Genomic DNA, 72089 nt, shown 5'->3' on the forward strand with positions numbered 1-72089 from the left:
TTATCAGGTAGCTCATTGATCTCCATTTCTTTAGTATCAGTTTCTAGAGATTTATTTTATTTATTGATCCCTGTTTATTGTTTCTTCATTTGCTTTGTTATTTTTTGTTATGATTTACACATTTGAAAAAAAGTATCCATCTATCCTAGTCTTATGGACTGGCTTTGTACAAGGAAAGAGCTTCACATACCAGTCTGGCTATAAATTCTAAGGGTCTTTCAAAACTTTTATAAGGATATATCTTTCTGAGCTTGTGTGTATAATTTCTCAGACAGGTTTTCTGGTTTCTTTTTCAGGATCTTGAGTCTTGCTCTCTCTGGTGTCTTTTTATGTTACTGCAGGTTCTCAGGCTGCCATAAACCACCGAGCACTTTTGCTTTCTATGTACCCCAGGAATATGAAGTATGTCATTCCAAGTCAGATGAGGCAAAAGGCAGTCCCACAAGGAGCACCGCCGCCCCCCACCCAAAAGCTGGAATGTTTGACATATGTTTCCTTTCTCCTTTGTCTCTCAAGTGAGAAGCTGTGAGCCAGGTACTTTCTCCTGATAAGTGTGAGCTGTGCCAGTTTCTGTCTGTGTTATTATAAGTTCTCTGGTGGTGCCAGAAGTTGCTGAGTTCTCTTCTGTTCTCTATGGTCCCCAGGCATCCACAGTATGCCAGTTCTATTAGAACTCAGAGTCAAGCAAAACAGAAACCAGTCACTTGGATTGCCTCCCAAAAAGCCAGAACTTAGGACATATGTTCCAGTCTACTTATTCTCTTCCAAGGATGAAGCCAAGATAAAGGATGGACATTGCCTTCCCAACACAAACTGTACCAGCTTGGGAGAGAGGCTGATGCAGTTAAAATAAAATGGCTTTCTTATCCATTTCAATGCAGCTGTTCTTGGCTGTCAATTTACCTGAATATTGAGAGCTTCTATCTGGTTACTCAAGTTTTCATAAAGTTTTTAGGTCCTGTATTGTTTTTAAGTTAGTGTCTCTGTAAGAGAACATGGTGTGGGCCTCTTTCTTCTATTATCTTGCTACTTATAATTCAACTTGATTTATAATTCAACTCATTATTGGTTTTATGTTAATGGAAGTAACTCCTGAAGTTTAACCATAGGTTGGCTATCAGATCCAATGTTTTGTGCTTATAACTTTTTTCCTATATTGTAATATATATTTTTGTGGGAATTTGGGGCAAATTGTAAACTTCCATGAGAAGAGCACAAGAGGAGAATTTTAAGAAAACTTTTTCTTCTGACAGCCCAGAATAAGCATCAAAGATTGTACCATGAGTCCAGTAAACAGCTAATTCACTGCTAGCTAATTTATGTTCTGGCTAACAATCAAATTCTCTTTCAAATTGTGAGTTAAGAAATACAGACTATAGAAAGATAATACTGGGACATGCAGTACAGCTGTAAGGTCATGTAGGGTTTGGGATGGCAAATATTTTTGGTAATTTGACAATTTACTTGTTGAAGTAAAGAGAGAAATCATATTTGTGATGAAATCATATTTGTAATAAATGAAATCATATTTGTGATAAATAAAGCATGAAAAAGAACAACAAATACATTTACTAGTCTGATTTATTTATTTTCATATGATACCTTATGATAGCTTATGGTAAGTATAATTTCTTTCATGCCAGTTTGCATATGGCCAGTGATTGAACTGGTGTAAGCCAGGCAGGCTAGGCTGCACTCGAGACTTTTAGTCTGATATCTTATGTCTCCATGTAATTTTGTTCTGGGGCCCAGGTTAATAGGGCAGTGGCTTGCTGAGATGTGCTCTTCTCATGGAAGTTTACAACAGCATAATCGGTCCAGCCAGACAACACAAATTTTCTAAACTATGAAAACTATGCCTGTTTGCTAACATTTCATGGCCAAACCAAGTTATATGACCAACATCAACATTAATGGGGTACAAAATCTATTCTGCACACACTAATGGAAGTGGGAATGATAGCATGTGATCAAAACCTTGATTTAATATAGAAAATGTACAACATTGGGATCAAGAATTCAGTGTACCCTTAAGAGAAAGAGGGAGAGAGAAAGAGAAAGATATAAAGCAACAAGAGAAAACAAATGCATCTGGTATTTTTAGCTCATGTAACACTTTATATACCTCTTATAAATATGTATGCTGGATTTCCCCTGGACTGTTCCACTAGTTTACTGAATTTAAGTAGATTTCTATTCTCTGAAACCAAAGGATTACTGAACAAGGGAGACATTTAATCTTAGCTAATTTTGAATAGAGTATATATTAAGTGTAAATTACTTTAAATCTCTCTTAAATCTAACTATACAAAAGTATAAAACATAACAGGAGGTGATCGCATAGGCTTCTACATCATCTTAAATCTTATTCTTCACATATTTGTATGGTGACTCTATCATTTTTTAGTGACTGTGGGGTATTTTTGTTTAATAAGCCCCTAAAAAATGCCTCTGCTTCCAACTTCCTCTCCCTAGTCAATACTCTCTGTCAAGCATTGGAAAAATAAAGCAGGCATACTCTGCTTTTATAAAAATATTTTTAAAGTAATTGCAAGGAATCTCCATCAATTTTTATGTTTAACAATTAATTGATAAAGAAAAATCATCAGAATCTTCACCCATTCATTTACCACCTCTATAAAGGAAGAAAGCAAATTTTTAGAATTTTATTCAGTGCTTTTCCAATAATAGTGAGAATAAATACAGAAACTAACTTTAAAATAAGTTTTGTGATTTCATATGACTTCCTGTGAAACTATAAAAGCAAAATTGAAAAGATTTGACTTGAGAATACAATGACTTATGACTGAAAACTTCATAATCAATTGGCTTTCTGAGACAGCTTCTCCGAATTCCAAAATGTGGCAATTTCTAAAATGAAAAAGCTTAATATTTTAGTGTTCAATTTTTATTGGTTTTTCCAAACTCCCAAAGCAAAAGCTATAAAGGAGAACATAAGAAACAAAAAGGTGCATAGTACGAAATATTAATACCGTAATTTCTTACATTTTTATTATTCCTTGAGTATTCCAAGTACTTTTTAGGCAATATTTAAACCTTATATCACTTTGAGAGGGGCTATTGGGCTAGTCATTAAAATCTAATTTTTAGTTATGGACACTATAAGAAATCTTGACTAAAATTCGGCCATGGTTTTATAAAATTAATCCCATTGAACACTGGATTGTCATAGACTCTATTGCTTGAATATTCTGTACTAGAAGTTAAAGTAAAAAGAGTGAAGTAATAAAAGTAGAGTATTGCTGCATTTTGTGCAAAGATATTCCATAAACACTGAGTTCCATGAACATATTTAACAATTCAATAACTGAAATGACAACCTTCTTCATGATTTATCTTGAGTATCTGCCACCCAATTTTCTTTAAGCAAGATATCTTAATCTTTTAGGGGTTGAGAAACAATTTGAGCATTTGATAAAAGATAAAGGGTCTTTTCCTGAGAAGAACAAAACCTATACATTTATGTACAATGGACTATCTACATTTTAACAAAATAAAGAACCTCTGAGACCAATGCCAGTACTCTGCACGTCCTTGAACTCTGTTTTCAATACCTCAGCAAGTTTAAGTTTAACTAGCCTAATTTTTTTTTTTTTCCTTCACACGTCTTTTCATGGGGGAAGTGGGAGGAAGAAAAAAAAGAGTGTTTTTCAGGACCCTGAAGAGGGAAAGCTATTCTTCCAGGGTCCGAATGATATTTAATGTATCAGATAAGTTTGGGGTTTTTTTTGGGGGGGGGGTGGTCTCCCTCTTTAGGTATACAACCTTAATCAGGAAATATTCGCTCTTAGGAAAGAAAATCCCCAATATTTTCTATTTTACTATAAATTAACAACTATAATTAGGTTAATTATAAATTTACACATAGCTACTAGGAAAGTTAGGACAAATACTCAGATCTATTTTGTTAATGTAAATAACCTTTAACTTATTTTGATGTTGCAATTACTTTAACTAAATTAGGTATGCATAATACTATATTAACTTATAAATGGCTCTCATTGTATTTTTTTAAATTTAATTTTATTTTTTCAGTGTTCCAAGATTCATTGTTTATGCACCACACCCAGTGCTCCATGCAATATGTGCCCTCCTTAGTACCCACCACCAGGCTCACCCCAACCCCCATCCCCTGCCCCTCCAAAACCCCCAGTTTGTTTCTCAAAGTCCACAGTCTCTCATGGTTGGGGAGATGGAGAGGAAAAGTGAGATGGGGGAAATTGGAGGGAGAGACAAACCATGAGAGACTGTGGACTCATAGTATCATTTCTATCCTTATAATAAATTGTTAGGTATATAAAGTACATATTATTAGCCTCATTTTGTAAGTGAGAAAGGTAAGAATCAAGAGGTTAAATAACTTGTCTAAGATAATTTAAATATTAATCTTTAGAGCATGGATTCAGATTTGGCTCTCAGATCATCCTTCAATAGGGTACATTGAAACAAACAAACTTGCTTCACATGTTGTCCTGTTTCTTGAAAGGTTCTTATGGAAACATCCAACATTTAATTCACTTATAGTTATTGGTTGACCATATTGTCTATGACAGTCTGTGTTAAATGCTGTTTACAGTTGAAAGTACAGTTCCTGCTCTATTGGAACTTATGATGGGCTGTGGGCTTTAGCATCATATTATTTGTCTGTATGTGTTATTTAAAGTCAATGTATCAGAAAGATTAATATATTTGAAATGCAAACTGAAATCTTGTTTAAGTCATTTAAACTGTATAACCATTTCAGACATGATGATACTTTCACTATAGATCAAAGATAACACACTTAACAGAAAATGCTCTCTACATTGTTTTTCTGTAATAGTGATAAGGTATACTGATTCTTCCATATCCTATTACCAGTAATTTGTGTGAAGGCCATCTCAGTTCTTGTCTTATAACAGAATGAAGTCAGTTGGTACATTCAAGAATGCATAAAAAGTCTTGAAACATTAATTGTGTTAAACTGTCTGGAACTTGTTCAAATAACATAAAATTTCACAATACCTATCTTTTTGAATTGAGGATTAATTCAGTATTGCTCAAGTATTAAAAACTTCCACTGAAAGAGCTGGCTTAGTATTTTTTTTTCAGAAGTAAGGGGTGGGGCAACAAGTCTACTACTAAAATCCATGCAGTAGGTGGACTTTATATCAATTCTATAACTGCAAGACACTGAATGTTTGTAGATAAGGTTCTTTTTGAAAGTCACTCATATCAAGTTCTAATACAAGAATGAATTCATGTTGATGGATCCTCTGTTTTGCCAATAACCTTCAAAGTCTTGAAAGAGGAAATCTAAATTAATCAATGATTACCTCAAAAAAACAGTTATTTTTGAACACTCAACATATTAGCAATCTAAGCTCACCTTGAGTTGATGAAAATTGAGGATTATTTTTCTTAAGTTAAAAAGATTTGAGAGGGGGTGCCTGGCTGACTATGTTGGAAGAGCATGATACTTGATTTTTGGGGTTGTGATTTTGAGCCTTGTGTTAAGTGTAGAGATTACCTAAAAATAAAATCTTAAAAAAAAAAGAAAGATTTATTGAGAGACTGTTACTTACTCTTCCATGTGTACAAAAATAAAATCTTATAAAGCAAGAGTTTATGGTGAAAAATATATACTCCGCACAATCAAATTAAAATTCTATGGGACTAAAGTTAAGAAATTTTCTTAGATTTATTTTAAATAACTTAACCAGCTGGAAATCTTTTAAAAGTACTCACTAATTCATCTTTTTGAAATGATGGCTTTGCCTTTTAATGAGAAATGTACTTTTCCTTCTTAAAGGAAACACAATGTCCTTGGCTTAGTTGTTCCCCAAAGTAAATCTTTTTATGTGTAATAAAGACACAGATTGTAGCAAATTTATTTCAGGCATGCCAGACTGAAAATCTGTTTCTATAGCAAACAGTCATCCCTTGAGTTTACTAAGCCATATTCTTCAAATAAATAAGATATTTTACATTAGTGTAACCTGAATGTTGCTATCAAGGTGTTAATCCTTCATTTCTTATTCTAAGAAAACCACCTCAGCACTCATCCTCACAGCTATTGAAAGTGTGTCATCTTTCTCCCATATTCAGGACCATGGGTTCATGTTAGTCTATCAAGGTTGATCCACCTGAGGCCACGCTGGCTCATCTGTTTTTCTTTCTACATACTGATAGAGATTGCATGGGTTCCTCCACAATGCTCCTAAAAGTAAATATATCTATCTCCACTTTATTTTCTTAGGTGCATTATATAACATTAGTTACATTTCATAGCCTTTTACTGTAGTTTGAAGGTGAAAGTGTTAGAGAGTAAAATAGGAAGCCATTTAAACTTGATCATTTATAAAGATCAAGTTGCTCCATGGGAAGCCACTCCTTGACATTTCTGTCCACTGTCTAGTCCTGGAATCCAGGACCTCCTAACAGACAGAATTTTCCTCATTTCTTCTTTTTTTCTCAGTTCCAACTTACTAACAATTGATCCCAATTACTTTCTGAGTGTAAATACAGTTTACTTAGAGAATGTGATTTATTATATATATCTTTTCATATATATCAATTTTATGTGGTCATTTTTTAATAATATTCATGTATGTTAGAAAAGAAACTATTTTTACGTAGCATAGTGTTTTATTTAAAGAGATTTGATCAAATTGATTAACTATGTTATTGAAATATTCTGGGCCTTAGCTACATTTTTGGGTTTTTCTGATCCATGATTTTCTAAAATAGCTGGGTTAAAAATTCCCCAGTGTACATGTGGATTGTTTAACCTCTCCCTCAAATTCTGTCAATTTTGTCATACATAATTGTAATCAATGTTATAAAGGTTCTAGATGTTTGTAGTTGAAAGTTGAAATATCTCTTTAGGGTTTTTTTTTGCAATTTCATAATTTCTCTTTCTCTTTATTATTATTTTATGTTAAATTCTATCTTTTCTGATATTAAAATTATGACACCCAAATTCTGTTGGGTAATATTTGTGAAGTATAGCTTTTCTAACCATTTTGCATAATTTTTATCAATGTGCTTTTTATGTAGAGCTTATAAAAATTCTACACTTTGTCTTTTAATAGAGAACTTAAATGTGTATATATTTGTTTAATAAGTAAGTAGTCTCTTTGCTCAATATGGGGCTCAAACTCTCGACTCAGAGATAAGAGTCACTTGCTCTACTGACTGAGCCAGCCAGGTGCCCCTCTATTTGTTTCTGTTAAAATATATTTGAGCATATTCCAGTCATGTATTTTTTAGTTTTCAATTTGTCATGTCTCTTGTTTTTTTACTTTTTTACTGCATTCCAGTAAATTCCTTTGTTTCTTTTGTGTTCCTTTGTTGCAAACTGTACCTATTATTTTAGTTTTCATTGTATATCCTTAAATGTTTAATGCAGAGATCAAATATTATACTTCTGAAATATTTCTAAATTGATTTAGCATAACTATCTTTCTCATAGAAAAAGAAAAGAGAAGTAGGAACATTGCATTTTTTAGTAGGAACCTTTTGTTTTGTTTTATTTTTTATTTATTTTTTTTGAATTTTTAAAATTTAAATTCAATTAATTAACACATAATGTATTAGTAGTTTCAGAGGTAGTGTTCAGTGATTTACCAGTTGTATATAATACCCAGTGCTCACTACATCATGTGTGCTCCTTGATGTCCATCACCTCGTTACCCTATCCCTCTACCCACCTCCCGTCTAGCAACCCTCAGTTTGTTTCCTATGATTAAGAGTCTCTTATGGTTTGTCTCCCTTTCTGATTTCATCTTGTTTTATTTTTCCTTCCCTTCCCCTATGAACCTATGTTTTGTTTCTTAAATTCCACATATGAGTAATATCATATGATAATTGTCTTTCTCTGATTGACCTGTTCAATTTTGCATAATGCCCTGTAGTTCCATCTAGTCATTGCAAATGGAAATGTTTCATTATTTTTGATGGCTGTATTATTCCATGGTGTGTGTGTGTGTGTGTGTATGCCCTATCTTCTTTATCCATTCATCTGTCAATGGACATCTGTGCTATTTCCATACTTTGCCTATTATAAATGCTGCTATAAAGAGTAGGGTGCTGTATCCTACTTTTTTTTAAATTTAAATTTTAATTTTTATGATCTTTGCGTCAATACCTCATAGCGCAATTGCTGGATCATAGGACAGTTCTATTTTTAGCTTCAGAGGAAACTCCATACTGTTTTCCACAGTGGCTGCAGCAGTATCTACTGAAGTATCCCACCTATCTTCCTTTACAGTCTACCGTTTCAGTTTCTCCATCTATTGTCAAGCATAGAAATGGAATAATGTGTTCATTATAGATAATAATTAAACTGGATAAACTGTAGCCAGGGCTCCGGTGCAAGAGCACAGGGCTCCGGGGTCCCAAACAAATTAGGTTCAACTATTGGCTGATCATAAAATCTAAAGGCAGAGAAATGAGTGGTGTGAAACAAGAAAGGAATTTATTTCACTGAGGACAGTGGAAAGATAGTGGACTAGAATCTCAAAAGACTATCTTTGAAGTTTTGAAAATACTTTCAGATTTATATGAAGAAAATGTGGGACAAAGGTCAGCAAGTACTGTAGGTGGGCAGTGAAGGTCAAGTTGATATTTGTCAGCCATGTGGGGTCTTGCTGGCTCAGGATAGTCCTTATTACTGGTGGGGATAGTTTCTCCTCCTCTCAGGGGATGCTTTGCCTGTAGGATCTTTTGCCTGAGGTAAGAGATAAGTGGAAATAAGAACTTAATCAATTAGAAAGTACAGACTGCGGCCAAAACAGCAGAAGTTGAAGTTCTTTTTCAATATTAGCATATCATCCTTATAGCACTATGGATGGTAGAATTAGGAAATAAAAGGAAACTTGATCTTTGATTGGATTTGTTGTAGAGCCATTGGATCAACCTGCCCAGTTTATCTTCTTCAGGACTTCCCAGTTATTTGACACCGGAAATGCCCTTTTAATTTATGAAATAGTTTGACTTGCCTCTATTAGTCTATTACTTGTAAACTGACAGTTGCAATGGTTAGATTTAACAACGTTTCTTACAAAATTTTGTTTGTTTCTTTCTTGCATCCTACTCTTAAGTAAACATTTCTTCATGTTGAAATGCTTTCTTTAATATTCCCTTCATAAAAATAAATAAATAAATAAAATACTTCATAAAGGATCTAGGAAATCTACACATCTATGAAATACATTCATTTTTATTATTTCTGAAAAAAAATCATGACTTTGCCCTGATATACAAGAGTTTACTTGAACTTTGATTATAGATTGTCAGTTATTTTCCTTCATTTTTGAAAATATTATTCTTTACTTCTGGCCAATATAGTGTTGATGAGTTATCTGTTAGTCTAGCGTCATTCAATTGTGTTTTATTTTCCCTTTTGTAATTCTTAGGATTTATTTTTTTAACTGTGCTATTCTGCTGTTTCAGGAGCTATATTTAGATGCCTTTATCTTTATTTTACTAGTTATAGAGCATATTTTCAACCTGAAATTCTCTCTCATTCCATGCAATGTTTAGCCATTATCTTTTCATATACTGATTCTCCATCATTCCCTCTAATTTCTACCACCGGATAATCATTTAGGCATAGGTTTTAAAGTCCTAATTATTATCATTCTCCATTATTTACACTTATATATATATTTTTTAATCTCCTCATGCCTTTTGGACAAATTCTTGAGTGCTACATTTCAAACTTCAATTTCTTTCTTTGATTATGTTCAAAGTTTTAAAAGGTAGACAATAGCCATAAATGCTTATTTAAACACATTTAAATTAATTACAATTAAATAAAGTTAAAAATTCAGTTCTTCAGTCCTAGAAGTATATTTCAAATATTCAATAGCCAGAAGTGGCTCATGGCTACCATATTGGACAGGGCAGGTACAGAATCTTTTCATCATCACAGGAAGTTCTATTAGACAAGTCTGGAGGGTATGCCGATATTGAGTCTTTAGACCGATTACAAATAAATGTTTATATGCTGTTTCTAATTGGTTCTCTTCTATAGCCATCTGTTTTGACTAATTTCTGCATCAGTTTTCTCATGACTCATTTATTTTTTAAATATTTTTTTTCTAATTATTTAAAAATATTTATCTTAAAGTTGTTATTTCAAAGTCATTATTTTCATGTTAGTATAATTATTACGTTTGTTGCCTTTAGTTTTTCATGTTGTTTTGCTTTGTTTTTCAGGTATTTTATAGTGTTCACTTGCTGGCTCATCGTGAAGCCCTATTTTGGTTTGTTCTGTTTGCTTTGCTCTTTCTCATCCTCTCATTGTGTTTTCCTCCATCTGCTTACTCTCCAGCTCAGTCAAGAAGCAGATCATATAGAAGATTCTTGGCACCTGTCCTATGGTGACACTGGGGATATCTCCTATCCACTCATGGAGCCAGAAACTGAGTTGGCATAAATCCTGATTGGGTGGCTATCTCTATGCCACTTGCCAAACTAAGTTCATGGGTCACAGCTACAGGAATAATTACAGTTATGCTCAGCATCTCTCTGTGGATGGAGAGAGTCCATTCCAGACCTTGATTTCATATTGTGAGCCTGACTCTTTCCTTGCCAAATCATCTGTAGGGGGCTTTGGGTTACAGTTACTCTGCAAGGGCCAGAGAATTGGCGGCTTCTACCTGTTACTGAATTTAAGGCCAAATAGATCTGAGGCTTTGTGTCTGCTCTGTAATTTCTAATCTATAGTGATTTGTTTTTCTTCTTGTTTTTGAGCAGAATTATACATATTTAATTTAATATCCAAAAATTTTCCATTGCTATCATTTAGGATGAATAAGCACACTTAAAAGTGTGAACTCAGGATGATTTTGTGTGAAAACCTCATCTTTGTTTTTTTTGGGAAAACTGTTATTTCTTTTTTATTTTCCGTTTCTCATATTTTCTGTTCTCCTATTTGAAACTTTTAAATTTGTTGTATTTAACATATTTTTGAGAACATCTATTTTCCGAAACAAGAAAAATTGGAGAAAAGAACTTCACTGCATTTTTGAAAATCTCTTTATCTCTCTCTATGTAGGTGTTTGTACTTATCAAGACAGCTACTATTTCCTATTCTTTTTTTTTTTTTTAAAGACTTATTTGAGAGAGAGAGAGAGAGAGAGAAAGAATACATGTGTGAGTGGGGAGAGGGGGAGAGGGAGAAGATCTTTAAGTAGACTTCCAGCTGAGTGTGGAGCCTGATACTGGGCTCATGCAGGGTTTCATCTCGTCGCCCATGAGACCATGACCTGAGCCAAAACCAAGAGTCAGACACTTAACTGAGTGAGCCATCCAGGTGCCTCTTTCTCATCTACTTCTTTGTTTATTCTTTTGCCATATGTTCTTTTGGTGGCGATCTTGTAAAGAGACCCTCACAGATATATAGTTGGAAAAAGTAAAAATATTTTATTATTGTTTTCACAGTGGTGATATTGTTTTTTGAGTTTCACTAACAAACAAAACTCAAATGGCAGTTTCTTAAAAGTTGTATGCTATATATGATATGATTGAAAATCAACACATTTTTCAAATTTTGTTAAATAAAATTCTCAGGCAAATTGGCATTTTGAATATATCTTTTTCCATGCATGATTTTCAACATTATTCACTGGTTATTTTTGGATCCCCTCTCTACTTCTCTGTTTACAATTTCCTGATGTAGTGGATAGACCTAAACCTGGAAATGTCTTTAAGTTTGAGAAGCCTCTGACTACATAGTGCTCTAAGTATTATGTGATATGGAAAAAGATCAAAGTAGTCTATCTGAACTACAGGCAGTGGACAACAGAGGAAGACAGAAATTTAGATTAAAAAACACCCAACTGATGAATAAAGAATTTTGTTTTGGATGGGAGTACCTACTACATCCTATCTATTGGTTGCTGGACAAAGGAAATACGTGGCCTGATAGGATATGAATCCAATATAGGAGAAATGTCCCTACTTGAAAATCAATCACTTACAAATAATAATGGCAGTAGCAACAATAATAATGAGATTCCAAAATATTATTTTAAATATAGACTAATAATTAAAATACCTTATATTGAAATAAATGGTTATTTTAGAAAAGCAGAGCAGCAGAATACTTCTCAGGTGCTATTGGCTAAGAATTGAAGATAATTCTCTCTCTCTCTCTCTTTTTAAAATATTGACTTTTCTTTCCCTAATGTGTTGACATTTGAAAATCACAAGTGCACTTAATTTTCCTTGTAAGACTTTTAAACCACTTTTTCAAATTGAAATCCCTGATGGCCTGTCTACTTCCACATTTGTTGCAGATAAGGCAATGATACAAATAGAGACTCCCATATTAAGAGTCTATGTCTTGTGGAGTATAAATCAGGTTAGAACTCTTAAAATGTATCCTGTCCTCTACCCTACTACCTTGGAGAATGTCCTTTTTTAAAAAGAAATTTTATATATTCATAAAATAAACCATATGATTGAGAGTTGGCTAAGTATTAAAGCAATTTAACTGTTGAATTAATCAATTAATGATGTTTGGCTGTGTGATAAAATAGATACACATAATTTATAAATTATGTAGTATTTATTTTATAACTTTTACTGCTTTTATTTCAAGCAAAACTATGTTGTTAAGGTAATTACTTTCACACAAACATATTCTTGTAACAGTAGTGCAAAATCAAATAATTTTCTTGATTTATTTTATAATTTATTAATTTAGCACTTATATAGTGTTTCATTCATATTAATGTATAGACTGCTCTGCTGGAGTTGTCACTAGATTGGAATTACTAATAAATTTCTTAAAGTAAAATAATTTTAGAAATTAATCATGAATTCTACCTATCATACTCAAAGATTATAAAAGAACAACATGTGTAATAAATTGTAATTATGCACTATTGCAGAAAAGTTAAATTTAATAAAATTCATCTTATTTGTACAACAATTTTTTATCTCTCTTAAAGTAATAGCTGGGCATATTTGGTAATATGAAAAATTGTTACATACTTCATCTATAGAGCTACAGATATATAAATTTGAGAATAATATGAACTGTTTAATTTTGCAAAATATCTTTCCTCTTCCTATATGTAACTTTGCAAACACGATAACTCTTGAGTATGTCTAGAACCAAGCTCTAGACATAAAGAGAAAAAAAAATGGTATTTGACATTACTGTGAAATTATATATATTATGCAAAAACTACTGTTTTATACAATCACAGAGGGAGTATGTGTTAATTCTATTGTCTTTTACCTACGTTTCCCACCAATAAAATTCTTCTAGAACGTTAAGACATTGTCCCTCTCCAATGCTGGCCACAATCCAAACCATGAAACTTCATGACATCAGGACACATTTGACTTTTGTTTCTCGGATATAGGACAGGAGATGTGGAGAAGTGTTTTTCTTTGCCTTGGTACTTGCATTTATCACGAGAGCAGGTTGTGTCCTGACAGTGCTGCACATTGGATGCCAGCTGATAGACTGGTCCATGTGTTTTGTATTAAATTTTAAGTGTGTGTGTGTGTGTGTGTGTGTGTGTGTGTGTGTGTGTAGGCAGAGAGAGGAAGGGAAGGGAAAAGAAGAGAAAAGGAGAGAAGAGAAGACCCTTTACAACGTAAGACCCCCTAAAATAAGCCCCGTATCAGAGGTCCCTCTTGCTCAGGTCTAACAAGGGTGTTGCCCTACAGTTATGGGAATGTGCTGTAATGACAAGGCTGAGTTCAATCCAACTAGATCTCAAAGCATGCTGAGACCTGGCATTATTTCTTTGGCGCTGAGATAGCTTCTGTCTCTGGACTAATCCAGCTGAGTTTAGTTCAGTTAGAAGAGCCTAGACAACTAACTGTTAAACAGTTACAAGATCAGATTTTCTCAATGAAATAGAATTCGACTGACTCTTTGCTCTATGAGCTACTATTCATCATGTTTTCGGAAAGTCTTGATTCAGTCAATAGGGTAATGATTGTCTGAGAGTCAGACAGTTCCTGTGCAACTATTCCATTTTCTGGATGGCTGCTGTTCTTATCATCTGTTCCTTATTGCAGTAAATGTGTGCTTAGTATTACACATACACAGTCTTCACTTGGAATTTTTGAAATTTCAACTAGCAGGTTTGAAAAAGGGCTACTAAGTTAAATTTTTAATGTTTTTAATGCATACTTCTTAAATACATTAAAATTCTATCTTATTTATTTATATTATCTTACAGTTTTTAAAATTAATTTGTTTTTAATGAAGGCTTAAAAAGTAGTCAACAAAACATTCAACTTCAAACAGGAATGTATTACTTGTATATTAGTAAGCTTAGTTGTCAATGCAATCTTTATTTTCCATGAATGAAAATATATGCTATTATTTATTATAACTATTGTTTAAATGGATAGGTAACAATGCAAAATCACCAGGAATGTTTTTGTTCTCCAGTCTCATTTTAGAATACTGTCTTTGTTAAAATTCAAATACATTAAATCGTGCTATCACTAAAAATTTGTAGAAGTATAAAGTTGCTCATGTTATGGTTGCTTTATTTTAGAATTTTAGGATATTTCCATTGCTGACTTCAATTTAGATCATGTTGGAGATACAGTAGGTAATAACTATTTATTGTGTATTTACATCCCCTAAAGTGATCATCTAGGTGATGTATTTAGATTTGTATTTGTGTTTAACTAACAGAAAAGATGAGTAACATTATCTATGGTAGATTGCATTATTTCTCCAAAATATTTAACCTTCCTGGATCCAGTGCTCTTTGTCATGCGACTTTGTATTTCTTTACAGTACATGGAGCAGGCCTTTTTCCTACCTTTTGACTGGGATTCAGCCATGTGACTTGCTTTAGCCAATAGATGAAGCATGCCAGTTCTAAGTTAGGCTGGAAAGAGGCTTTTTAGATTTCTATTTGCTTTCTTGTGTTTCTCTTATCAATGTAAGATTTCCTCGGACTATTTTGCTAGTCTCAGAAAAAGGATGAAAGCCATGTGGAACAGAACCACCCCTGCCAAGCCACCCCAGCCAACTTTATCCTGTATTAAGAGACCCACAGATATAGGAGTGATCAGCCTCTGAATTTTGGGAAGCTTTGCTGTTGAATAACAATTGATCAATATATTTATGGTGCTTAGTGCTATAATGAGAATTCCTGAAGAAGGAAATCTTGGACTGTGGAATCTTTGAGGTATATTGTTATAGATCTGAATCCTTCAATATTCCTTTTCCATCAAAATTTATGTTATGTCTTTTTCATCCTTGTCATCCTGCACTTAAAAACATAAAATGTGTGTTCTAGGTAGGAAAAAAGGAAAGAGCAAAAGCCTGCCTGCAAGAAACCTTTAAGATCTGTCCCTTAAAAAAAAAAAATCTGTCCAATAATCTTCTCATTAGCTTCAACAAACATCTCATTATCTAGGCTGGGACCTCATAACCACTCTTTTCCTTAAGGTAGGTATTTTTTACTTTAAGTCTGCTGTAGTAGGAAAAGCCAAAACAAAAGTGGATTATAAAAGCTATTTGGAGAATTAACATCCCAGGTGTACCACCTCCCCTTCTAGCCAACCCAAATACCTTATTTCTTATTTTATAGTTTAATGTACTCACTCCCATCTGACAGACACAATCTAAAAGTATGATGCAGTTTTTGCAGCTAGCTACAAGTTTAGGATATCTGGGTGATACGCAGTTTTTGTATCAGATATGGATGTGGCCTGATAGCAAATAAGCTTAAAATACATTCAAATACGGTGACAGAGAACCATAGGATGTCTGCAATAAGAATCCCATTTGGAAATGGGTAGAATGAGAAATAGAAAACAACTTACCCCTAATCATTACCCAAGCATGCTATTTAGGAATAAGGACAACACTGCTCTGGGGATGGAGAGAATTCTTCAGTGAATCTTTGGTTCTGTTCTTGGGAAGACTTTCTTTATCAGAATGCTTTTTCTTCCTAGCACAAGAATCAATACCCTCCTAACCAGAAATTACCACAACGTTGCCTCTACATCCTTTATACTCAGCAAAATCAGTATTTTTGCTTTGGTGTTTTCAGCACCCCAATTTCAAGCTCAAATTTTATATGTGTTAAATTCTGTTTGGCTGCAAATGAAGACATATTTAACAATGATTAGATTTTATATCCCACTGAATAAGGAGGCTTGGGTAGTTATTCCAAGACAGTCTTCCCTTTTCCTGGTTGTTCATCTGTGCATGAATCTTTTGTCACGATCCTGTTCCCTTAGACATTGCATCTACATTCCAGGTGGAAGAAGAGGGAAAGGCAAAAGGCTGACTTGATCTATTCTTTTAAATATTTTTTCTGGAACCCCTACTCAGTAACTTCTGCGTATATTCCATGGGCAGAACTGGTTCTCATGTTCACAAAAGCCAAGCAAAGTGAATATTTTATATTTCCAACCTGTGTATTATAAGAATAGTGGAAATTTGCTTGTGAATGGCTTTTGTGTAGCTAATCTATTAACTTCTACCTTAATTTTCTCTTTAGACTAGGAGCTCAAAACTATATTTGTCTTTAAATTATGCTAAACTGTTTGCATTTGCAATTTGGGAATACCACTTTAAATAGAAAATTTTCTGTTGCATTCAGCAAATTTAATGTATCTTTTAAATTTTCTTTCTTATGAAAATTCACAATTTAAAATCCGTTTCAAATTAAAGAATCTTCTTTTGTTCAGCAAATATTTATTAATAAAGAATGATAAGCATCTTAATCGAAATCCCAAGTTTTTCATATTTAAAGCATTATGTCATCACTCAATACAATTAAGACTTGCTGAGGTTTACTGAAAAGAACAAAGGAAATGGAGTTAGAAGATTCATCCTTTGGCTGTATGCCATAAGATCTTTGAGCATCGGATTCTCTATTCCAAAAGTAAAATTATAATAACTATTTCCCAAGAAGTTTGTAAGATTTAATTAAAATAATGTCTGTGGAAGCAGTTTGTGAAGTCTGAAGTACTATGTATTATGACTATTACAAATTCACTATGAACTAAAGGGAGACTACTTTTTGCTAAACAATTATATATACAAAGGACTTAAATACACATGTGTAATATTTAAATACCATTAAATATTATGATCTTTAGACATCGTGTTCATTTAAAATTTCTTTCTGTCTGATTTAAAGTTAGAAGGAAACACACTTTGTTGGATTTCTCTAAAATGACAATTTTATGTTCTTTTAGTACCATTAACAGAAGACAATACATTTCAAAAAGTTTGACCTTTTTCAGGTTAACTTAATGTGAGTACAGTGGTACTCATATTAAGTCTGTGAGGGCTGCTGTTTTCTTTGTCAAGTGTCCCTGCCAAAGCACATTAATAATGTGCCCTTTGTGATTTAGGTGGACAGTCCTTAGAGAAAATAACAGGAATGATGGAAAAGCAACTCAGGTGAGTCATAGCCCCAAAAAGGCACAACTTAGAACACAACAGTGACTGTTGTGCTATCTAATGCCAGTCAAAAAATAACAACATTGCCAATTTTGCAAAATGTGTCTCCATTTCTGTCTTTTATTTCACTCCTGTGAGAACATATAAATCTCATCTTGAGGATATTGGCATTAAAAAGCAAACACTTTTAAAATAACATGAGAAGAGATAAAGGAAAATGAAAACCGCTCAGTTAGATTTATGCAGGATATAAAGGTAATAGAAGAGATTGTATCTCTTTCTAAGCAATCAGTACAGTTCCTGAAGAATTTAACTTTGAAATTCAGAAATTTCAAAAACATTTATCATTCTGTTCATATAGGAATCATACTTCTAATCTGCAGCACCTAAATTTCTTCTTGATTTGTTATTACTCTGTATTTGGGTATTGACAAATGAGGGAGTTTGGGATATGCCACCGCAAAATATTCTAGCTTTGGTATATTTTGCTTATTTTGCGCTGAGGGCATTTGAAAAACAGCAAATACAGGAAGACTTTCTTTGAATTCCTTTCATCTGCCTAAAGACAGATCTTCCAAAAGAAATTCAATTGTCATAAATCCTCTCCCCAGGAGTTTCATTAACCAGGGTAGATTGATTCTTATCACAGGAGAAGAGACTCAAAGTCGACACCAGATCCAGATGAACTTTGTAACAAACAATCATACCTACCATCCATTTTCTAAGGCCCATTTATCTTTCCTATAGATCATTTACTCTCCCCTAAGTGACCTACATGTCTGTCCCCCGCTCCCCTATTAAGACAACGTACACGTTTTCAAATCTTACTGCTTTTTTGGGTATTCACTTATTTCCCCCTGTGATGCCTCTCATATGAAAAACTAAAAATTAGTATATTATAAATATACTAATATAATACTAAAAATACATTTTCTCCTATAACTTGCCTGTTAGTTTATTTTGAAGACCTAGGAGAAGAGCAGAGGGAAAGACTTTCCTTCCCTCCATACATATATAAAATAAAGTGAGTTGTTTTGTTTTGTTTTTTTATTTACTAAGGTTGTATTTTAATTCCAGTATGGTTAACCTACAATGTTATGTTAGTTTCTATTGTACAATATAGTGATTCAGCAATTCCATACATCACCCACGGCTCATCAAGACAAGTGCACTCCTTAATCCCATCACGTAGTTGACCTGTTCCCTACTCACCTCTCCTCTGGTGACCATCAGTTTGTTTTCTATAGTTCAGAGTCTGTTTCTTGATTTCTCTCTCTCTCTCTCTCTCTCTTTTCCCTTTGTTCATTTGTTTTGTTTCTTAAATTCCACATATGAGTGAAATCATATGGTACTTATTTTTCTCTGACTTATTTCGCTCAGCATAGCACTCTCTAGCTCCATCCATGTCATTGCAAATGGCAAGATTTCCAAAATAAAATGAGTTCTGCAATTTTTTTCCCTCTCAGAAATGAGTGGTTATTAAATTTATTCCATTATAATTCAAATCATTTTGTTGCGGTTTCTCTTCACTTGTAATCACTAGCATCCACCGACTTTGTTATGAATTTACATCTGTGTAAGTGTAATGCTTGTTTGCTGGCCAACTGGGCAATTGGATCAATGGATGGTTTGCATCAACTGACAAGGAGGGACTGAATTTTAAAAAGTCTCCATTTGTCTCATGTTTTGACTTACTCTATTGTTTGCTACCAGAAACATCTAATGAGAATGCTACTACTTTCATTTTATGGCTGTTCTTATGAGACTGACAAAGAAGTGAAATGGCAAGACAAACCTGAACTACAGAATCTAATCCAATTATTGAAACATGACAGTAGGTTCCTAGCTCTGTCATCGTTAATGCCTGTTATTTCCCACTGATGCTGCTGATGAGTTACACGCACAGAAAATCATTTTCTGTTAGAGGTAAATTATCCAGACTCTTTCTGTTTTTCATGGTATTGATCAAATGCATGCCATTCCTTTCAATTATTCTGCAGTCTGTGCAACATACCACGACCTAATAAATATTTTATTGAAAAACTGTCATTTTGTCACAGCAACTATATGCCATACAGATATTTATTAATAAATATTAAGATCATTATAATATCAATGTTGTTAACCTCTCTGAACAAAATCAGCCTTACCTAGAATAATCTGTAAGGACATTGTGTTTATTTTACCTTGTTTCCAGTAATATACAAATGAGAAATTTTTCTGCCACCGGGGCTAAAAAGCCTTAAAAAGCACATTTTGAATTCTAATTGTCATAAAGTAAGACTCTTGCTTAATGTCATGACCAAATTCGTTTTTAAATACAGTTTTTTAAAATAAATATTGTTAGAAGAAAAGTCATATTCTTTCTCAGGATGAGAGATCTCAGATTTCTTGTAATACATAGTGGTATGCAGACTATTTTATATTTTTCAAAGATGAAGAGTTATTTCACATGATGGCTTATTACAATAAATACATTAAAATTTGGGGTGGCTATAGGAAAAAAATTAGATAGGAATAAACCCTTAGCTAATACCCAAGGAGGGGGAATATATGACTTAATGTTAACATTTGTCAGGCTTAAAAATGACCAATTTTGGCACAGAATAGTTCATTGATCTCTTTTTATCATGATACCACCATAAGCTCTAGAAACCAAATATAGATAAATACATTTCTATTAGGAAACAATGAAAAGGTCTCAATTTAAGAATTTTTTTTAGTCTCAGTTATGATTAGTACTTTGACAAGCAGTTATTTTGTTTTTAAATATCTACTAAGTGTTAAGTATTGTGGACACAGAGCTGAAGATGGCACCACCATTTTCCTTACAGCACTCACACTTAGGTAGCCATAACTGGGTAATCATACAAGTATCAACAATAGAGACCTACAAAGCTACTCTTTTTTTTTTTTTTTTAAAGATTTTACTTATTTATTTGACAGAGATCACAAGTAGGCAGAGAAGCAGGCAGAGAGAGAGGAGGAAGCAGGCTCCCCTCGGAGCAGAGAGCCCAATGCGGGGCTTGATCCCGAAACCCCGGAATCATGACCTGAGCCGAAGACAGAGGCTTTAACCCGCTAAGCCACCCAGGCACCCCAACAAAACCTACTCTTGAGACTAGAAGGAAGATGCCTTAGTGTGCCTGAAGAATCTAGATACACTTCCTGAAGGAGGGATCATGTTTCTTTTTGTTTTGATTTGTGGTAAGCAGATTAATGATCACCCAAACATGTTTACATCCTAATCTCTGACACCTATGAATGTGTTACTTTACACAGTAAAAGGATCTTTGCATATGTGATTAAATTAAGGATCTTGAGATTGGTAGACTGAGAGTTCCGCTGAAAAAAATACAAGATTAAAGTAAATTTGGCAGGGGTTGATCTAAAAGCCATAGGTCTATTTACTGAATAGTAGTGGCAAATATAAAACCAAACAAAAAACAACTGCCACACACACAAAAATAACCCTGTTTTCCTTGGAGAAAATTCAGTATGTATAGATAGGTCATGTCGGGCTAGGCAGTAGATACTAACAGCAGGTTTTCCTGGTTGTTAGTTTATATGAAGCTTTTGACTATCATCAAGAAATGAAAGTGAGTGGCACTCTTTAACACTTCACAAACTTTTAATTACATGGAGGTAGAAAAGGAATTTATTTAACTTTTTCCCTTTTTGAGTAGTATTTAATAAATTAAGCCAGCTGGCATAACTGTGTGTGACATCAGCTGCAGAGCATAGCATATTGCTAAAACATTTTTACAGACAAGAAGACATGAAGAGAAAATGTTGTAATATATATATAAGATTATGTGAATTATGATACTAGTAGGGATGGAAGGACATTTTATAAAGAAATAAGTGAAATAAAGTACTAATTTGAATTTCAAACATCCTACTTCTACTGGCTTGAGTTTTGGACTTTCAGGTTTTATGGGAAAGCAATGGGTTAGAAAATTAGGTCTATCAGACAAGTTCAATCAAGAGATTTTTAAAGAAGTTACCAAAGAGGTAACTTATTCCTATCCTGTCTCCAGGAACCACAAGATAAGACCAAAGAAAATGAGTCAGAGCTGTCACAAAATGATTTCAGTGATGCACGTATGAACAGAGCAGCTTATTAAACACTTGATCATTTAATTAGTATTGCATTAAATATACTTCTTTGAGGATATTAAAAATTAATAACTTCTCATACTTTTAATTTCACCAAGTTCATTTTTGGTTCTTTAAATAGAATTGTCCCTTTCCCGCAACAATCTAAAACCTATTAGTCAAATACTCAACCATTCTTTTTATTTACAGTAGTGGTTCTCAACTCTGTAAGACCAAATGCTACTCTTTTGTACTCAATTTTCAAGGCAGAGACTTTGGAGTAGAAGATCAGGATTAGAACTTTCTGAAAGCTTCCCTTGTAACTTTGGTTTACAGCTACTTATAGAAAATCCATACAGGGAGTTTGTACCAAGTACAATCTCTACTTTCCCTACCTTCTAAAGAGTATAGTTATTGCTGCTAGCCTATTGGGTCTGGTGATGAGCCAAGCTAGTGTCACTGGTGGAGATGTAGGAACAAAAGAACAGACAGAATCTAAGGGGCTTGATGTAAGAATTACTGCAAAATGAGGAAAAACTAGAAAATCAACATAAAGGTGGACAAAGCTGAAGCATTTAGTAAAGTTTTTATGCCACCCCCCCACCGCCATGTTGCTATTCTGAATAGGAAAGGAGAAAAGTTTAAGGATGGAAGGTAAATAGTGGCGGTGGCTGACAGGTCATCAAGACCTTATCTTTAGATGATATTGTATTTTTAAAATTATAAGAGTGAGCCTCTGTATATAATGTATATACACATACACATATACTCAAGTGTGTGTATATGTGTGTATATACACACACAGTGTTGTCTGTTCTAATATAAGAAGGCTATTGCTTTCCATCTATTAATTCTATAACTTGCTACTTCACAAAATTCACTCATTGTGCTAGTTTTTCTATTTACTTTTTGGAATTTTTTAGATATATAATCATATCAACTTCAAATACAGTTCATTTCTTTCTTACCAATTCTTTGAAAGTAAAACCATTTTAAAATTCACTCTTTGGCTTTTGGTATCAATGAGAATTTTTAAAATTTTTGAGACTTAAGTTAAAATTTTTTTTTAATTTTCCCACCTTTTTGCTTCTTGAAAAGATGCTATACTAAAGCTTTATAACTCCCTTTATTTTCTTATATTTATTTTTGGCTATTTATGTAATTACTATGAAGGTAAAATTCACCTGACATTTACTTTTTAATTTACTTTGTAAATTAGTGGCCTCATAATCTTGTTTTGAAACTTAACAGTTTTATCTTTAATATATAAATGGAAAAGCTACATTCACTTGAGATAGCATTCTGTACTCTTCTTATTTGTGCTTCTAAATGTCCATTATCACATTATTCATTTCATTATAATAAAAGAAATTTTCTGTGAACATTTCAGTTTTTAATAGAATAGCATATAGGAAAATGCTTTCATTATCCAATTTGACAGAAAGAGAGACAGCAAGAAAGGGAACACAAACAGGGGGAGTGGGAGAGGGAGAAGCAGGCTTCTAGCTGAGCAGGAAGCCCAGTGTGGGGTTGGATCCTGGGACCCTGGGATCATGACCAGAGCTAAAGGCAAACTCTTAATGACTGAGCCACCCAGGCACCTTCTATGGTTGTTGTTGTTTTTTAAGAGGGCTAGTACTTTCTCTTATAAGACTTCCTGTTTGTTTTCTACTTTACAAATGAGTAAGATATGAGGAGTCACCCCGCCATCCCGCAAAAAAAAAAAAAAAAAAAAGATACGAGGAGTCACATATTTCATAAAACTTAATAGCATTATATCTTACTTTATTATAGCTGTGAAAAATACTTTTAGAAATCTGTTATCAATGGAGAAATGAATTAATTTGATCAATTTAAAAATTCTATATTATTTTGGAATCTGGAGTTCTCAAACAAGATCAAGGAACAGAGTTGTTATGTTACAAGAAAATCAAGTAGAGAAACAATGAAATGAAGGGACCCAATATTTGGAATATTTGAAGATGTTATAATGATATTTAATATTTTGGTTATTTACAGGCTAATTGCAGAACAGTTAAAAATAATTGCAAGCTTTATCTTCTCCCCATCCCCCCAACTCTGGATTCCCTGTCCAGTGTTTTTGCCTTTAGAACTGTATTAAGAACAGCTTGTGCTCAAAAAGTCTTTCCTGATTTATTATCAGCCTATTCTTTTTTCTCTAGGATTTTTCCTTAAGTTTTCAGGAACCACCTAAAAGTTACCTTTGCTTAAGCTTTATAAACTTCTATCACTCTCGCTTCTGAAAGAGATTGTTTCAAGGGTAAATCCTTTGTTGCTCAAGGGGATTATTTGTCTTTTGAAACAATCTTAATGTAAACTATAAGCAACTTACTTGTCCTCCCTCCTTAGAAAGTATAGTGAGTTCCATAGGTCTGTTTGATAAATTTGGGGTTACAGAGAGCCCATTTTGCTGACTTTGTAAAATGCAAGCAGGAAACCCTCGGACAGGGTTCCTTACCTCTGAGGTCTGTATGACAGAGCCCTTTCCTGGGAGTTAGAAGAGAGGCCTGTGCAAATTTTTTGTGTCATGTCAGTTAATTGGACTTACCCAAGTCTTGGCGCGGTGGACAAAGATAAATAGAAAAGGTCAATGAAAAGAAAGAAATGGTTGTACTCAAAGATGGAACTTCAGTCTGTATCTTGGCTAGAAGCAAAGAGGGCCGGGAGGCTCTCTCTAGTCACCAGCCTGCTGTTATCCACTAATGGCTTGATAATGCCCGGTAAAAACAGTGCCCCGCCCCAAAGGTATCCAGGCATTTTAAAACATTATTTAGCCAGAATTCTTTGCTCTCTTTTTAATGTCCTCCAGGAAAATGATGAGCAGACATAAATAGTAAAAGCTGTCTTTTTCTGAGAACCTACTATGTTTAAATACCATGGTAGGTGCGTTGTACTAAAGACTTGGCACAGCCACACCCCAGTTAAACTTTACATTGCCCATTCTAGGCTAAACCCACGCAGCTGAAAGAGAAACACACAACTTAACTCACTGGCCTGATTTCAGTTCAGGGCAAGAATCTGTTAAGTGGACCCTTAATGCTCTCGCCTCTCCTACCTTATTAATGTTTTGATCCCTGCTCCATTGTTCTCATTATCATGCAAACACGCCATTATTTTTTCAATTTCAGAAATGTGAAGCTCTGCTTTTGATCCCACTTCCTCCATCAACTACACCATTTCTTTGTTCCTTAGGCTGCAAACCTCCTTGAAATATCCATTCTCTCCATTCCAACCTCTCTCTCCCCATTCTTTTGTAACCCACAACTCTACAGAAACTCTGTGGTAGAGGTCACCAGTGATTTCCAGGTTGCTTAATTCACTGTTAATTCTTAGTTCTCATTTTACTTGATTTATCTGCAGCGTTTCATATTCCGTTGCTCCTTTCTCCTTGATTGTAAAATAGGGATAATGGTAAGCTCCATTTATCAGAGTCATTTTAGGGATAAAATAGAACAATGCATTTTATAAATTTGGAAGCTTAATATGCTATAAACATGTTAGTTATTTTCACCTGATAATTTCAAAGCAAGCAAAAACTTTCTTTTTTAAGTAGAACATTTATTACAGCAAACATATATGATGAAATTCAAAGAGAACCTTCATTAAGGATGAATGGGAAAAAAACTACAAAAAAACTCTGTGTATTAATATATATTTAATGATATGCATACATAGATCTTCATATCTACCCATATCTTTCTCTCTTAATTATAATCTATCCAAAATTTCATCCTAAAACTTCACAAAGGAAGATAATATGAAGGTATTTTAATGTTAACATCCTTTCTATGTATTCTCTATTTTGACTTTCCTAATATAACACCTTATCTATACAAATTTATAACATGGGTTTCTTTGAAATGTACCTGGACATTGATTAGCTTTTCTCTTTAATCAGTTTAGTATATATCCATTCAAAGGATTACTTGATATTTTCCTTTAACCAATTTATTTCTTCAAGCATATGAAACATATTCATTTTATTCTCTATATCTAATAATTTCACTATGTGAAGGTTTGGGAGCTTGATTTGTTCTCTATTGCTTCTGTTTATTTTTGTTTACAGTGCTAGATAGATGGTACATTTATTTTGACTGTGAGATGTTCGTTTTCCTTGGAATTTTATCTACCAAAATTGTTGAGGCCTGAAATGGAAGAATGCTTACACTAAAGAGGATCTAAATTTGTTTCTGTGTATTCTTGGCTCGAGATTTTCCTGGACTTCCCATTTCTTATGAAATTGGGCTGCAAAACTGTGCAGTCAGCTATGAGTCCAGATTTTTAATGATTATTATTTTCTTTCCTTTGCTAAGCACTAAGACCTAAGATAGCAAGTATTTCTTCATTCTCTGGTTTATTTATTTATTCCTTGAGGTTTTTTTTTGTTATTGTTTTTTGGTTTTTTGTAATTCACTTTTATATTAGTTATATAACCTTTTGGGGCTTATGCAGTAAAGAAATTGGCCTTACCCAGAAACAAGTCTGCCCTTTCCCCCTAGACTTTTTAGAGTAGGACCTAACTACATTGGATTCAAGGGATGGGGCTTGCCATCCTTAATAGTCCTAGGATGTGGGCTGGTCATGCCAGAAAGACCAACAATGTGATTGAAGGCTGGGGCTTTGGGTCATGTGGTATAAGTTGACCCAGAGGCTAAGGCCCACCATGTGGCAGTCAATCAATCACTTATGCAGTAGAGCCCTAGTAAAAGCTCTGAACATGTAAAATCAGGTGAGCTTCCGTGGCTGGCAGTACTCCATGTGTATTGCCTCACATCGATGCTGGAAAAGTCATATTCTGACGCCACTGGATAAGGATGTGAGCAACTCTGTCTTTGGAACAGTCTGGACCTCACCCTATCAACTTGTTCCTTTTGCTGGTTTTAATCTGTATCCTTTCCCTATAATAAACTCTAACTGGGAGTGTAATAGCTTTCTGTGAGTTCCGTGAGTCCATCTAATGCATTATTAAAACTGAAGTTGGTTTTGAACCTCAGGAGATTGTAGTTACTCTTAGTAGTGAGGATGGTCCTCTACAGCAATGTGTCCTCAAGTGTTACAGTTTGGTCACTCTGGATAAGGCCCTCGCTTTATTGGTTAGGGATAACTTGCTAGGCTCCTCACCTCAATTGTGCCCTGGGTTTAGACCTTTTTATTCTCCTCTAGCAGATTTCCTGTACCAACAGCTTCTCCCACTTGAGAAATGTACTTAGGATGATAGGCTGCTGCAGTCTCTGCTGCTTGCTTATTCCTGTCTTCACTTTGCTTCCTGAAAATGTATTCCTTTCTTGCTAGTACAACAATGCTTATTGGAAGTTTCTTTGTGTCAGCTATACTTGAGGTTAAAAAAAATTATTTTTCTTTGTTCGCATTTTTGGGGTTTTGCTTTATTTTGTATTGTTTTGACATTTTTTTTTTTCCTAGTGGAAGTCAGTCCAGTTAGCTCTCCAAACATATTACTGGAAACAGATGTTTACTTCATTTAAAATGCTAAGTTTGAAGAACTTTTAGATAGGCAAAAGCTAATGATCAAATAACTGAAAATATGAAATAAGGAAATGTACAACTAGAACTGAAGAGAGAATTTAGGAATGGAGATATAGAAAATAAGTGTTTTTTACTACTGTGTGGATGGGTGTCTTCGAAGTAATAACAGAAAACAGAAATATTTGGTGCAAAGAAAAAGGAGCATTTAGGATAGAATCTCAAAGAGGGAAGAAATAATAGTTTTGATGCAGACAATGAAATTCAGAGAGTTTAGAGAAAGACAGGAAAAGAAACATAGCAAGTAAACCAAGAAAACAATGAAAGAATTCATTGAATTAGGTGAAATAGTATTTTGAGCTGTCCTACAAGTTCTGGTGATTCTCAGTTCCATATAACCAAATGATTTCTAAAGAAAGATTAAATGTATCATCTATCTGTATTAAAATAATAGATCAGTAATTAGAATAATTGATGGAATATTTGAGTCATATTTCCACAAATGTCTGAACCTAGGATTAAACTATTGTGGTTGGCATTATAGTAGGATTAATCTATAACTGTGAAAAATCACCTATAAAATGCACATAATGACCTCTTAGATACTTAACAGTTTGATGCTCAATTACAGGGCACCAGGTTAAAAAAAAAAAAAAGGAAATTATTTCCAGAACGTCATCTCTAGGCCTGAAATTTAACTCTCTATTTGTATAGGAAAATCTTAATAGAATTTATGGGACTAAATAACACATGTTCAAATATGTGCTAAAAACCCAAGCCAACCAGGGACACCTGAGTAGCTCAGTCGCTTAAGTATCTGACTCTTGATTTTCGGCTCAGGTTGTGATCTTGGGGGCCTGGCATCAAGCCTTAAGGCAGGCTCTCCACTTAGCATGGAGACTGCTTGTCCCTCTCTGTCTGCTCCTCTCCCTGCTCTCTCTCTCTCTCTCTGCCTCCGGTAATAAATAAATAAATAAAATCATAAAAAATGTAACCAAGCCAACCACATAAAACCAGTATGCAACTTTATCCAACAACAAAATGAAACAAGATGGAAAACTTTCCAGTCTTCTTGAATTTCCATAGAATTTGGTCCTGCTGTATTGGGCTCTAGTTTCTCTAGAAGAGATTGGTAATCTGCTTCCAAAAACTCTTAAATACTTAGTCAGATCAGCTTCTCAGTGTAAAAACTCTCTGCACTATGAGAACCCGCAATAACAATGCCAAAACACGGAGTCGAGAATGTAAGGCCCAGGAATAAAAGCAGCCGTAGCCACCATGCAGACATAAAAAGGAATCGTACTGCAAGTAAAGGCGTTCCAAACAAGGGCTTCCTTTTTTTAAACAATTATTCTGTAGTTAATGAAATCTAATTCTCATGCAGTCAAATCCATTTTTTGGCTTCATTTTTCCTATACTAAAAAATACTTTTCAATGGTGTATACACTATCCACCTGTTCACTTTGGGCTTTGGTGTCACATAGGACATAAGGCTTCATGCTTTTTGCTGTCATTTTGTTTTGGTTTTTGTTTTTCCTGGTAAAACCTTAGCTGCTTTGTGCTCACAAAGACCTAACAAAACATGTAGGTCAGTGTGCTGTGCTTTGGTGTCCAACTTGGGGCAAGTATTTTGTCCTCACGACTTTCACTTATACTGACTGTACAGTTTGGACCTCCTTCTTCATAATTGATTTGAGGATGAAATTAGTTTTCATACTTTTGGGTCACATATTGCCATCCTACACTAGATGCATTTTACTGATCACAATTTGTCATCTAACACTCTGTTTTAAGTGAGGGGCAGTCGTTTTATTTTTCTTACCATAAATAGCTACAATATAAAGTGCATTCTATTTTGGTGAGCAAGATTGAAACGATCTCCACCCATAAAGCACTTTGGCTGAATGGGGCTATATTCCTGAAATAGGCTTTCATTATTTTTTAACTCACTATGCTCTAATAATTTTTCTGAAGCACTTTTGATCTATTTTATAAATATTGTGTTTTCATTTTAAAAGTGTTTAACATGCTGGAAAACTTTCCACTTAAAAAAGTTATCATAATGACCTTTCAAAGAGGGTTTTGTTTCCAGTAACCAATGCTGACACTGCTTTCTGGACTCAGCAAGCATTTGAGAACAAGTCACAGCTTGGTTATGAACATTGTCAAAATGGTTAAAAGAGCCAAGGTAATCAATGCACATTAAAGGGAATGAGTGATGTGAAATTTGGGAGAGGAAAAGTTAGAGTGTTAACAGTGTGTAATGTAAACTTTTGTGTTCATTTGGCAAGGTAAAGATACCAGAAGCAGTTTTGGGTTTTTTAAAAAATATATCTCCAGGAAGAGTAGGTTAAATTTAAAATTCTGTTAATGCTATCCAGGTACACAGAATTGAATAAATCTCTGCTGAATGTATTAGTCTATGAACACTTAAATCTGTGTTATCTTAACCCAGTTTTGAAGCTGGTAAACAAGTTACCTAAGAAAATGCATTGAATAGTGCTTCGTATGTAACAGATAGTACTAAATATTTGCTTCACGATTTAACAAATTTTTAAAAATCCTCTATCTTAGTTAATTCAGGATTAATTCATTTCTCAAAATTCCTGGACCATGTATGAGTCTTTAATGCCCCTGTTCTGACATTTAATCCTTATCCAGTCTCAGAGTCCTGGTGACTGGAGAGAGCACACCTCCCTGAAAAAGGCGAATATTTTAAGAACGGTTCACACTCAGCTAATCAATTTGTTCCTTCCTTCAGTTACCCTTTCCTTGTTAAATTTTACATTTGTTAACTCAAATGTCAACTCCTTTGAGCTGGCTTTTCTGAGTGCCCTATCTCAAGTAGCTATAACACCCCAGAACTTTTTACAGACTTTTTTTAATTCCCAGAACTTAGCGTCATCTAATATTGTCATGCTCATTTTTTGTTTAATTTTATATTTTCTTTCTCCCCCATCTAAAGTATAGTTTGCTCATCATAGTCACCATTAGATCCCCAGATGCATGTTGGTACATAGTAGGCACTAACTTGGTGTACATTAAATCTGTCCACGAGCCCTTAAAATGGGCACTTACCCCTGAGATAGAAGGAAGAAAGCGTATTTCCACAAGGAAGGCATCCACTGGTAATCCTTTTCCTTCTCTATAGTTCATAACTCTTCTAATAGAGTTTCTGACATCAAGGGGAATTATATTTATTCATTTATGTGTATAAGTGTTATTTAACTTAATTCTAGCAATTTGTGATAGGGAGATATTATTTCTGCACTGTATTTCAACAGTTTATTTGAGGAATATCTAAGAATCCACCAGTTGGAGATGAGTTTGGAATTGCCTTTTCTTGAGTAGCTAGATGGCACGCAGTTTGCATATGAAAAATATTTGGGGGATGGAAATAAATTGGTTCATTAATGAGGCATTGGCAGGGAATTTAGAAAAGGGGGAAATTATTTTGATGACTATAAATTGCAGCTTGGGAAACTGGAACCAGACTACTCAATATAAAGTGAAACTAAATAAATGAGACTGAATATAATTGGACATTTAATAAGTATCTGTTAGAATGAATAAATACTGAAGTGCTTTATAAAAAATAACATTTACATATCATTCCATGTACAAGAAGTCCTACCAATATGACCTATCACCAAGACCCATTTATTGGCTCTTGATTTTCTAGATAACAATTTGATTCACATAAATTTCCAGATGGTTTATAAGGTATTGAGCAGATTTATATTACTGAAGAGAAATACTAAGAAAGGAGTGGTTTTAAGTTAAATGATCCTTACATTTGATAGGCCAGTGTTCAAAATGTTATCACCCTTGCTAATAATAATAAAAGGGGTTAGAGAAGACAAATTGATTAAACAGGAGTTACTGACATTTTAGAACATCATTAGAATTATTACATGGCAATAATGAACCTTTATTTTGTGCTTACCATAGCACATGAATGAACTGCCGAAGATGGTTTTGGATTGGTTGTGATGTTGGGTGAGTTAGATTAATATGTTTTAAAATGACAAATCACATGCCATAAAAATCCTCTTGAGATTAACAAATAGTTTTTTTCTTGTTAATAAACTCATGTAATTGTATTTAAAAGGTTAATGGAGGAAATAATCTTACTCCAGGGAGATAATTGTTAGGTTTCTAGAATCCTTTCCTCGGGGTGATACTGAGTGACCTTTTCCTGAAGGTTTCACCAAGATTATTAAAAATGAGGCAATTATAGCAAGTGATTCTCTTTTGAATTAACCACTGATTATCAACTGGTTACAAAGACTATCAGTTTCAAGAAAATAAATAGATAGCAATTTGTTTCAGTGTTACCTACATTTTTAGAAATGGCTAGAGACTGTTAATCTCTTCAGTATAGGATGTTTTACATACTCTACTAACTAATTCCACAAGACGGACACATTGGAAAATAAGGTCACTTTTGAAATGTCATCTCTTAGCAAGTAGCTTATGATAAACTCTTACAATTATGGTTCCTGCATTTTTTTGGTCATTTTAGTCACACCAGAAAAAACAAAATTCTAATAGCAAAAACCAAAGCATTTTTGATGATAGAAATGGAAATGGCATAAAGTAGTGTAACAATAGCCACAGTTGTAACAAGTTAAGTAAGTAAGTTGTTACTTACATAGGTAGTAAAAGAATATAGTATTAGTTCCAGTGTCTTAAATGCCTTCTATGGCCAGATTCTTTCATACATAATCTCTGGTTTTCACAATAATGTTGCAAACTAAATAAAATAAGCCCAATTATTGGAGTAGAAATTTTACTTTATTATTTTTTTAAAGATTTTATTTATTTATTTGACAGACAGAGATCACAAGCAGGCAAAGAGGGAAGCAGAGGGGGAGGGGGAAGCAAGCTCCCCACTGAGCAGAGAGCCCAAGCGAAGAAGAGTTTGATCCCAGAACCCTGGGATCCCAGATGCCCTGGGTTCTGGGCTTGATCCCAGAACCCTTAATCTGCTGAGCCACCCAGGCGCCCCTGGAGTAGAAATTTTAAACTCAGAGAGATTTAATAACTCATCATCCGCCCTACACATAGTAGGTTAGCAGAGCTAGAATTTTCACCTACTTCTCTCTATACTCTAAATATTATGTTTTTAAAGATTAAAATATATTTATGGGAACCTGGGTGGCTCAGTGGGTTAAGCCTCTGCCTTCCGCTCAGGTCATGATCTCAGGGTCCTGGTACTGAGCCCTGCATCAGGCCCTCCGCTCAGCGAGCAGAATGCTCCCTGCCTGTCCCCCCTGCCCTCCGCCCCGCCTCTCTGCCTACTTGTGATCTCTGTCAAATAAATAAATAAAATCTTTAAAAAAAATAAAAGATTAAAATATATTTAATGGCTATGAGCCCTAGTTTCTTCATGTGTAAGATGTCAATATTAGTATATACTTCTTGTAATATTTGTAATAATGAGATAAGACAAATTCATATAAAGTACTGAACACAATATTTGCCCATTGAAAGTGTTAAATAAATATTAGTTATCATTACTATAATTATGGCAATTTTGATGTTTTATTTTTTAAGAAAATTTTATTTATTGATTTGAGAATGAGAGAGAGAGAGCACGAACAGGGGGAGGGTCAGAGGGAGAAGCAGACTCTTCTCCCCAGATGTGGGGCTTGATCCTGGGACTCCAGGATCATGACCTGAGCCAAAGGCAGATGCTTAATTGACAGCCACCCAGATACCCCTTGATATTTTATTTTGAAGTTACCAGCTACTCAGGTTTCAAATCTATCTCTACTTGACTTTTGTGGCTGCTTGTTTTGAGGGACATCTTACTGAGTTTATTTGAAAATGAAGTAGAGGAAAGAATGTTAGTATATTAGTGCTACATATTTTGTTTCTTGTGAAGTTTCTATTTTCATGAAGTATCTTGAAACTTAATATACTTTTGTTGCTTGTCCAATAAATACAGTTTATAGAGAGTATTATGTTGGCATAAGAACACATGACATTCAGCCATAAGAACTGATAAACAGCTTGGATAGAAGAGAGAAGAGAAACTATAGAGGTGATGTTCACCATTCTCAACTATTACTTTATTTTTCCAGTACCTTTTGGTTGATACTGGTGGTACCTGTTTCATATGAAATGTTTTCGTCTTAAGTTTTTCTTTTTAAACTTTTCCCCATTTTTTTTTCATTGTCTTGAATTTATCAAAGTAACGCATATGAGTTGGAGCATAGGATGCTGGATGGTGAGCCTTGATTCAAGCAACACTGTGAACTAACTTAGCTAAACTTTCCACACCCATGTTTTGCCAGTGTTTTTCCACAGGTGCATTTGTAAGTTTATAAAATTCGTCTTTGCTTACATAAGATAAATGATTAGTTTATAAACTAGAGAAAGGTGTGCATGGCTTACTACGTACAGTAAGATTCTTTAATTCACAAAGATTTAGGTCCTTTGGAAACCATGAGCTCCACAAGTTCATTTAAATAACTCAATTTATAAAACTTTAATTAGCACTGAACCATCAATCAAAATGAGGCATAGTTATGTAAGCAAAATGGAAAAATAAAAGTAAAATTGTTTAATAGATTTTCTAGGAAGGTCCAGGGTGTCATGTATATTGCAAATAATAGTGTAATTGGGCTCAAGTTACTTATTATAACATCACTTCTATTACTGACTAACTGCTTCTAACTTAGGGGAATTATTTAACTTCACATTCCTTACCTGAGACATGAAGTAGCTGAATTAAATGTGAGATTCCCAAACTCTGAAGAAGGCATAATATTCTCTGCAGAGTTATTCAAACACCTGTCACAAATGCTCAGCAAAGTGAGATTTTCCTGTCAAATTCATACAACACACTTCTGTTCTCATCTCATCTATTGAGGACCCCAGAACATTTTCATTTGAAAGGAAGGACTTATTACTACTAGTAATAGTTGAAAGACAACTTGATTCTTTTTTTCTTCTTCTTCCTTGTTTTTTTTTTTTTTTTTTTAAATATAAGCCTGCCTGCCTGTTGGGAGGAGCTGGCTCATGGACACTTTGGTTTTCAGTGCATATCCTGCCCTCATGTTTCCAATACTTCTAGGTCTTTCAGTGCCTCTCCTGATAGCCAGTGTTCCACCCACTGCACCCAGGATGCTGGGAGAGGCAGGAAATAGGAGGGAGATGCTCTGTGTCTGTGCTAGTGGTAGCTTCTTGGCCCTTGGGGGACCCCAGGCCTTCACAGGTGTCCCTCATCTGTAAACATCCCTGCCCTGCCCTTCTCTGCCCAATGATGAAAAACAGCTTGATTTGTAAGGTCATTTCTAACCCTGGGGTTCTATTTCCTATTATCTCAGATGGGGGGATTGATCCTAAAATGCATGTTAACTTTGAGAAAGTGCTTTTGGTTTTGAGGAAGTAAATCAGTAAAGTTTATCAGGAAAATAAACTTTATGTAACTGTTCTGAAAAGTGTTGTAAACGTTTGAAGATTTTTATGGCCAGAAAGAAGTTGTACCTTTTAGCCATTTTCCTTTTATCCATGTGGTCTGGTTTTGTTGTTGTTGTTTGTTTGTTTGTTTGTTTTTCCCCTTAGTCCTGCATCTATCATTTGCCAATCAACACATCAGCTCTTTTTGCCTCCATTTAGGTCTCCAGTATTTGGCAATTGAAAGTAACAGAGAAGAGCACCTGGGTGGCTCAGTGGGTTAAGCCTCTGCCTTTGGCTCAGGTCATGATCTCAGGGTCCTGGGATTGAGTCCCACATCGGGCTCTCTGCTCAGCAGGGAGCCTGCTTCCCTTCCTCTCTCTCTCTGCCTGCCTCTCTGCCTACTTGTGATCTTTCTCTGTCAAATAAATAAATAAAATCTTAAAAAAAAAAAAGAAAGTAACAGAGAAGGAAGAATAAATTAAAAAGTAGCAGTGAGTTACTAATTGAAAAAAATGACAGAAATGTGTTGCATTGTCATTATACAAAATTATGAAATTTATTATTTTAACATTTTATTAATATTTCTTTGGAATTTGGTTGCATAAAGACACTTTTGGCTGCTCTGAATCATTAATGAAAATTTTTAATTTCATTTGATTGCAGTATGCAATAATGCTGAAACAAGGAATAAGGCTATACTTCATATTTCATAACTTGCTGGGTGAAATTAAGAAAATAACTTAGTTTTGTAGCATATATAAATGTTAAATCACTGTGCTATACACCTGAAACTAGTATTATATTGTATGTTAACTATATTTTAATAAAATAGAAAATCACATAGGCATAAGGTGAAATTCTGGGTCAGACCTCGTAATAACCTAACAACTTTTAAACATGTCATTTCTGGGAGCTCAGGTTTTATTATAAGACTCTATAATCTTTTAGTCTTTAATTTCTAGTAGCCATTTATTTCATTCATTTATTCCTGCTTTTAAACTTACTTTTTTTTCTGCTATTGCTTGCAACATTGTGTATATATATATGTATATGTTGGCAACATTCTGTATGTTTGTATGGGTGTACACATGCAAAATAATGGACTCATATAGTTACCATTTTATAGGACGAAAACTGTCATTTTAAAAGTTTTAAGTGTTCTGTTGTTGCTAATGCGAATTCAGTCCTTTCCTTTGCCAATTCTTGCTCTATTTATATAAAGATTTTTTTTGAGATTTTATTAACATTGATTCTGATATTTCCCCTGGATTTGGGGGAGATGATTATGCAGTGTTTTAACCTTCCTAAATTTACACACTAATAAAACATAAAACAACTAGCATAGTAAAGCCAAAATCCCAGAGTAAATGCGTACAACAAAATTATATGAACCCAAGATCTAAGCAGGTGGAGATAAAGCACCAACATCTATGAGGCCCATTTAGTACTTGTAGAGAATGCATATAGGGCCAAGAACACAAAAACCCCCAAACTGTCATTAGGATCTGGGTGAAATGAGCAACAGATTGTTCTTGAGAAAGCAAAAGAACTGGTAGGAGGTTTGTAGAATTCCAGTTTTCAGGTAGCTTCAGGGGATTATCAGAATGTTTAAAACTTCTGGAAGTAATTGAAGCACTATGAACCCTAAAAGAATTATTTACAAAGACAAAAAGTCAGACTATCACCAGACCCTATGAAAGTAACATTTTTTGCTAGAGAAAAATAAATACCATTTAATATAGCCAAGAAAAGAAAATCTGAGTCACAGGGTATAAATTCAACCCAACTGACCTTCAAATATAAAGGCTACAGATAATCTTTTATGAACATGCAAAAATTAGGTTATATTGTTCCTGAAGCATCTATTAGATTATGAGTGCAGACAATCTAAATGATTAGAGAGTCATTAACATAAGGACTGGTGCTGGTACTGAATTTATTTACCTGTAGTTCTATGACTAAATGATGTATTATAAGAAAATCAGCATTGTATGTAATGGCTATACATATTAATAATACACAGTGTACAATTATTAAACATTGGAATAGAATAAGGAAATTATATGAAAAATAGGATACTCATTGATTGTCTTTCAGATATTAATTTAGAATAATGTGGTATTACTTTAACTCAGATAATGGGAAGAGAGAGGCAAAAGAAATAAAAAAGTTACCATGCAATTTCAGAACTGCTCATGGCACAAACTATTAATAGACAATAGTAATGAATAATGTGTGTGAGAGGGAATAAGAGTAGTATATAAAGGTACTGTATATTAGTTACACTAGAGCAAAAAATATAAATAAGATTTCCTAAATAATATATATGTTTATATTTAAGAAATGGAAACAGAAGCTATACTTTTTATGTTTTTATTATTTATTTATTTACTTATTTTCCTTATTTAATTGGTTGGCGTGGGGCTGGTCCTGAGTATTTTTATTTTTATTTTATTTTTTATTTTTAAAATTTTAATTCCAGTATAGTTAATATACAGTGTTACATTAGTTTCAAGTGTACAATCTAGTGACGAACAATTCTGATACATTACTCAGTGCTCATCAAGATAAGTGTACTCTTAATCCACATCACCTATCTCACCCATTTTCCCACACACCTCCCCTCTGGTAACCACCTGTTTGTTCTCTATAGTTAGGAGTCCAATTTTTGGTTTCTTGGGTTGCCTCTCTCTTTTTTCCCCCATGATTTTTTTTTTCTTAAATTTCACATAACAGTGAAATCATATTATATTTGTCTTTCTCTGGCTGATTTCTTTTGCTTAGTATTTATTATACTCTCTAGATCTATCCATGTCATTGCAGATGGCAAGATTTCATTCTTTTGTATGGCTGAGTAAAATTTCAGTGTGTGTGTGTGTGTGTGTGTACCATATCTTCTTTTTTTAAAAAAATATTTTATTTATTTATTTATTTATTTATTTATTTATTTATTTGAAAGTGAGAGAGAAGGAGAGAGAATGAGCAGGGGGAGGAACAGAGGGAGAGGGAGAAGCAGGCTCCCCTCTGAGCAGGGAGCCTGATGCAGGGCTCGATTCCAGGACCCTGAGATCATGACCTGAGCCAAAGGCAGATGCTTAATCAACTGAGCCACCCAGGCACCCCAATACCACATCTTTATCCATTCATCTGTAGAGGCCACTTGGGCTGTTTCCATAGTTTGGCTATTGTAAATAATGCTGCTATAAATATAGGAGTTCATGTATCCCTCTGAATTAGTGTTTTCATATTCTTTGGATAGATACCCAATAGTGCAATTACTAGATCATAGGGTAGTTCTATTTTTAATTTTTTGCTGAACCTAAATCGTACTTTTTAAGAAAGGTATTTCTAGCAATATGTATCAATAAGCTTGAGGTCACAGAAGTCAGTCATCTTTGAATATACTTTGGTAGATTTGACTTCAAACCATGCAAATTATAAGATTATTAAACAAGATTGTTAAAAATCACTTTCAAAAATGGAAACTAAATGAAAGAAATTAATCTAAGTGTATGTAGATTTAGTGTCATTCCTATACAAGAGAAACTAATCCAAGGATGTTAAAGCATAGCAATGGGCTGTACATCTTGGGTGTGAAATATACAAAGGAAAATAAAAAGAATTAAATGGCTTTTATAAACATATTGATGATTATGTTAGTATTATTATTCTGAGGCTGTTTTGGATGTAGTTTAGAGTATAAAGTGAATCAGTAATTTTTGGTGGAACTGAAATACAGAATATCTGACCTAGAGGAAATACAGAATATCTGACCTAGAGGAAAAGAGATATAGATGTAAAATCAATGTAAATTAAATAAAAACACTATCACCTTGAATTTAAATTAGAAGTATCAATATGAACTCATGATGTGCTTCATAAATAATATAATCTACATGTCCTAGTTCTTCCTACATAAGAGGCCAGGAAATAATGACAGATTCCATTGCTGTGAGTACTTCTATTATCAAATCTATGATCTGTAAGTACAATTTCACACAAAAAAGTGCTTGACCTCCTTTAAGAAATGACTGATTAACGTCTGAGCAGGAAATATACTAGATGAGCCTGGAATACATTGTCGTAGCACCACGCAATGCATCTTTCAAAGTCTAGCAGTATTATGCCAAAGTAGATAGGTTTCCACTGATCAGAGATGGTGTCATTTCAGTGTTTAAATAAAGAATACCAGAATAGATTAAAAGACATCAAGTATGTTTAAATGCATAAACATCTAATGACACTTTTATTAAAAATAGCCTCATTTTTGGAAGATGGTAGGCAATTAATTCATTATTTTGAAAATTGGTAAATACAGTGAAAGCATATAGTATTTATTCCTATGCCATTTATATGGCAGTTAGCCAAATTGGTGGTAAAAGGAAGTTTCTCTTTATAGAACTATCCTGATAAAAATGAAGACAGAATAATAGAATTAGAACATTACCATTTACAATCTCTAATTATTCCATAGGTATAGGAAATGATCATGTGCTGATGATATACAAATAGAGTAATTTAGACACATATACCTCCTAATGAGAACGAACGTACCAACTATGAAATACTCCTGCAATACAAACAAACATACAAAAGACAGAATCTTATCCACCCCTACTTCTAGTTACAAGAAAGAGGCAGAAGAATGTATTAAATAGTACTTAAATAGTGACACAAAGAACAAAATCTTAGACTGGTGACAAGATTTCATCAATAAAAAATGCAAGAAAAACACATAATGGAAAGTGGACCTTTAATTCAAGAAATTTAAGAGTTTTCTCCATCAGTTATAATCTACAGATCTTATTTCGATGTCCATTAACAAACAAACAAAAGTTATCAAAGTCAGGAAATGTAAACTGGATATTTATTGATAGTATGGGCTTACCTAAATTTCAGTTGTGTATAATGTGGTCTGCTGTGGTCAGAAAAATCATACTATTTTAGAGATTCATACTGAAATATTTACCCATGGCAAGGTGTTATATTTGGCATTTGCTTCAAACTAATTAGGGGGAAATGAGTTGGGTACAGATAAAACCAGATGGGTTAGGAGTTTATATTGCTGACATTGAATAATAGGTAACTGGAGTTTCATTATACCATTATTTGCCACATTTGTATGTTTGATGTTTTCCATAGGACCATTTTAAAAAGGATAATACTTGAGAAGAGTTTATTTCATTTGTTAAAAGAATTTTCATTCTATAGCTAGGAGTGGTTACTGATCCACTTAGCTTCAGTGAGCAGACCTGTTTCATATGATTTTATTGTATCTTAGATGGTATTTCTTTTTCTTTCACCAAGTTACACTGCACCTTTTACTTTCACGGTTAATTCATAGATAGGTACATAAAGAGACTTTAGATGACCATCATTAAAATATTTTGTTACTAACACCATTGCTCATTCTTCACCCAGATATACACACTTACATGTTAATTTAACAATGGACAGTTAGTTTATCACTTCATGTATGAATATCAACATGTGTTTTAAAAAAACAGTTTTAATAGTGAAAAATGAGTTCTGGTAGACCATTAGGGTCTACTGTATTATTTTCAAGACTTAGAATAATCGTATAATATACCTTTCACTTCTGCTACTGAAAATGTAAATTTGGGTTTTATTGTGGTTCTGGTCTAGAATGTGATGCCCCCAGCTGCACGGTTACTAAATCAGTCTTCTGTCAATTCAGAAATTTAGGAAATTGAAACCATTTTGCCTTTACTTTTTAGCATTGCTTCATTTCTTTTTCATTTTGAAACTGCTCTACTGTGTGTCACTGTCTAATAGATGACCAGATGGTGCTATTTGAAAGTTTCAACTTGTCCTAAAATCAAACTCCAATACAATCAACTTCAGGGAAATTTACATGAGTGAAAGTTATGTTTTAAAAACTTGCTGTTATTATATTTACTTGATAGATATCTATGAATTTTTTTCCTTATTTAAAAAGAATTGTGGAAATTCCTCTTCACTGTGTCTTCCATGTAAATGGAAGCTAACATGCAATTCTCTTCTTTTATTCATTATAAGAGAGTGATGCATATAAATCATTAATTATAAATTATCTCTGGACATTCGTGCTATGTGATTTGCAGATTGAAATATTCATTAGTCAAGAATTTAGAATGTTTTAATATATCTGCACTAAGTTTGGGAAATACTATACTTGGAAAACTGGACACATGAAAGCAACTGCCCATGTTATCCACCAATGTTACAATAGTATGTCTGTCCCAGCTCATGTGTATGACCTTAGAGTCCCCACTTTGTTGGCAATTCATGGACCTGGAAGGAGAATGATTAAAACTAAATTAGAGGCAGGAAAGTCTGGGTAGTAGGCTGTGGTTGGACTGTTGGGACTGGGCACTAAATAGGAAGCACCATATATCACAATCTAGGGCCTGCTAGATTGCACTCTCTATAGAAGAATACTCAGTAATCAAATTGACACAATGACTTGGCTAAGTAGACTTCAGTCTGCCCCTGCCATTAGTTACTCTTATGCACTCTGACACAATGGGTTAATAAACAGAATAGCCACAGTGGCAAGCATTGGTCCAACATAATGGGTTCCCATTCAACAAGACTGGTTTAATTACTTCTGTACTAAATGTTCAGCATGCCATCAAGAGATCAAAGCTGAAGCCATAACTTGGTACTATTTCCCAAGGGGTCTTGGGAAACACTTGTGGAAAATTGATTGCATTGAACTACTTCCACTTTGGAAGAGACAACATTCTAGCTTCATTTAATATAGTATAGACTTATCTTTCCTGTCCATAATGCCTCAACCAAACCACTATTCTAGGACCTATAGAATGCTTGATTTGTTAGTATGGGATCTTATCTACATCACATCAAAAAATGGATCCCTTTACAGCAAAGGATGCAGCAACTATGGGTATGTGATCATTGGTTATACTCGTCCTACCACATATAACACCAGCAGGGAGTTTCAGGGGAGGCAGAGTAACAGAACATTCTTAGAGGGCACAGCCTAGGTCCTTGCTTGAAAATAATGTCCTGAAAGAATGCAGTGACATCTTCCAGGACACAGTAAATTAACTAAATTAATTATTATACACCACAAATTAATATTTTGTCCTATAGGTGTTAAACAGATGGGAACAGGAAACAAAGAGGTAGAAGTGAGAGTAGTCCCACTTAGAGCAGTGTCTCATGTGGAGCACAAATATGCTTTCCACCACTGTAGCTCTAGGTTCTAATGTGTATAGGTTTCCAGGGAGAAAATCTTTCTTTATACTTGGGAGAGGTTCTCATTCTTATTTATTTATTTATTATTATATTTTTTACAAACCCTTGTGTCGAGGGCTGACTTTCAATAGATTGCAGGGAAGGAGCTGCTCTGCTATGTACGAAACCCCAATAGAAAGAATCTCATAAACTTTAAGCTACAGTTGCCACCTGGTCACCAAGAAACCAATAGTCAAGGAATAGAGTCACTCTCCTGGCCAGGGCAAATAACCTTGGAGACGTAAAGCTATTGTTATAAAATGGGGCCAGGAATAAATGTTTGTAGGATGCAGGCAATTCACTAAAGAATCATTTGGGTATTGTCTTGGCTACTTTGGACAATAATCAACAAGTGTAGCCGTCGTGGCCTGGACAGGACACAGTTATAGGGCTCAGACCCCTCAGGAAGGAGCATATGGATTATTCACCAGGTAATTAACCCAGACGAGCACAGGTATGAATGAGGCACAGTTATAGTGAGCACTGGGGAAGGGACAGCTATGTGCAACATTATTCTCAGTGGTTGCTGGGGTGTATCACTCAGATCGTCTTTGAAGACAGAGACATTCATTCTGACAGTTTTTAAATGTTGGCAGTTGATGGTTCACAAGTAAATCCTTCCCAGAAAATTGCCCCCAATCATTGGGCAAGGAAATAAAAGTCTATCCCCTTTCTTCAATTCAGATCATTTCTATGGGTCAGGTTCAGAGCTATCCATGGGCTAGGATATCCTAGGGCTTCATCTTCTCCCTCTGTTCAATTCTCCTTTCCTGTGACTTGTGTTTTTTTCTGGGAACATTCTCCAAGAAAAAATTCTGCATGTCAATATTCACCTTGTATTCTGTTTCTTGAGAACCAGACTTACTACATTATATATTAATTATAAATTAATTTTGATTTATTAGTCAAAGCAAATATTACTTCTCAATTACTAGTCTTATTTTATATAGGAGACTTCATAGTATATAGGAAGATGTTATGATATTATTTCATAGTTTGTTACACTTTGGCCTTTGAAGTATTTATATATTTAAATCTGTCCTACCAAATTAGCTTCATATGCTCAGTAAATCAGCTAAGAAAATGAAGGGAAATTGTAAAGAGGTGTTTGTATGAACTCTTGAGGATATAAAAAACATGTATTTATTTTTTCCTCAGAAGACTGCTAGAAGACACTGAACATAATTTCAAAGAATCAAATGGCATAAAATCAGATTTTTAAAAATAACATGGTATGAAAAAAATTGCTTTATTCACAGTGGGTCCCCCCAGATATCAAAGAAATTTTATATTAAATTTTATAGTCATAGCATTGATTGCAATTATCCAATATCCAAACCTTAATATACTTGACTTTTTTTTTTCCAGTTTTTAATTAAGGTTTATTTATTTTATTTTTTTTTTATAAACATATATTTTTATCCCCAGGGGTACAGGTCTGTGAATCACCAGGTTTACACACTTCACAGCACTCACCAAATCACATACCCTCCCCAATGTCCATAATCCCACCCCCTTCTCCCAAACCCCCTCCCCCCGGCAACCCTCAGTTTGTTTTGTGAGATTAAGAGTCACTTATGGTTTGTCTCCCTCCCAATCCCATCTTGTTTCATTTATTCTTCTTCTACCCACTTAAGCCTCCATGTTGCATCACCACTTCCTCATATCAGGGAGATCATATGATAGTTGTCTTTCTCTGCTTGACTTATTTCGCTAAGCATGATACGCTCTAGTTCCATCCATGTTGTCACAAATGGCAAGATTTCATTTCTTTTGATGGCTGCATAGTATTCCATTGTGTATATATACCACATCTTCTTGATCCATTCATCTGTTGATGGACATCTAGGTTCTTTCCATAGTTTGGCTATTGTGGACATTGCTGCTATAAACATTCGGGTGCATGTGTCCCTTTGGATCACTACATTTGTATCTTTAGGGTAAATACCCAATAGTGCAATTGCTGGGTCATAGGGCAGTTCTATTTTCAACATTTTGAGGAACCTCCATGCTGTTTTCCAGAGTGGCTGCACCAGCTTGCATTCCCTCCAACAGTGTAGGAGGGTTCCCCTTTCTCCGCATCCTCGCCAGCATCTGTCATTTCCTGACTTGTTGATTTTAGCCATTCTGACTGGTGTGAGGTGATATCTCATTGTGGTTTTGATTTGTATTTCCCTGATGCCGAGTGATATGGAGCACTTTTTCATGTGTCTGTTGGTCATCTGGATGTCTTCTTTGCAGAAATGTCTGTTCATGTCTTCTGCCCATTTCTTGATTGGATTATTTGTTCTTTGTGTGTTGAGTTTGCTAAGTTCTTTATAGATTCTGGACACTAGTCCTTTATCTGATATGTCGTTTGCAAATATCTTCTCCCATTCTGACAGTTGTCTTTTGATTTTGTTAACTGTTTCCTTTGCTGTGCAAAAGCTTTTGATCTTGATGAAATCCCAGTAGTTCATTTTTTCCCTTGCTTCCCTTGCCTTTTGCGTTGTTCCTAGGAAGATGTTGCTGCGGCAGAGGTCGAAGAGGTTGCTGCCCGTGTTCTCCTCAAGGATTTTGATGGATTCCTTTCGTACATTGAGGTCCTTCATCCATTTTGAGTCTATTTTTGTGTGTGGTGTAAGGAAATGGTCCAATTTCATTTTTCTGCATGTGGCTGTCCAATTTTCCCAGCACCATTTATTGAAAAGGCTGTCTTTTTTCCATTGGACATTCTTTCCTGCTTTGTCGAAGATTAGTTGACCATAGATTTGAGGGTCTATTTCTGGGCTCTCTATTCTGTTCCATTGATCTATGTGTCTGTTTTTGTGCCAGTACCATGCTGTCTTGATGATGACAGCATTGTAATAGAGCTTGAAGTCCGGAATTGTGATGCCACCAATGTTGGCTTTCTTTTTCAATATCCCTTTGGCTATTCGAGGTCTTTTCTGGTTCCATATAAATTTTAGAATTATTTGTTCCATTTCTTTGAAAAAGATGGATGGTACTTTGATAGGAATTGCATTAAATGTGTAGATTGCTTTAGGTAGCATAGACATTTTCACAATATTTATTCTTCCAATCCAGGAGCATGGAACATTTTTCCATTTCTTTGTGTCTTCCTCAATTTCTTTCATGAGTACTTTATAGTTTTCTGAGTATAGATTCTGTGTCTCTTTGGTTAGGTTTAGAAACCCTAAGCCCAGCAGGAGAAGAGAAATCATAAAGATCAGAGCAGAAATCAATGAAATAGAAACCAAAAAAACAATAGAACAAATCAACGAAACTAGGAGCTGGTTCTTTGAAAGAATTAATAAAATTGATAAACCCCTGGCCCGACTTATCAAAAAGAAAAGAGAAAGGACCCAAATAAATAAAATCATGAATGAAAGAGGAGAGATCACAACTAACACCAAAGAAATACAAACTATTATAAGAACATACTATGAGCAACTCTACGGCAATAAATTTGACAATCTGGAAGAAATGGATGCATTCCTAGAAACATATAAACTACCACAACTGAACCAGGAAGAAACAGAAAGCCTGAACAGACCCATAACCAGTAAGGAGATTGAAACAGTCATTAAAAATCTCCAAACAAACAAAAGCCCAGGGCCAGACGGCTTCCCGGGGGAATTCTACCAAACATTTAAAGAAGAACTAATTCCTATTCTCCTAAAACTGTTCCAAAAAATAGAAATGGAAGGAAAACTTCCAAACTCATTTTATGAGGCCAGCATCACCTTGATCCCAAAACCAGACAAGGATCCCACCAAAAAAGAGAGCTATAGACCGATATCCTTGATGAACACAGATGCGAAAATACTCAACAAAATACTAGCCAATAGGATTCAACAGTACATTAAAAAGATTATTCACCACGACCAAGTGGGATTTATTCCAGGGCTGCAAGGTTGGTTCAACATCCGCAAATCAGTCAATGTGATACAACACATCAATAAAAGAAAGAACAAGAACCATATGATACTCTCAATAGATGCTGAAAAAGCATTTGACAAAGTACAACATCCCTTCCTGATCAAAACTCTTCAAAGTGTAGGGATAGAGGGCACATACCTCAATATCATCAAAGCCATCTATGAAAAACCCACCGCAAATATCATTCTCAATGGAGAAAAACTGAAAGCTTTCCCGCTAAGGTCAGGAACACGGCAGGGATGTCCATTATCACCACTGCTATTCAACATCGTACTAGAGGTCCTAGCCTCAGCAATCAGACAACAAAAGGAAATTAAAGGCATCCAAATCGGCAAAGAAGAAGTCAAATTATCACTCTTCGCAGATGATATGATACTATATGTGGAAAACCCAAAAGACTCAACTCCAAAACTGCTAGAACTTATACAGGAATTCAGTAAAGTGTCAGGATATAAAATCAATGCACAGAAATCAGTTGCATTTCTCTACACCAACAGCAAGACAGAAGAAAGAGATATTAAGGAGTCAATCCCATTTACAATTGCATCCAAAACCATAAGATACCTAGGAATAAACCTATACTTGACTTTTGACTTCAAAAATTTTGATTTTGATTTGTTATCACTTCATTCATTCATTTATTCAGTAACCAGTATGTGGTGATTATTCTTCATAATTTAAGGCAGTAAGTAGCATATTAATCTGCAAAATGTAACTCATTCCTTAAAATACCTAGACATTGTAACCCAAAGTGTAGACTATGCATGAACGTTACCATCATCACCTATCAGCTTAAGGAAATGCAGAATCCCCACCCCAGAACCTTGATAATAGAATCTGTATTTTAGCAAGAATGCCCCCCAGGACTATACACTCATTAAAGTCTGATAAGTATTGCACTAGAGAAGGATTAATTCCAGAGAAAAAAGTTTTTTAATTTTGCTTTATTGAAATTTCATTTGTGTTTAGAGATTTCATGGGGAGACTGCAGGGTGACACCAAATTAGGATGCCTGGATTGGCTATTTATTTCTTGAAGACTTAATGCAAACATTACTTTGACTGAGAGGTTTTTGCTTTTCCTTAAAAAAGTAAGAGCTCTTTTCCCTTTTTCAGCACTATGTATTTCAAAAGATCCTATATTTCCTTATCACAAAGTACTTCACAAAAAATTGTAATGGACATCCGTTAAACAGTAATATTTGCACCCTTTTCTGGTAACTTCCTCCAATTCCCATCTATATGTTTGCAGCAGTAGCCGTGACAACACTAATTTTTGCCACTTTCTCTGGCCATAGAGAATTGGTCCCATAGTAAACATTTCACTGATAGTCCTAGTGGCTCTTTGGGAATTTTGCAATTAGAATGAATGAGGTGCCTGAAATATCATTATATAAAGTGAAGGAACTGTTTATGGTCTCTCTCTCTTTTTTTCCTTTTCTTTAGCTGTTTGAAATTGGGTTTCTAATATTTGCAACTAAAACATTAATATACTTTAAAACACTGTAAGTTTTGTGAAGGAAGAATTCATTTATGGCTAGCTCAGTGCTCTAATCACAACAGCTAAATCAGTTCCTGGTACATATTAGGTTCTCAAAAAATACCTGTGTGTTTAATAAATAGATGATGGTTCATATCTGTATTGCTTATTAGTAATGGTATTATGGGTTTATGAAAGTATGATTTACTTGAATTCTCTAAAATAATTTTTATACACTGGAGTGACCATCCATAATATGCCTTATTTTAAATCTCTAACACTTCTATTATAGTGCACATTTGTTGATTGTGTCAATCTAGCACCCTGCCTCTGCTTTGACAAATGTGCCCCTATTTTTTATTTGGTTTAGGTTGTAATGACCCTGCCCTCTTTCTGTCAGAAAGTGTTGGTCACATTACCCAAAGCTTGGATAACTAACTTGGATTCCACATTGGACACAGCAATAAGTTCAAGAGTGGGTGCAGATCTTTGGATACATCAGATCTTCTCTGACAGTTTTTCTGTAGGCGCTAAGTTGTTTTTTGTTGTTGCTGTTTTTTTTGTTTGTTTGTTGTTTTTTGTTTGTTTTATTTTGTTTTGTTTTGTTAGAGAGCACCAGCAGAGGGTGGGGGTAGGGCAGACTGAAAGGGAAAGAGAATCTTAAGCAGGTTCCATGCCCAGCCTGGAGCTTGTTCTCACAACCCTGTGATCACGACCTGAGCCAAAGTCAAAATTTGGAAGCTTAACAGACTGAGCCACCATGCGCCCCTCTTGGTTCAAAATTTAAGTGTATGGTATGATATCATTATAAGCCTTTGTTCCTGGTGGGACTGGGACGAGTATCATGGGTAATTTTGCTAGTTAGTTCCCCTTGGGCCTTACAGTGCTTTGCATACAGCTCTGTTATTTGAAAGTATTCTTAAAAACAGATGCATAACTGCCCCCCGCACACACACACAATGTTCCATTGCCAGTTCAAAGTATATGGCAGAATATTTCTCAGAATATTCACAGTCTTGCATTGAATGAAACAATTTGATTTGTTTTGAAGAGAATGGTTATGGAAATATAGTTTCAAAGATGTGATTAGGTTGGGATAAAAGTGACAGGAAGATAATTTGTTGGAAATAAAGACTTTCTTATTTGGGGGAAAGTATCTATAGAAGAGTTAGTAAGAGTCCAGTGGTCTAGAGGGAAATGAGAGAAAACAGGAGTGGGAAAGTGTTTGGACCTAACAGGATGGCAAAAAACTGTGAACCCAGGAGAGGAACCCTTCAGGGAGAAATTCCCAGGGCAGCTATGGCTCAGAAATTGTAAGAACAAGGGTGGCCAAATTTAAATTTCATATTTTATACTAAAATAACTTGCACTGTAAATTTTTCCCATTTCTCTCAACCATCAAAAACTAGTTCTAGGCAAATGTCAAGTAAATATATATTGGAAACAAAACAGGTAGTTGATAGCATGATTTGTTTAGATGATATTATTTAAAAAATAATAATTTGCCTGTTTTGAAATATTTGCTTGTATGTGAAAAAGTAACCTGTTAGAAAATAAAATGAAAAAAATTAGTGGCACAAGAATTAAATTCCAAAGAACACACTCAACAGGAAACATTCAGAAACTGTATGGGTGAAGCTTTAAAACTCTATTAAAGAACAAAAGAAAGTATTGAATATGTAAAATAAAATGTCTCACTTTTATAGATGTAATAGTCAAAAAGTAAAAATTCTCTTGATTTGAACTATGAAAGTATCATTTAGAAATTTACAAAGTGATCAACTGTTCACTTAGAAATTAAAAACTGGGTGGCTCAGTGGGTTAAAGCCTCTACCTTCGGCTCAGGTTATGATCCCAGGGTCCTGAGATCGAGCCCCACATTGGGCTTTCAGCTTCCCCCCGCCTGCCTGCCTCTCTGCCTACCTGTGGTCTGACTGTCAAATAAATAAATAAAATCTTAAAGAATTAAAAAAAAAAAAGAAATTAAAAACTGAAATAGCTGGGGGAAATCTAGCGTGCCAAAGGTAAGACAACTAAAGCATTGTAAATATCAGTGAAAGAATGCAGGATTGGGAGTTTGGAGTTAAGTACAGTACATTGGGAAATATATTCCAGTATGCATGAGGATTTAACAAATGGCAAAGATGATGCATCAAGTGAGTGGTCAAAAATGGAGTACATTGTCCCCTGGGGATAAAAATACATGTTTATAAAAAATTAAAAATTAAAAATAAATGGAGTACATTGTAAATGGTTTGGGATAACTAGCAAGCCTTTTTGAAGAAGGCTTTGAAAACAGAGGAAAGAAAGGAAAGAAGGAAAGAAGAAGGAAAAGAAAGGAAGGAAGCTATATGAAATATATAGTTTAATATGTAACTTGTCACATGAAAATATATATTTATATGTTATATAGAAACAAACCCACAGCAAATAAACCTAAAGGACAAGAATTGAAGATCTTTGTCAACACACGATGACAAAATGGTCATTCCCATTAAAAACAAAGTGTTATTACAAATATAGAAATAATAAATGAGAAAAACAAAGAACAGGAATAATCAATTCAAAAAAGAAATAAAAGTATTTCATAAACATATGAAAATATGTGAGCATAAGAATTCATGAATGGTACTAGATTCAAAAATATATCGATATAACTTTATTGAAGATTATAGAGAAAGGCACCACTGTTATCTCAATAGGTATTGGGAAAGTATTTTATAAAATTTACCTCACATTTCTGATGAACATATTTCACCAAGAATAGGGAGGAGTAAAATCTGATTTAATCATTCTATCTAAAACGTTCAGCAAGTAAAATAAGTTGTTGTGAAACATTAGAAATATTTCCAATAAATTTGGGGCCATTTAAAAAGTTACACAAGATTACAGGATTTGAGGTCAATATATGAGAACCCAAAACTCCCTATGAAACAACAATAACTAATTCTAAATGCAAACAAAATGTATACATTTCTTTAAAATGGCACCAGAATCTATGCATAAACTGAAGCAGAAATAGACAAAACATTAAAAAGTTATTAAAAGACACCTTTAGACATTAAAGGAAAAATTTGAAATATTCTATATTCATTGATAATAAATATGGTAAAAAGATCAGTTCTCAAAATAGCCTATTGACTTACTACAATTTCAATTAAAATTATTCTGGAGATTTTTCATGGAATGGCAAACTTACTCTAAAATTCGTATGTCAGCTTTGCAAGATTGACAAAGTTGACTAAGAAAGATAGGGACTTAGAGTGCCTGGGTGGCTCAGTTAGTAAGGTGACTGCCTTCAATTCAGGTCCTGATCCCAGGGTCCTGGAATCGAGTCCCACACCGGGCTTCCCCTGCTCTGCGAGGAGCCTGCTTCTTCCTTTCCCTCTGCCTGCCCCTCCCCCTGCTTGTGCTCTCCTTCTTTCTGTCAAATAAAATCTTAAAAAAAAAAGAAAGAAAAAAAAGAGTGATTTACTCTATTAAGTAACAAGTTACGTCTTAAATGAAGAAAGTTTAAAAAGTAAAATTTGAATATTTCAAATACTAAAATGAGGTATTTCTCTCACATCTTTCAGAATAGTGACTTTTATATATGTTGGGCACACAAAAAGAAAACGTTTAAAATGTTGGCAGAATATAAAAGAAAATATTTATGATTTTAAGATAGGGAAGTCCATTTTGTATATGCTGCCCCCCTCCCCCAAAATAAAGCTAGGGACATGAAATAAAGTATTTTTAATTGACACTTAAATGGGGACTTCTATGTGATAAATTACATTATGACCAAATTTACCCCCCAAAAAAATTACAAAAAAGAAAAAAGGCAAAACAGCACAATAAAAATACAGGCTATCAACTGGAAAATTGTATTTAAATAAGACATGTGACAAAGGAACAGGGACTAGAATATACAAAGCTTTCTATGGATTGATTTTTTTTTTTTAAGAAAAATTCATAGTGTTCAAAATGATATATGGCAAGGGATATTCGAAGGAAATTCAGGGAGCACTTGGGTGACATAATGAGTTAAGTGTATATTGGTTTCAGCTCAGGTCATGATCCCAGGGTTGTGATCTTAGGGTTCTGGGATTGAGCCCTACATGGGGCTCTGCACTCAATGTGGAGTCTGCTTGAGATTCTCTTTCTTTCTTTCTCTGCCCCTCCTCCTCTCTCTCTCTAAAATAAATAAATATTTTTTAAAAAATAAAAAATAAGGGAAATTCACTGGAGAGGAAATTCCAGTGACCAATAAAAAAGCACAAATATTATTAGTCTTCCTAACAAATAGGGAAACACAGCAATAACAAAACACTAAGTTTGATAACAACAAGTAATGTGAAGGTGTGGTGAAGTTAATACATTCTGTACTATTATGGGAATAGAAATTTAAAAAGCCACTTTGGTAGAATATGTTGAAGCATGTACTTATATTTTATATACAAGAACCCAAAGGAAAATACAACCAGAAACTAAATTTCCATTAATGCAAGAAGTGGTTAATTATAGAAGTGAATTAACTCAAGGCAGTTATGAAAAGCTAATTTACCATATGGCCAAATTGCCAAAAGTCAGTCCAGAGAATAACCAGTTTCCCAGAAATTATTTTGGAAAGGAGTGCCTGGATAGCTCAGTCCTTTAAGTGTCTGACTTTTGATTTCAGCTCAGGTCATGATGTCAGGGTCCTGAGATCAAGCCCCATACTGGGTTTCATACTCAGCATGTCTGCTTCAGATTCATTCACTCCTCCCTCTTCCTCTATCTCTCCCTGCATTCACAAGCTCTCTCTCTCAAATAAATAAAAACATCTTTAAAAAAAAAGAAATTGTTTTTGATGATTAATAAATGTCTATTTTTTTCTTCACAGGATTTTAAGGATGCCCAATTGTGCAGCCTCAACTTCCAACTGTAGTTAAAGGAATTAGAACATAGAGAACATGCTGCCAGGCACGAAAGGAAGAAAAGAGCCCAGGCAGATGGTACACCAGAGCCAGGTGAGTGAGGGGCAGAGAGAAGACCTGAAGGGTAAATATGACCACCAGCTTCTGAAATACTGATATTTTTAGTTTCTAAATATTTCAATTTAAATGTAGCAGATACTTGCCAAACCTGATATCCAGCTTTCCTCTTCACATTGTTGAAATTAAAATTTTAAAAGGAAATATTGTACAATATTTACTTGACACATTGATCATTTGGTGAAATGGTTTTTAATGAACTGGCTTTTTTTTTTAAGATTTTATTTATTTATTTGAGAGAGAGAAATCACAAGTAGATGGAGAGGCAGGGAGAGAGAGAGAGAAGGGGAAGCAGGCTCCCTGCTGAGCAGAGAGCCCGATGCGGGACTCGATCCCAGGACCCCGAGATCATGACCCGAGCCGAAGGCAGCAGCTTAACCCACTGAGCCACCCAGGCGCCCCAATGAACTGGCTTTTGATGGTTTTTAGTGAATTGGCTAAATAAATTTTGCCTCATTCATATGGAATAATGCACTGCAGTTTAAAAGACTAAGGTAGGTTGTACTGTATGATATGATATCTTATTTATTAAATAAAAACCACACTAAACAAAGGGATATATTTCTGCAGATATAAAGAGTTAGAAAGATGTCTTTTCTAATAATGGGCAGAGAGAAGAGATTTTGGCCCTAAGTTCTAAAAATAAAACTTGTTATTATAGTACTCAGATAATTAAAGATGAATTAAATGTCTGTGTATATGTAACAGGAAATTTAATTTATATTTCCCTCTTCTTTTGGGGTTTTGGCCAAGGGCTCATGCCGAGGACTAGGACTTCTGAGGTCCCAACATTCTAAAGAGAGATGTTAGAGCACATGTCTTCCTAAGAAGTAGCATAGCAGGGCTTGTGACCTTTGGTCCGTACCCAGTCACAGGCAGGACAAGTCACTGAAGCATTTCAGAAGGCAATATCTACAAATAGATTTTTTGCCCAAAACAGAAGGGAAGGGAATGGAAGAGAAGGGAATAGGAGGGAAAAAAATAGAAGGGAAGGGAATAGAAGGGAAGGGAAGGAAGAGTAGAAGAAAAAGAAGGGACATTTCCCTATGGCAGGTTCTCTAGTCAATATTGGTCTTGAGCTGGGGGAAAGCAGAGAATTTCTATGGCTACAATGTCTAATCCATTCAATATAATATTACTTATATATACACACAGAGTTTGTTGCAGAATGAATTAGGAAGTAAGAGATAAAAGACTTTTGCATTTTACCTTATAGAAGTAAATATTTTAAATTAGTTTAGGATCATATAGTGTCCAAGTCTTAATCTGTGCTCAGGTCCTGATCTAAGGGTGTGAGTTCAAGCTCCATGCTGGGCTCCATGCTGAGTGTGGAGCCTACTTATAAACAAACAAACAAATAAAATTAGTTTAAATTTGTGTTATATTTTTAAGTTCTAATATTAAGAAATGTCTATTTAGATATAGTTGTAGATAATGGTAACATGAAAGAAAAGGTGCTTTGTTCTTCATCTCAGTTACTATGGGGCAGAGAAACCTGCATGTCTGTGAAGTGAGATGTGAGAGAAATCAATAATCCAGTTTAAACAGGAAATGAGTAATTCAGTTTTATAAAACTTATGATGTTCCTAATATTCCCTAATAATACTCATGTGGGTATGAGTGGGGGTGATATATTTCCTCCCAAGGGAATGGTAATTTGCGTCATCTTTATTTATATATTCTAGGACAAGATTCATGTGGAGAACAAAGGCAAAAGAAATACAGAAAAAAAAGTTAAATTTCCTTCCAACTTATAGCCCTTTGACAAGTCTTTGAGATAGGCAGACTGACCTGCCTTTAGGAACTCAACTCCCTCAGTGTTAATACTTTAGCTTAACATTAGTCTGACCTCCAGGATCCTGTAAATCTCCTTTAACATATAAAAATTCCTTTGGAAATTTCCTTTATGCTTACTTCCCCAAGATATATGTTAGCAATCATCCTCTAAGCATATGGCTCACCGTATACATCTGAAGGGTCTCATGTCTAAGGTTTTACTACACAGTAGTAAATGACCTTTTCCTGACAACAGCTAGCTCCTCAAGGGCCTGGAAACCATGCTTCCAAATTCCTTTGGGATTTACACTGTCGCTATCCCTTCCCAACTTGAAAGTATATAATCATCCTCTTCTCATGACTCCAGTGTAGCTTTTTCTCCCCAAGGGTCCTGTTCTTTGGTTTAATAAAACTACCTTTTTGCACCAAAGACACCTCAAGAATTCTTTTTGACCCTTCACTTCAAATCCCAACATATTCACCTCAAAGATGACCCTAGGACCTGAAGAACTTTGAAATTGAATCTAAATTTCAGATGAAAAGGTTCTGTTTGTGTGTTTTTTACATTCACTTCACTCTCTTCGTTCACAGACTTCAGGATGTACCCAGTGTCCACAGGTCATTCAGCTACTCAAATGCTTAAATTATGTACTGTAGACTACTAGTGAATAAGGCTGTTTAGAGTAAGTCATTAACTCTGTGGCACCAACAGTAATTGCAGAGTCAATCTGCACAGGCTGAACATATGAGGGAAACCTCTGCAGAGTGGGGAATAGTATGTGCAAAGCCATGACAGTGAAATGGTACAGCTGAAACTGTGGTGTGTGCTGGTTGGATGGTGAAGCAAGCAGGCTGCTGACCCTTAATGACATCTTTCCTCTGAGGATAAGTGTCATCTTCCAGATAAATCATGGAGTAAAAAAAAAAAAAACGACTTTTTAACCATTTTTGTCATTTACATTCACATTCAAAGACTTTACACTTGTTTGCATCAAAGAAGAGGATTTCCTTTTGTCGGAAAAAACTTAAACTCTTAAGGCTGGAACGCTCATATTCCCTCACAATGCTAATCTTCTATAAACCATGATTTGTAGTCACAACGGGGTTTCTTTGTCTCTTGGTTGTTCTAGGGAGGCCAGAATTTCAATTGTCATTGTGTAAGAATTGTTTAGTCTTGCTTGAGCTGAGTTGGCTACTTGGGAGGCTTAGCTCCATGTCGATATGCTGAGGTGAAATGTGTTGCTTCTGTGATATGTCTGGTATCTGCAAGCTGACAGAACAGAAGACCTTCAGGGAACTAGAGCTTCTGAGAGTGAGGTGAGAGGATTTGTGCACGAAGACAGTGGGCTGTCATCCATCCTGTGGGCGGGTGAGATTTCTCTTTATATTATTATGAAATATAGCAACCGTAAATATAGAACAAATCGTCTCCTTCCAAAATGACATTTTGCTGCAAATTTTCCCCCAAGTTTTGTGTCTTATGAAGGACTTGCTTGACTTCCTTCTCTTGAAGCTGATTTGGGCCCCGGAGTCTCCATTTTAGCCCCAGTATCATGATCTTTGCTACTTAGAGGCATTCCATTTTCACAACTTACTGACATGCTTATCAGAAACAATGAACCAAATTGCTCAACAGTTAATTTATATTAACTTTGAGAAATATATGTCAGTTTTCAATTATGTTAATAAAGATATTTAGTTTGAGGTTGGGATATCTTATCAAATAAAAAAGATTTTACTATCTTCTATCAAAAAAAAAAAAAACTTGGACACACATCCAACTGAGCAACACAGGTGCCCCTAAAAATCTTTTTTAATTGAAATTCTCTTAAGTGTGGCTTCCAATCTAATACGGCACTATATGGCAACATTGTTCCCAGGTAATGGCCATTCCTAAATATCATGATATTAAAACATGGAATAAAGAATGTTCAGTGACAACTTTACACTATATTGCATACACAAACCGAGGTAATGATAGCTAGGTATTTTGTCCTAATGGATCCATTATATTGATTCATGGTATGGAAAACACAGATGGCAACTCTCCTTTCACCCAGTGTCAAAAACTGCATAATTATAAAAAGATACATTGAAATAAAAAGTTGGTGAGACTGTTAAATATTTTTAACATTTTTATCCAAATAAAGTCAAATATTTCATAGAAATCTAAAATGAGAATAGAAAGGTTTTTATAATTATAAATATGAGAGAATCAGAATTAAAATTCTGGCTTTGCCTCACAGACTTTTAGACTCTCAATTTTCTCACTGATCCAGATGAAGATTACAGTGCCTATGCCCTGTGTTAAAGTACAAAAATTAAATAAGTATTGTAAAGACTTACCCATAGTGTTTGGCATTTGGTCATTATGGAATGGTGATTATTATTGATATTATTTTTTTTTAAAGATTTTATTTATTTATTTGACAGAGATCACAAGTAGGCAGAGAGGCAGGCAGAGAGAGAGAGGGGGAAGCAGGCTCCCTGCTGAGCAGAGAGCCTGATGTGGGGCTCGATCCAAGGACCTTGGAATCATGACCTGAGCTGAAGGCAGAGGCCTTAACCCACTGAGCCACCTAGGCGCCCCTATTATTGATATTATTATTAAGGTTCCAATAGGCACGAGACATTCTTAGAAGTATTTTTGTATGTTATTTTTCAATGGAAATTTGTCTATGTATCTGTTAGCTATTGCTACATATTAATCATTCAAAACTCAGTAGCTTTAAACGGCAAGTACTTGTTATTACACACACACACACACACACACACAGAGTGTAGGTGGTAGGATTTGGCTAATTTTGTCTGGCCTTGTCAGAGAGGTTCTGCTTCTTACTGCCTATTTTTGGGCCACTGGGTTATTCTCCTCCTGGGAATAGTGGGCTATGCAGTCAGTTTTTCTCATGGAGAAGGCAGATTTGGAAGGGAGTGAGTGAAATAACATAAAGCCTGAGGCTCAGAATTGGCTCAAGGTCACTGTTACCTACTTGTCATTGGTCAAACATGGCCAAACATCATGGTTGATGTCATCAAGGGGCAGTGAGGGACACTCTACACACAGAAAAGACCATAGCACTATTGAGGTTAGTAAGATTGAGGTCAAAAATTTAATTCATCTCAGTTCATACTCTTCAAGAAAAAAAAAAAAGGCCCATATAAAAGTGATTCCTGTGTACATCATATTAAACTTTCTAAGGGGTCCAATGGGTACTGACCCAGTGTCATACAGAGCTATCTGTCCTTGCTGTAAGGACCTAAGCCAAGATATTTGCCAAGTTCCATATCCATGGTATTTCTCCATCTAATCTTGAAATGTGAGAGGAAATACATCAGTATTTAGTCAGAAGGCTCTTAGAGTAAGAATACTGTTTACTAAACTCTCTCTTGCCATATTGTTCATATGTATTAGTTTTTGCTACTTTATTCGTTTCACTATTTTTTCACTTATTACTGTGTTCTAAATGATTGTTTTTGTGTTATTTTTTTCTCCATTTCCTAAATTCTTAATTTATTCATTCATCAACTATTTATTGGTTGTCTGTTATATATAAGAATTTTTCCTATAGTTAAATGAGTTGAATGGTTGAATGAGTTACACCAGCACCAGCCTTCCTGACGCTTGCATGTTAGCAGTGAGTAGAGACATTTAAAAAATAAGAACTTGCACAAATAATACTAAACTACAACTAGAAAAATACTACAACTGAGAAGCAAAGAGCACAATGAAAGAAATGATAGAAGGAACTGAAGTAGTCTGGGAATTTACAAAACATTTCTTAGCAAGATAGACAGTTTAAACTAAGTCCTCAAACACGGCTATCTGATAGAAATACAATTCAAGCCACATATTAAATTTTAGATTTTTAGTAGCTATATTGAAGAACGAAAAAAATGAAACTGGTTTTAATATGTTTAACTGAATATATCTAAAATGTTATCATTTCCACATGTAATCATTATAAAAATTAGTTATATTTATTTTATATTCATATTATATATTATATTATTATATTTATATATTTATATTTATATTATATTTTTATATGAAGTGTTTGAAATCCATTGTATATTGTAGCACATCTCAAAGCACATTTCAATTCTGATTGGCCACATATCAAGTGCTCAAGAGCCGTATGGCTAGTGGCTACCACGTTAGCCAGCACTGCTTTACAGTATTAATCAGGCAAACTAAGGAAGACAAATTTTGCAGAGAGAAGATTTTAGTAACTGCAAAATCTCTGAGGCTAAATAGCAGAATGTATTAGAGAAACTAAATAGCCTATCTTGCATTGAATTTAGGTTTCAGGCAAAGTAGCACAAAATGGAGTTAAATCACATGGGGTCTCAGAGGCCATGTTAACAGTGTGTTTTTTATACTAAGTGTTATGAGAGGCAATTGGAAAGTTCTAAGCAGGGTATACATGGTCTCATTTGCAATTCAAAGTGATTGCTGTTGCTGCAGTAGGGAGAAAGGATTAAAGGGAACAGGAGTGATACAGAGTTAAACGTAGCACTTGCTGTTATTCGGGCCAGAGTATATGACAGCATGGACTAGGGAATGTCAGGGAAGAGATGTGGATGGACAAGATACTTAGGGGATAAAATCGATTAGCACTTTTTTTTTTTTTTTTTGTAGAGAAGAAGATGACTTAGAAGAAGAATGAGAGATACTTGCTTTGTTTCTGGCTTTTACACGGAGATAAGTGTTGTACCATATTTGAGAAACAGAAATGGTTAACTCAGAATTGCACATGCAAAGTTTTAAAAGCCAATTAAATTATTTAGTTGGATAACTAGAGATAGCTAGTGGGGAACTCCATAGGTAGGACTTGAGCCAAAATAAGCAGTCTGGGCTAGACTTTTGAATTTGAAAGGAACCAGTGAAGTTCCTTGCAAGTTCTCAGTGCCTGGAGGCAGCTTAGCTTTGTATCTCCAAAATTTAGGACCTAGCATGTAACAAATTCTCAGTAAATTTTTACTCAGTGTACTTTCTTAGGATCCCCTCTCCTCTCACGGTGGAGTGGTGGGTAAGACTGAGAAGCCAGACAAGCAGAACTTTAGCAGTATCAAATTGGCTAGCCTGTCATTTTACCCCCATTTTTACACTAAATTTTGCCTTAATTTAAAAATCTGAGGTCTGGCCTTAATTTAAAAATCTGAGGTCTATAGCCTATGCACAAACTTTCCTGAGTCCAAATATGGGTTAGTGATTCACAATTTTTCTTTGTGGTTATTAAAGTCATCAAGACCTTTAACAAATTACTTGAACATAGAAAACAAAAAATTGGGATGCATATTACTAAAAATAAAATTGCAAATTATATGTGTCAATAGAATAAACTTAATGCCAATCAAACCTATCAGTGAAATTAGATCAATACAAATTTTAGTCTTGGTAATCATGATTTTAATCTTAATAACACTGACACCTGTTAGGATTTTACAAAGACTAGACTGTTCAGAGCTGGCTGCCTCACTCTATGGGATTCTTCTTATGCCAGTCATAGCCAGAGTTCCTTTCCTTGTGCACATAGCAGAAGTAGAATATGACATCTTAGATGTTCAGTCAAACTGAATTTAAATCTAAATAAATAAAATAAATTTCAAATAAATTTAAATAAAGTTTCAACTTTGCAAGGCAGTCTAGGGCACCTGCATATCATAATGATATGAAAGTCATGACTCTCAGGGTGCCTGGGTGGCTCTATCGTTAGTTAAGTCTGGCTTCAGCTCAGGTCATGGTCCCAGGGTCCTGGGATGGAGCTCTGCATTGGGCTCCCTGCTCAGTGTGAAGCTTGCTTCTCCCTCTCCCACTTCCCCTCCTTCCATTCCCTCTCTCCCTCTCTCTGCCAAATAAATGAATAAAATCTTAAAAAAATAAGTCATGACTTCCTACTTTTTTTTTAAATTTTTTATTTTTTATATGACTCCCTACTTTTAATTGTATTTTAATATAAGGGAGTATCAGTGAATTAAATGTGCATAATTTTCAAGAACTAATCAAAGAATATTATTTTAAAGCATCTATCATGCTGTGCCTCACACTTTTCTATGAATGTTGAAAAATAAACCTTAAACTGTCAATGAAATGACAATGTGGTTGAGAAAGCAAAACAAATTAAATAGAGAATTGTTTATGACAAAATGTATGATATTAGCTAGGGAAGTTAAGCATGTTTGGGATTATTAGATGAGGAAAAATGTTGGATGGAATTTTTTACCTTGTTCTTTTTGTCTGAAGAGTAGAGAAAAATAGAAAAGTGAAAGAGGTTAACTTTCTCTTCTCGGCTTTTGTGCCATAAAAATGGTGGAACCAGAATTAGAGTCCACTGGTGGGGAGGTGGTCTGTGAAATACCCACCTACAGGCTGATTATAACAACGTCCTCACAGGCATATAAGCATGCTGCATTAAATGAATGAATAAACTTGGAAGATGTGACAGTAATTTATGTTTTTGTCACATTTTGATACTAGTCACTTTTCTTTTCCAGACAATTTAAAATTGAGGATGTTATGTGACAGATGCTACACTAGGTATTGAGGGCACCAGAGAAGAATAAGAAATAATCCCTGTTCTTAAAGAACTCCTTTCCGGTGCCATTTTCTTTTTTTGGACCATTGTTATCTTCCATTTGGATTTTCAGACTAAGTTCTCTAGCCTCTCTGCTCAATCATCCATATGCCAAAAAGGATAGTTTTCTAAAACACAAATCTAATTTTGTCACTGTTCTGCCTAAAATTCTTCAGTGATGTCACATTGTGTATTGGATAAAATCTAGGTCTTCTATTGTGACATAGAAATTTCTTAAACGAAATTTTCCTGGCCATGCTATTTATGCTGAAATGACACAGAATTACTTATTTTTTCCCAAATATACTTTGTTCTTTTGTTCTTTTTGTCCTTTTGTTAGTCAAGGGGAGTGCCTTAAACATACTTCCATTATGATATAAACATTTTTATAAATCTGACTCATCTCTTAATTTACTTTCTTTTATTTTGGAAATGAGGCTGAGGCATCGTAGAGTCAGGTTTCACACTGTGGTTGACAGTGTGGACATAAAAGAGTGTGATATGTGTGGTGTAGGGCCTTGACCCCTGAGCATTTGGACTTTAGTTTGCCAGCAATTTGGAGTTGATGGAGTTCAGATTTTTTTTTTTGGTGAGTTGTTTTTTCTGTCTTTCGTAGTTTTTGTTTGTTTGTTTTGATTTTTGTAGATTTTTCTTCTGACACATTTGTGTCTAGTAATTTACTTAGAGAGGCGTTTCATAGCTGTAGTGTCAGTTAGACCAAAGTTAGTCTTAGGTAAAGGAACAGTTCTGGAGTCTATCATAATAATCCAGACATAGGTGATTATAGATGTGCTGGGGTGATCTTATTAAGAAAAAAGCAAAGACAATAAAGCTTATTGTGGTCATTTGTCTGGGATCTTAAATACAAGAAGTATAAAACAAAATTATTCAAATTATTTTTATAGAATCAACCATTATACTTTTTAACTTAATTTAATAATTTAATTTAAATTCCAGTATATTTAACATATAGTATTATATTGGTGTCAAGTGTAAAATATAATGATTCAACAATCCTATACATTACTTGGTGCTCTGATCCAGGTAAGTGTACTCTTAATCCCCTCCACTTATTTCACCCATTCCCCTGGCCCTCTCCCCTCTGGTAACTATCTGTTTTTTCTCTATATTTAAGAGTCCATTTTTTGGTTTGCCTCTTTTTTCCCCTTTGTTCATTTGTTTTGTTTCTTAAATTCCACATATGAGTGAAATCACATGGTATTGGTCTTTCTCTCACTGACTTATTTTGCTTAGCATTTTACTGTCTAGCTCTATCCATGTTGTTGCAAATGGCAAGACCCATTCTTTTTATGGCTAATACTCCATTATATGTATAAAACACATCTTCTTTATCTCTTCATCAGTCAGTGGACACTTGGGCTGCTTTCATAATTTGGCTATTGTAAATAATGATACAGTAAACATGAGGGTGTATGCAGCCCTTTGAATTAGTATTTTTGTATTCTTTGGATAAATACCCAGTAGTTGTGGTTACTGGATCATATGGTAGTTCAATCTTGAATTTTTTCTTTTTAGGACACCTCATACTATTTTCTAGTATTATAGTTTTTTAAAATACTGTAATAAATGATTTGTCCTCATGTAATTATTGGATATTAGAGTCTTTATAAAAATTTGGTTTAAACTCCCAGAGATGACTGATCTATTCAGTATAGATGGGAGATCCCAAACATAATAAACAGATAAAGAATGCTTCTCTCAGATTACTTGCTGGTGTAAAAATCTTATAAATTTAATGGAACAAAGATAACTCTTGAACAGAAAATATTTTTGCATCTCTATCCTATAAGAAACTGAAAAGAAATTAGGAGAGAAAATACATCTACCCAATATTATCTTTTTTCTTTTTTCTTATAATTTTTTTATTTTTTAATAAACATATAATGTATTATTAGCCCCAGGGTACAGGTCAGTGAATCACCAGGTTTACACACTTCACAGCACTCACCATAGCACATACCCTCCCCAATGTCCATAACCCCACCACCCTCTCCTACCCCCCTCTCCCCGGCCACCCTTAGTTTGTTTTGTGACATTAAGAGTCTCTTATTAACCAGTATCATCTTTATATAAATGTTATTTTATTAATTAATGGTTAGATCACTGTGGGAGACCATGGAAAGAAATATTTATGTTATTTTATTCTAATGTAGTTTTTTTTGTCAGTGACTAGGACAACACAAAATGGAAGTAAAATAAATGGAATATTTTCTTCTGATCACTAAGAATTGTGGCTTCATAATAGGTGAATTAAGTGAAAAATTTAAAGGCGATTAAAGATGATTTGATACAGTAAGTTTCAGGAAATACTCACCTTTCTAGGATAGTATCCTATAGTTATCTAGAGCTTAAATTTGAGAGAAATCAATTAATGTTTGTCACATTCTGGTCTTCTTTTCTCCTGGTTTTTCGGTATATTTCAAATACATAATCTTGTACTCAGTTTAGGAGTTGGTCCTTTTGGTTATGTGGTGAGTCCCTGGGAACCAGTAACTTGGCTTTGTGGTCCTATGTTAATGACATGGAAGGCTCAAGTGAGGAGAGAGATTGACAGAATAGGAGATAAATTGCTATAAAGGGGAAAAATGTGAAGAAATGGCAGATATGAGGAATTACGGGATGAAGAAAATTTCATATATGAAATGTCAAGGGGGCTATGATGTTATATTTATCTGTGGGTGGCTTAGAGGCATCTCTTGAGATTTCAAAATTTTCAGCTACTTCTTCCTTGGAAAAAAAAGTCCCATTATATTATAGTTTTGGTACCATGTAGTTTAAATAACGAACAGGAAAAGTAAGATGAACATTTTTAGGGAATGACTCAATACACTATGTATCTTTCTTAGTAAAGTACTCATTACTTGAATGGATGGCAGTGTCGAACCTGATCTTCTTATCACAAGTATGTTATGTTGCCAGCCACTTTGTAGACCACAAGCTCAGGGTTATCAAATGAAGGCTTATATTCTCAGGCTAGAGAGTTGTGTAACCATATATTTATCATGAAGAGCTATTTATGTTTTCACCTTCAAAAAAATGAAATAATTCACAAATCTGATTTTTCTTCTCACATAACCCATCAAGAGAATAGAAAGAGCTGAAATAATAGAGATTTCTCAATTATTAAAAATGTACATGAAATTATTATTCCAATAAATTATACCCATGTAAGTTCAATTTAATTTAACTTACCTTTATATTTTAAATCAGGGAGGAGAATGGTTTACATACACAATGCTCTATTCTATTAAAGGAGTCTTTTATTAGATCCTATGTAGAACAATTCTTAATTAATGCTTGCTATGCACTGTTCTGTGCAAAAATAAATTATGATAGGATTCCATGTAATAATTTAAGTTGGCATGAATTTCTATTTCAAATACTCAGCTTCTAGTCATAGGTAAAGAAATGGCATGCGGTATCAAAAATTGATAAACTAGGTAGTCATAAAATGCTTTTGTATTAACATTTTGTTTCTATCAAGTGTTTGGCAGACTGGAGTGAATTTCTATTTTCTGTTTTGGGGGTAACTCACTGCTTAAGGGGGAATGGAACTTTAAACTGATAATATAAATTCTATTACAGAATTCAGATGATAATATAAAGGTCTTGTTTAGTGTTCTGGGGTTTGCCATAGAAATTTTACATCATCTTTACTGAAACATCTAACAGAGGGAAGCAGGGAAACTCAATTATACGTAAGAGAAGATGAAATGTAGGTAGGCATAGGATAGATTGCTAGATCCATCAACAATATTCATTCTACCTATCTTCTGTAAGATTTTGCCTAGGCACACAGACACAAAGCTGTGAATCACATTCCTGGGCACCCTCATAATTAGATGCGACCATGGGATTATTTTTTGGATGATGAGATGTGAGAGGAGATATGAAAGAAAGCAAGGTGTGGTATTTTAGATTTATGCACTTAAAAGGAAAGGAGCACGCTCTTCCTTCTTTTTCTCTATTGCCAGTTGGTTGAGCAAGGACATGATGGTGGGAGTTGGAAAAGCCATCTCAGAACATGAGATAGAACGTGTATAAGAAAGATGGCAAAGTAGTAAGCTAACAGAGGCATGGATTATTTGATGTCATGGAAAAAATTACTTTCATTTCAGGACGGTTATCTATTTACATCTCTTTGAGCCATGTTGATTGGTTCCTTGTTTATAACAGTTACACCACAGTCTAAATAATGCAGTGCAACTCTAAATCATTTTAAGCAAATACTCAAATCTTGTTGAAGAAAGGAAGAGTTTTAGAATATAAATTAGCTAAAGAAATTATCTTTACTTAACTATAATATAGATCAACACCTTGAATATAGTATAGATCAACAGAACATTCTGTAAAGACGGAAATATTCTCCACTCTTAAATTCAGTTACTATTAACAATGTGTAGGTACTAGGTGTTTGTTATATGAGTAATTTAACTAAGAAATTAAATTTCTGATTTTAGTAAAATTGATTCACTTAAATTTAAATAATCACACACAGTTGGTGACTACCTAACTGTTGGACTGCACAATTATAATATTTAGTTATTATGTTATCTAGTGACATAAACCAGAAATTATATCTTATCTTATTTTATTAGAGGGATGTTAAAAATGTGTCAGAGAAAATGCCCAAAAAAGTTATACTTAACAGGTAGATTACCAACAAGCATTTGTTTAATTCATGTGTCTCAGTAATTATTTAACTTAGGTTTTTAATGTTCAAATTGTCATATGTGTGTGTCTATGGAAATACAAAATACATGGATGTTTTCTTACATCTGCTATTTGTATAGCCATTCATCTAGCTGATTCCCATCTCTTACTTTTCTGGGAAGATAGCAAATTTTTTACTTCTAAGATTTCTGTCCGGACTTCCTCTTGCCTTCTTGCAGTGGCAATTTAGGTTGGAAATGAATTTGTTTAAAGGATCCTTGTGGGGACGCCTGGGTGGCTCAGTTGGTTAAGCAGCTGCCTTCGGCTCAGGTCATGATCCCAGCGTCCTGGGATCGAGTCCCACATCAGGCTCCTTGCTCCGCAGGGAGCCTGCTTCTCCCTCTGCCTCTGCCTTCCACTCTGTCTGCCTGTGCTCGCTCTCACTCGCTCTCTCTCTGACAAATAAATAAATAAAATCTAAAAATAAAAAAATAAAAAAATAAAAAAAAAAATAAAGGATCCTTGTGTACCTCTTTTTGTTAAAATTTAGAAAACAGCCTACCTGAAGTCCATAATTCCTTAGATCATTTTCCTTGGGGTCCCCAAATATTTCTGTTGGCTTTTTGGAGTTTTATGGAATCAAGTAGAAGACCCTAATCTATATGAGAGGAAAGGAAAAGTCTTATAAATTCTAAGCTCCTGTTTTAAAAGTTTCTACCTTGTAGTCCCAGAGACTATTGCTGAGAAAGGGTTCTACCTGGTCCATGATACATCTGTAGTCTTGGCTTTTTGCACAGTAAGAGTCATCACTTCTTCAGTTGTCTAGAGGTAATATGGAGTATCTGACCAAAGGCAAATAGAGGGCAAAGTGCCTGCTGAATGATACTCATTTAGAAACATCTTAGGATAAAGCACTCGTAAAATTCTTCAGAGTTATAATCATGTCAAGCTGTGTTTTAATTCCACTCTTTATAAGTAATGGAGTTTGAATCTTTCTTTCAATCTCGTTATTAGAAATTTCTGTGAAAATATCAATGAATAAAATGCAGAGTACATTTCAAAATAAATTTTCAAATATCATCCTGAGTCTAAACTTTTTCATGTAATTTTAATTTTTTTTAAGATTTATTTACTTATTTGACAGACAGAGATCACTGGTAGGCAGAGAGGCAGGCAGAGAGAGAGGAAGGGAAGCGGGCTCCCTGCTAAGCAGAGAGCCTGACTCGGGGCTCGATCCCAGGACCCTGGGATCATGACCTGAGCCGAAGGCAGAGGCTTAACCCACTGAACCACCCAGGTGCCCCTAATTTTCAGTTTTTAAACATGTTTGTAATATACAAATAACTTATAACATTATTTCTTAATCCACATCAGTAAGATTATTTTATTGGGAGAAATAGATTGAAGGAAGAGAAGAGGCATTCACTTCGTTCCTAAATTCTGCCAAATGCTGTGTTTTGCTACTTACAGTTTTAATTTTTTTATATATGTGATTTTGTGCCACATACATCATTTTCCCCAGTGCATGGGTGAAAAAACTGAGACTCACAAAATGTAAATATTTTTCCAGGAACCCACTAATCTTATGTGGTAGAAAAAAAACAAAAAACAATTTAATCCTAGATTTCTCTTTTCCCTAAACTTGCAGTATTTATATTATATGATTATGTCTTACCTTTATATTAATTCTCCTTTTGAATGACTCTTTTTACCTCGCTTCTCTTTTATTTGTTTGCCATAATCACTCTTGCCTAAGTGCTTACACTTTTGGGATAGACAGTTGCAACAGTGTCCTAACCGGATTTATTGCCTCCAGAATCTATTCTCGCATGCCCCATTGATTATTTTTTAGTGCTTACCTCTTTTTATTGTGCAATGTAATACTCATAGAGATAGTCATAAAGAAAAAAATGTACATCTCAATTTATCACAAAGAAAATGCTCCTGTAAACAACACCCAGGTCTAGAAATAGGACATTGCTAAACCCAGCTTTTGGCCACTCTTCTACCTTCCACAAAAGGTAAACACTTCCATGCTTTACTTGATAGTTTAACAACCTAATCATAAATCCATAAATATAGTAGTTCATAATATTTGTGAACTTAATAAGATTTGAAAACATTGCATATATTCTTCCTTGTTTTCCTTATTTAACATTACATGTAATTTATCCGTTGTTGCATAGCTGGAGTGTTCTATTGTATGGCTATAGCAAAATATATGAACCCATTCTATTGTTTATGAATAGTTTGGTTATTTTTGAGTAATGTCCTTAAAAATGCTATTATGGACATTCTTTCACAACACTTGAGGTTCTGTTTGGTATATACCTGCATAGTGAGTTGTTAGGTCATGGGTATGTATATTATGAACTATAAAAGAGAGTGTCACATAGTTTTCCAAAACGAACAAATTTCATTTCTCATGTTCAATTTGTGCACATTCCCATAATTCTTCCTCCACTCCAATTCCTAGTCATACTTTTAATTTTAGCTATGTTGGCAAATGTGTAGTGATTTTAACTTGCATTTCCCTTGTTAAAAATTAGTATGAGCACATTTTCTTATGTTTATTGGCCATTTGGTTCTCCTTTTTTTTGAATTGCTCTCTAAAGTTCCTTGTTCATTTTTTCTGTTTGTCTCTTCCTCATTCATTAAAAGCATTTTAAAAATAAAGTCCGGATAGGATTTTGTTGTTGTGTATATTTGTTACAAATTTATTGACTCAGTCCAGGATTCATCTCTTAATGGTGTCTTGATGGACAGAAATTTTTAATTTTACCTATTTCCCCTTTATAATTAGTGCATCTTGTATCCTATTTAAGAAAACTGATGTTATGGTTGTCTGGGTGGCCACTTGGTTAAGCATCTGCCTTTAGCTCAGCTCGTGATCCCTGACCTAAGGGGATCCTGGAATCAGCCTCATGGTTGGGCGCCTTCTTTAGCAGGGAGTCTGCTTCTCCTTCTGTCCCTCCCTGCTGCTTATACTCTTTCTCCCTCACTCATTCATTATCTCTCTCAAATAAATAAAAATCTTAAAAAAAAAAGTCCAATGTTAAGTTTAAAAAAAGTTTTCTATATGATCTTCTAGTGATTTTATTGCATTACCAATCATGGATAGGTCAAAAATCCATTCCAATGTTACTTTTTGTATGTATGACATAAAATAACATTGAAATTTCACTTTTTTCCCATATAGATAAGCAATCAACCTTGGCATCTGTTATTAAAAAGACTGCCCTCTCTCTGTTGCTCTGTGGTAAGATTTTTGTTGAAACTCAAGTGTTCATATTATGCCTAGCTCTAGATTCTTTTATAGTCATTGTCTATTCTTTTATTGAGATATAATTAACCTATAACATTGTATTAGTTTTAGGTGTACAACATAATGATTTCATATTATGTATGTTTTACAAAAATGATTATCACAGTTAACATCCACCATCACACACAAAAATTTTTTTTCTTATGATCAGAACTTTGGAGATCTACTCTTATTAACTTTCAAATGTACAAAACATTATTGTTAACTATACTTACCATGCTCTGAATTACATCCCAGGACTGCTTGTCTGTTATAAAGCCTCTACTTTAATTACTATAGATCTGTATCTTGCTGTGTTGTAGTACAAAAACTTCCACTGTTCTTAACTCTTGACTACTCTTTGTCTTACAACTTTTCATATGAAGTTAAAAGCAACTTTCTGCAAAATTCCATTAGTATTTTCAATAGGATTGCATGAATCTTTAGGAAGAACTGACTTTTTTTTCCATCAGTGAATCTTCCAATCCATAAAATTGTTACAGCCTTCTTTATGAAGGCTTCCTTAAATGTGTCAATAACACTTCCTGGTTTCTGCCTCATGTTCGTCCACATCTTTTGCTAGGTTTATTCCTAGATATTGGATTTTGTAGATATTTTGTAGCTGGTAAATAGAAATACAGGTTTTTATATTGAATTTATATCTAGTAATCTTGCTAGACTGTTTTATTAGTCTAATAATTTATCTGTAGATATTTTCAGATTTTCTTCTTAGATGAAAGTATAACCTATATATTATGATGGTTTTTATCTTTCTCTTAAAGCATTACATTGCATTTTACTCTTCCTTTAATCAATGTCTAGGACTTTCAGCACCAAGTTGTGTGAAGAGGTGATAAAAGTATCCAAATTTGGGGGTACCTGGGTGGTGAATCTGTTAAGTGGCTGCCTATAGCTCAGAATCCTAGGATTAAGGTCCCTGGTGAGCTTCCCTTCAGGTGCCCTGCTCAGCAGGGAGTCTGCTCTCCCTTTCCCTCTGCCCCAGGCCCCTTCACTCATGCCCCCCCCCAAATAAATAAATAAAAATCTTTAAAAAAAAAAGTACCCATATGTTATTTCTGTTGTCAGAGACAAAACTTTCACAATGTCACCAACATGTGTGATGATTGTTCTTATTTTGTTTTACTGAATTCTCCTTATCAGATTAAAAAATAGCCTTCTGTAATTAGTTGCTAAAGGTTTCTGTAAATTATGAATAGATAGTGACTTCTATTAATTTTTTTACTTTGCATCACTCAAGAGGACCACATTGTGTTGTGTTAATGTAATAATTGCAATGATATTCAAATCCTAAAACCAGTCTTACATACTTAAATAAATCCAATCTGTTTTTTTGTTTGTTTGTTTGTTTTGTGTTTTTTGTTAATATCTTTTTAGGACTTTTAAAAATCCAGGATCATGAGGGTACCTGGGTGACTCAGTGGGTTAAAGCCTCTGCCTTTGGCTCTAGTCATGATCCTAGGGTCCTGGGATCGAGCCCCGCATTGGGCTCTTTGCTCAGCAGGGAGCCTGCTTCTCCCCCCTCTTTCTCTCTGCCTGCCTCTATGCCTGCTTGTCATCTCTGTCTGTCAAAAAAAAAAAAATCCAGGATCATGAATTATTCCTGTATTGTATTCTATTATTATTCCTGTATTCTGTATTTTTCTAATTCATACTATCCTCACCAGTATTTGATACCAATGTCAGTATTTGATATGGAAATCATATTTTCATATTTTACATATGGGAATCATATTTTAAAATATGGCTCAGAAAAATTCCCTACTTGGTAATGTATTAGTTAGTTCTTAAAATTAATATAATTTGTAGAGATTATCAGTGTGAAAATAAATATAGAATTCATAAAAATAGTAATCTCAAATGTCACATATATGATATTTGTAACAATGAGAAAGTGTAAAATACCTACCTATCATGAGAAGAATGGATATATGTTATAAAATATCACATATTTTAGAAATTCTAAAAAATCATGTAGTAGTAATATGTATCATTCAAATTAGAGGGAAATACAACTCATATGGTTTCTTTTTTATTTTCCTTCCTTACATGTCTTTAGCATAAAAATTCTACTCTCTGACATTTTAAGTGATTTCATTCAGATCTTTTTGAAAGTATAGTCCCTTCCTTATACTTTCTTTCTTATTTTGTATGGTTCTGCCTGAAATGAACTGCTGGAATTTAAATTGATGGCAAATGTGCTTCACTCTACAAAGGTAGAAGCTATCAGTTTTCATTATATCAAATAGCCTCAACTGTCCGGTCATCTGTATTTTCCTAGTGGACATCAGTTAACCAAGACACAGATAAACTATGAGGTCATTGATAATGTTTGTCATCAATTTGATTTATAATTTTAAATAGATGGAGTGTACCTTGAAAGCTAAGCATACATTTAAATAGATCTGCCTGTGAGCTTATAAAAATAAAGCAAAGATCTACACATTAAATTCTGTGTTATTGGGCCATTACAATACCATCTGGACGTACTATTCTTCTAAGTGGGCAACTCAGCTGACAGTCCTCAGTTCCCTGAATTCACTTTCAGAGATACTTCATTTTTGGTTTTAAAAAATCTGAAAATAGAATCATCTTTTTGCCTGGGCTAAACTTAAAATTTAGACAGATTCAGCTTGAGTAATGTCCACATGCAAATGAGGGTTTACTCTATCAGTGCAGGTTTACAAGTAGAATTTTGGTGAGATATTGTGGTTATGCAAAGTCAGTTTCTTTTCTTTTTTAAAATTTTTAAAAATGTTTTATTTGTGAGAGAGAAAGAACAAGCACAAGGGGAAGCAGCAGACAGAGGGAGAACCTGGCTCCCTGCTGAGCAAGGAGCCCAATGTGGGACTTGATCCCAGGACCCTAGGATTATGACATGAGTCCAAGGCAAATGCTTAACTGACTGAGCCACTCAGGCATCCCAAAATCATTTTCTTATGTAAAAAATATATATACATAGATAGATAGATATAGATTTATCCATGTAATCTCTCTCTCTCTCTCTCTATATATATATATCAATTTAGTTCTGGATTTTCAGTACCAAGGAAAACTGAGCAATTTATGGTGGCTTACTGAAGGTTCAAATCCATATAGAAATATGAAGAATTCATTCAATGGGGTTATGGAAAAAATGCCATATCTTAACTACAGGAGGGCACCAAAGTTTGAATTAATTATTTTAACTTGAATAGAGTTATTATGCAAAGATAAGTATAATAATAGTCTTAGAGATTTCTCTTTATAATTATTTCTGCATTTTGTATTTCTTTTTTTATTATAATGAAATATTTTAAACACACAAAAAAACAGAATACTAAGTACATTTCCAAGTGCCCACTTTTTACTTAAGAAATAAAACTACAAATAGAATTATTTCTATTTTTTAATTCCATTCACCTCATTCTTTTACTCCCTGGAGGTAACTACTATCCCAAATTTTATCATTATATTTTATATTTTTAGTAAATATACCCCAAACTATACAGTTTTGTATGTTTTGAGAGATTTTATTATTTATTTGAGAGAGGGACAGAAAGCTTGCAAAAGGGCAGAAAAGGGAGAAGGAGAGAGAAACTCAAGCAGACTCCATACTGAGCTTGGAGCCCAATGCAGGGCTCATCTCACGACAC

This window comes from Mustela putorius, unplaced genomic scaffold, assembly GCF_011764305.1.
Source record: "Mustela putorius furo isolate JIRA1106 unplaced genomic scaffold, ASM1176430v1.1 tig00003845_pilon_pilon_pilon, whole genome shotgun sequence".
Classification (NCBI taxonomy): domain Eukaryota; kingdom Metazoa; phylum Chordata; class Mammalia; order Carnivora; family Mustelidae; genus Mustela; species Mustela putorius.